Here is a 72,089-nt window from a genome sequence, read left to right on the forward strand (position 1 = left end):
CGGACCGGTTCGGTCAGCTGAAGGCCGATAAAAACAGCAGAAAAAATCAGCATTAAAAATGCAGGAAAAATCCGAATATTTCAAAAAAAAATTTATATCTTCTGAAAATATTCAAAATATTTAATTAATATTAAACCACCCAATTTGATAACACCAAAAATTCAACAAATCGAAGCATGCTTTCGAAAGCGATAAACACGTTGACAAATAAACGATTAACATGTGGCTCTGATACCACTGTTGGGGATCGAGCATGTATACGCAGCGGAATATAAATTTTTTTAGATCAAACTAGTTTCGATTACATGCATGAACTAATCACATAGTCAACGTACCTTAACCCTTCCGCCATACACATGCTAATTATCGATTTTTATCAAAACATGTAAAACCGAAAAATATAAAACATGCTTGTTCATCATATTGCAAAATCGAAACACGTAATCACATATTACTCATGTTCGTAAATTATAGTTCATACAAACGTATTCGAATCAATTTTACGAAAGTTCCGATTTAATTACCTCTTGTAGCGTGAGATTTCGACGAATCGGAATCCGAACTCAAACCCGTACAAGCTGCGTTATACCACTCCTAAGGGCTGCAGGAATACCACCAAACGGCAGCTGGTCCGACGGTGAGGCGACGGCGGCGCGTGCGAGTCAGCGGCGGCGGCGCGTGGGCGAAGCAGCGGCGCGTGGGGCGGTGCAGCGGCGGTGCAACGATGCCTTCGGGGCTGCAGCTCCTCTCCAATCAGGTTTCACCTCGAATAAACCGATCTCCCCCTACTATAGCACTAGATACAACGGGGTTAGATAACAAGGGAAATACGAGAGAAAGAGAAGAGAAAACCGGCGGGCTTTCAGCGGCGAACGGCGCCGGTGCGGCGGGGCAGCGGCGACCGAGAGGCTTGGGCGGCTAGGGCTGGACGGCTAGGGTTTTTGGGAGTAAAAATCTGAACTCAAACTCTTGTTTGAGGTCTATTTATACTAGGGTTCTCAACCCTTGTGGGCTTAAGTCATTGGGCTTAACCCACTGATGCATTAAGCCCATTCCCTCGTCGGCCTCGTTTCTAGCAAACGATCGTTCACAAAATTATAACAAAATTATATTTGTGACGAGCTTAAAGTCCTCGTCGATACGAGTGCCTCTTCGAAATTTCCAATTTCCAAAAGTGGAAACTTCCACTTCAGTGGACCTGTTAAATCGGGAAACTTCCCAATTTAGAAAGTTCACTAAATTCCGCATGTCTCTTTCTCTACGTTAATTCCGACTCGTAATCCACAATCACGAATCTTGGATTCAATCATATTGACCTCCAACTTTGCAAAGATTAACATCTTAACCTATGCTCATTGTTATCAAGGATCCGTATTATACGAGAAGTGTGACCCTCAATGGTTCAGGTGTATGCTAGCCGTGGGCTCACAACTCTTTGTGATTCGAACAACACATTGTTCTTATACGAACTCCTCCCAAGAGTCCCGATTAGAGTAAAACTCATTTTACTTAATCGCCGATCAAATGAGTGCTCAACGAATCAAGATTGGCGTCTAGCAACTACGCATCATGATTCCCTAGATACAAGTGAAGTGCCTGCAAGAACCTTATGATATAGTTAGCGTACAGTACGATCCCTTCGCAGCACATGTCCCGATTGAACTAGAGGCATTGGTTCACCGAGACCTCTTATAAAGTTCAATAACCGTGCGAACGTTCTAGGTATTAAAAATCCGTTCGTGTGTGACTTAGGGAAACACATTTCTCTAATCACCCCACTATCAACTCTGGCCAGAGATTCCTTGGATTATAAACCGTTGGAACACACAGGACATCCATGACTACTCAAGCGCTCGAATCCCCTACTACAATGCACATACTTTACACTAGATTTCGGATTGCACGAACGTTGGCCCTTGGAGTGGTCCGCTGTGGGACTCAGGGACATGTCACGATACAATCGGTCCTCTAGTGAAGTCACGGTGATGTCTGGGTCTTAAGGACTAATCGTGTACAACTATATCTTAGAAACCTATTACTCGATGAATGAGAACCACTTATAGATTTCTAGGGCGAGGGAGTTCAGTGAACTCATCTAGTATGAGCACCCACTCAAGTATGGCGATGTCACAACACCGAGGACTGATGAGACGCAGTACACATACACTAAGTTCTAGTCTGAAAAAGGAAAGGCCGGTATCCTCATTATTGGCGTAACCCATAGACTAGGAACAAGGTTTAACAGTTACATTACATTGCTAAGTTATCTCATGATTCTACTAGATCAACTCACAGTAATAGAGTAACTCGTTAGGACTATATCTATGCTACTTGCATGGGATAAGAGATATAGAATGCCAAATGAAATATTTTATTATTACGAACGAAAAACGATTGTTTTATTACAAGATAAAAAGAAAGACCACAGCCACAAGTTGGCTTGTTGGTCACCTACTTTAACAATCTCCCACTTGACCTAAAGCCAACTACTCATAAATCTAAGTCCTATCGACTCTTGATGTTTCTCGTGGACTGATCCTGACAATGGCTTGGTCAAGGGATCTGCAATATTGTCCTCCGAGGTGACTCTGTCTATTTTGACTTCACCTCTCTCTATGATCTCTCGGATCACATGGTATTTTCTCAACACGTGCTTCAACTTCTGATGAGCTCTTGGTTCCTTAGCTTGCGCTACGGCTCCGTTGTTATCACAGTACAGCTGTAATGGATCGCTAGCATTCGGAAATACACCCAACTCTTGGATGAATTTCCTAATCCATGACCCTTCCTTTGAAGCATCTGATGCTGCAATATATTCAGCCTCGGTGGTGGAATCAGCCGTCGTGTCTTGTTTGGAACTCTTCCAACACACGGCACCCCCGTTGACTTTGAATATATACCCCGAGTTTGACTTCGAGTCATCCACGTCCGATTGAAAACTAGAATCCGTGAAGCCTTCTAATTTCAACTCGGTATCCCCATAGACCAAAAACAAATCTCGAGTTCTTCGCAAGTACTTGAGAATGTCCTTCACAGCCTTCCAATGGGCTGGGCCGGGGTCGGACTGATATCTGCTTGTGACGCTCACAGCATACGCAATATCAGGTCGTGTACATAGCATGCCATACATTATGCTTCCTATAGCGGATGCATAAGGTGTCCTTTTCATCTCCTCGATTTCCTTTTGCGTTTGAGGACGCATGGATTTCGAGAGACGAACCCCATGGGACATTGGCAAGAATCCCTTCTTGGATTCTTCCATGCTAAACCGTTTAAGAACGGTGTCTATGTATGGATTGGGACAAGCCAAGTAATCTCCTCGATCTATCTCTATAGATCCGTATTCCCAATACGTAGGATGCTTCTCCCAAATCCTTCATCGAGAAACGTGTGGATAACCATACTTTAGTTGACTGTAACATCCCTACATCATTCCCCATGAGTAGTATGTCATCAACATAAAGTACAAGGAAAGTCACTGCACTCCCACTAACCTTCTTGTAGACACAAGGTTCCTCCGGGTTTTTCACAAATTCAAACTCTTTGATAGTTGTGTCGAACCTTTTGTTCCAACTACGGGATGCTTGTTTCAATCCATAAATGGATCGCTGGAGTTTGCAAACCTTTTGCTCATCTCCAGAAGATATGAAGCCTTCCGGCTGCGCCATGTAAATTTCTTCCTCAATGTCCCCATTAAGGAAAGCGGTCTTCACATCCATTTGCCATATCTCGTAGTCATACCACGCAGAGATGGCTAGCAAAATCCTAATGGACTTAAGCATAGCAACTGGAGAGAAGGTTTCCTCATAGTCAACTCCTTGCTTTTGAGTATAACCCTTCGCTACCAATCTAGCCTTGTAGGTCGATACCTTTCCATCTACTCCAATTTTCTTCTTATAGATCCACTTGCAGCCTATGGGAACGATTCCCTCGGGTGGATCTACCAAGGTCCATACCTTGTTGGAGTACATAGAGTCCATTTCGGATTTCATGGCATTAAGCCAATGTCCCTTGTATGTATCCGATACAGCTTCGTTGAAAGTTCTAGGATCACATCCTTGGTCAACTTCATCAACGAGGAATAACCTATCGGGCGCTCTCCGAACTCTTTCGGATCTACGGAGCGACGGTTCAGGAGGTATATTAGTGGTTTGTTGAATTGGTTCATTATCTGATTGTTGTGCTTGAACATCAGATTGTGGTTCTCGAACTTCTTCGACATCAACTACACTGCCCTTTCTATCCGATAGAAATTCCTTCTCAAGGAACACGACATTTCTCGAGACGAATACCTTTGCCTCGGAAACATAGTAGAATTCGTATCCCATGGAATCCTCGGGATACCCCACAAAATAGCATAAGTCGGATTTTCTATCCAACTTATCTCCCACTAGCCGCTTCACGTAAGCGGGACAACCCCATATCCTAATATGTTTAAACGTGGGTTTCCTGGAGTGCCAAAGTTCATAAGGTGTGGAGTTAACTGCTTTGGTATTAACTCTATTCAGCAAATACACGGCAGTTAGGAGTGCATGACCCCACAGGTATGCCGGTAGCTCGGTGAACCCCATCATAGATCGAACCATGTCTAACAGTGTTCGATTCCGACGTTCGGAAACTCCATTAAGTTGAGGAGTTCCAGGAGGAGTCCATTGAGACAGAATCCCATTCTCTTTAAGATAGTCTATAAACTTAGTATTTAAGTATTCGCCACCACGATCGGATCGTAGTTTCTTAATACGTCTACCGAGTTGGTTTTCTACTTGGTGTCTAAAATCATTGAACTTTTCAAAAGTTTCAGACTTATACTTCATTAAGTACACGGAACCATACTTAGAATAATCGTCGGTAAAGGTAACGAAGTAGTTAAAACCACCCCTAGCACTAACGATTAGTGGACCACACACGTCTGAATGGATCAAATCCAAAAGACCCTCGGCTCGTTCCATCTTCCCTTTGAAGGGAGTTTTGGTCATTTTTCCTTTAAGGCAGGATACACAAGTTTGAAGTGATTTCACGTCCTCCAAGGAGAACAATCCTTCACTTACAAATTCGTTCATCCTTCTCAAGGAAAAATGACCCAGTCGAGTGTGCCAAAGTTGTGCGGGGTTAAGACTTATATCTTTTCGTTTTGCTAATATAACGTTAATTGGTATTTCACTTGGCTTTAGTTCATATAAGTTGTTTATAAGTTGTCCCTTACAAATCATAGTTTGATCCTTTTGTATAATGCAAATCGAATTTCCAAAAACAAAAGTAAAACCTTCATTATCCAAAACAGGAATAGAAATAAGGTTTCGAATAAGTGACGCAACAAATAAACAATTGTTCAAAACAATGGAAAAACTAGAATCCAAAACAGAAAGATAAATCGTCCCAATGGCTTCAGCAACAACCCTTGCTCTGTTGCCCATTCTTAGGTAGGTCTCACCCACATTAAGCCTCCTACTTCTTGTCATGAGCTGCAAATCATTACAAAGATGTGAGCCACAACCAGTATCCAATACCCAAGAAGAAGATTTAATGGACAAATTAACTTCAATTAAATACGTACCCTTTTCAGAACGTTTCTGATCGAGGTAAGCCTTGCAGTTGCGTCGCTGTTGGGTGCTAAATACCAACACGCAAGTGCACGTATCGCAAACAAGTAGTAAAGTGGACTCGTGAGAGCCGGATGTCGATCCCACAGGGAATACGCAAATTATTTAATCCTAAGTACCAAATTTTAACAATTACGATTTTTATCCAGCCTACGCAAGTTTGTCAAATTAAATCAACTAAACAATTAAACTAATTAAGAAAACAATTAATCACGAGAAAATATCAATATAAAACGGATTTAGGATTTTATCTTCCCCCTATGCGATAATTCCCGATTATTAACCCAAGACACGAAATTACTCATAACCAGTTGTCGCATGTATTATGAGTCTATTATTCATAAAAGATTCACTATATGTCTATGCAAACCTAGTATGAATAAAGCATTAAATACCAAGTCTCGTAAACGGCTACCTAAGGTATTATCTGTATGTCTACGATAATACATGCAATTAACACACTCATCCGGCGAAAACTACTCGAAGGCTCTTCTATCCCTGTTCTAATTATTAAAACGATCTGTCAATCAATTCTAACAATAACCAATAGCAACATAAATTAGCTACGTTCATGCGCTAAATAAGATCAAAATAGAAGAAATAATCGAAGAATTATACTTGCATAAAAGTAGAAAAAGAGGTTCGAATTACCACATAGGGTTCCAACAAAATCCTAGAATAAAAACTTAGCTACTCATGTTCTCTACGAAAAACATAATAAAGATACGAAAAAACATAAAAGCTATGAATAAAAATAAAAGAGGAGAACTATGATGAAGATTCGTCAAGTCTTCGTCTTCGTTCTTGTTCTCATTGATTGCGTGTAGAAAGATGAAAGATAAAAGATAAAAGATAAAAGATGATTCTAATTGTGTGCTCTTGGCCTTTAAATAGGGTGCAAAAATATAATAGGGCGGGTTTCCTTGTGTAATTAAACTTCCTTCACTGCGCCACCTCGTAAACCCGGACGGCCGCGCGAGAATAAGCTCTAAAATCCGGACGGCCGTCCGGTCTTCAATTCTTCAGAGTTTCGATATTTTCACTTTTGGCCCATTTTTTCTCCGAATTTGCAGTTTTCACCCCATAAGTTGCCAATTCTTCAATTTGGACATAAAATATAAATAATAACCATTTTAATCACCAATTATCGTTAAAACACACCAAAAGTTCCAATTAAAAGGTACAATTAAGTGTATAAATATACACTTAACAGTCGTCAATGGCCCTTCTTTCCACAATGATGGCAAGCGTCATCAACTTGCTTGGTGACTTTGTCCTTCTTCACTCCGCTCGACTCACCCTTCTCAAGTTTCGTGCTCGGGCCGAAACTCCTTTCCTTCCTTTTCTTCTAGAAAGAACCTTTCTTCGCAGAAGGAGCAACTAGGAGAACATATTTCTCCTTCTTGATCGTGGACTCATAGCTGACCAACATGTTCAACAACTCATCCAATGGTGGATCGAGCTTGTTCATGTTGAAGTTCACTATGAACGATTCATAAGAACTAGGAAGGGACAGTAGGATCAAATCCACCGAGAGCTCGGCCTGGAGGGTGACATCAAGGCTCACCAACTTCTCAAGGAGAGTGACCATCTTGAGACCGTGCTCGTGGACTGAAGCCTCTTCATGCAGCCTCATGGTGATTAATTCCTTGGTAGCTGAGTACCTCGATGCCCTAGTATTCTCACTGTACATGCTTAGCAGTCGCAGGGAGAGTAGAGGGGGGGCGTTCATTGAGCACACAGAGACGCTCCTCGACTTGGAGCACAAGTTTCAGATTGCGAAGCCAATCCAGATAGTTTGGACCGGTGAGTTTGTTTTGGTCGAGGATAGAGGAAAGGGGATGTTTGGACATTGTTGCTGAGAAAATTTTAAGAAGACAATAATTAGAGTTTATTTCGTAATAATCGTAACAATTAAAATTTTGGACTTTTATATTTTAATTGTTCTCCCACTAATTTTATCGAATTCCACCACCCTCTAGCAGACAATCGAGAAAACTTATTTTTCTTTAATGGGATTTAGGTCCAATAGCACTAATGTAACCCGTAGTTAATCTATCCCGATTACATAAGCCTAAAGGTAGAGTACTATCAATCACATCACTATGTGACCCTAAAGTTTGATTTACCTCACACTTGATAATGACCTAAGTTAATCTAGCGAATATCAAAATCTTCGTGTGTCAAGTCTAGCCTACCAATATGAGATGTCATAGATCCAACTATATCAAATTAATGCAATCCCTAGTTAATCTAGCCGACCACATTAATCCAATAGAATTTTATCTATGACCGTATCTCCATCTAATGTCAATTAAATTACAGCTTATCCCATAATAGCATTGCCCGCTAACACGGCTTACTGCACTATTATGAGAGGCTACACATAATTTAATTGTTGATAAGGAAAGAAAAATTCAACAATTTGGTTTTTCTTTATAGCTTTATAATTATTCTTGATTAAGAATGAGGGATTTTATTTATTAAATCTTATTAGCTCATCGAAAGTATTAGGTTATGATCGTTTGTGATTCCTACAACTATGTTCTCTAGGTATGTGGAAACGCATATTGATCCTAAGAGAGATATACGATCATCATCGTACTTAATTACAATCATTCATCTCATGACTTAATTAATTAATACGATTAATTGCAAATATAATTAACGGACTCCCTTCATTCATAAATCAATCAAATAAGAATGAAGTCCATTAATTATTTGCCATTTAATTTGTGTTCCATTAATTAAACTAATTTAACGATTAAATTAAATAATTAATCAACACTATTCTTTGAATTCAAATTAAATTAATGGATCAATTATCTAATTTGGGTTTAATTGATAAATAATTTCAAAAATTAAAAATCAATTAATTTTTAATATTAATTTCAGAAAATCAAATTAAATTTTTTTTTTTTTTTGTTGTGCTGACCGGACCGGTCGGACCGGTCCGACCGGACCGGTTCGGCCAGCTGAAAAACAGCAGCAAAATCGAATTTTTTCAAAATTAAAAATTTTAATATTTTCTGAAATATTCAAAATATTTAATTAATATTAAAACACTCAATTAGATAACACCAATAATTCAACAATTCAACAAATCGAAGCATGCTTTCGAAAACGATAAACACGTTGACAAATAAACGATTAACCCGTGGCTCTGATACCACTGTTGGGGATCGTGCATGTATACGCAGCGGAATTTAAAAATTTTATATCGAACTAGTTTCGATTACATGCATAAACTAATCACATAGTCAACGTACCTTAACGCTTCCGCCATACATATGGTAATTATCGATTTAATTGAAAATTACATAAAACCGAAAATCACGAAACATGCTTATTCATCATTCAATGAAATCGAAACATGTAATCACATATTACTCACAATCATAAATTATAATTCATAATTAATAAACTAGTTTCGATTACATGCACGAACTAATCACATAGTCAACGTACCTTAACGCTTCCGCCATACAAATGGTAATTATCGATTTTTATCAAAACATGTAAAACCGAAAAATATAAAACATGCTTGTTCATCATATTGCAAAATCGAAACACATAATCACATATTACTCATGTTCGTAAATTATAGTTCATACAAACATATTCGAATCAATTTTACGAAAGTTCCGATTTAATTACCTCTTGTTGCGTGAGATTTCGACGAATCGGAATCCGAACTCAAACCCGTACAAGCTGCGTTATACCACTCCTAAGGGCTGCAGAAATACCACCAAACGGCAGCTGGTCCGACGGTGAGGCGATGGCGGCGCGTGCGAGTCAGCGGCGGCGGCGCGTGGGCGAAGCAGCGGCGGTGCAACAATGCCTTCGGGGCTGCAGCTCCTCTCCAATCAGGTTTCACCTCGAATAAACCGATCTCCCCCTACTGTAGCACTAGATACAAAGGGGTTAGATAACAAGGGAAATACGAGAGAAAGAGAAGAGAAAACCGGCGGGCTTTCGGCGGCGAACGGCGCCGGTGCGGCGGGGCAGCGGCGGCCGAGAGGCTTGGGCGGCTAGGGCTGGGCGGCTAGGGTTATTGGGAGTAAAAATCTGAACTCAAACTCTTGTTTGAGGTCTATTTATACTAGGGTTCTCAGCCCTTGTGGGCTTAAGTCATTGGGCTTAACCCACTGATGCATTAAGCCCATTCCCTCGTCGGCCTCGTTTCTAGCAAACGATCGTTCACAAAATTATAACAAAATTATATTTGTGACGAGCTTAAAGTCCTCGTCGATACGAGTGCCTCTTCGAAATTTCCAATTTCCAAAAGTTGAAACTTCCACTTCAGTGGACCTGTTAAATCGGGAAACTTCCCAATTTAGAAAGTTCACTAAATTCCGCATGTCTCTTTCTCTACGTTTATTCCGACTCGTAATCCACAATCACGAATCTTGGATTCAATCATATTGACCTCCAACTTTGCAAAGATTAACATCTTAACCTATGCTCATTGTTATCAAGGATCCGTATTACACGAGAAGTGTGACCCTCAATGGTTCAGGTGTATGCTAGTCGTGGGCTCACAACTCTTTGTGATTCGAACAACACATTGTTCTTATACGAACTCCTCCCAAGAGTCCCGATTAGAGTAAAACTCATTTTACTTAATCGCCGATCAAATCGGTGCCCAACGAATCAAGATTGGCGTCTAGCAACTACGCATCATGATTCCCTAGATTCAAGTGAAGTTCCTGTAAGAACCTTATGATATAGTTAGCGTACAGTACGATCCCTTCGCAGCACATGTCCCGATTCAACTAGAGGCATTGGTTCACCGAGACCTCTTATAAAGTTCAATAACCGTGCGAACGTTCTAGGTATTAAAAATCCGTTCGTGTGTGACTTAGGGAAACACATTTCTCTAATCACCCCACTATCAACTCTGGCCAGAGATTCCTTGGATTATAAACCGTTAGAACACACAGGACATCCATGACTACTCAAGCGCTCGAATCCCCTACTACAATGCACAGACTTCACACTAGATTTCGGATTGCACGAACGTTGGCCCTTGGAGTGGTCCGCTGTGGGACTCAGGGACAGGTCACGATACAATCGGTCCTCTAGTGAAGTCACGGTGATGTCTGGGTCTTAAGGACTAATCGTGTACAACTATATCTTAGAAACCTATTACTCGATGAATGAGAACCACTTATAGATTTCTAGGGCGAGGGAGTTCAGTGAACTCATCTAGTATGAACACCCACTCAAGTATGCCGATGTCACAACACCGAGGATTGATGAGACGCAATACACATACACTAAGTGCTAGTCTCAAAAGGGAAAGGCCGGTATCCTCATTATTGGCGTAACCCATCGACTAGGAAACAAGGTTTAACAGTTACATTACATTGCTGAGTTATCTCATGATTCTACTAGATCAACTCACAGTAATAGAGTAACTCATTAGGATTATATCTATGCTACTTGCATGGGATAAGAGATATAGAATGCCAAATGAAATATTTTATTATTACGAACGAAAAACGATTGTTTTATTTCAAGATAAAAAGAAAGACTACAACCACAAGTTAGCTTGTTGGTCACCTACTCTAACAGTATTTCTGTCAACTATTTATCTCATTTTTCCTTATTCGTTACTTAAGTTTTTTTCGTTTCGTTTAAGTTTGTTGCTCATCCAAATTCAAGGCCGTGAAGATGGATATTTGTATTTGTGTTTGTATTTGGTATTGTAATGTACTAATCTTATTTCGTAAACTATGTTTAGTTTTCTACGTTTATTCCATTGTCGATTTCAAGTTACCTTATTTAATTTGTTTATTGTGTGATGTCTGATACTCCACAACTTCAATCATAATATACTGACAATTTATAACTTCAAATCGAGTTGTTCGTTTTAAAGACTGTTTTACAAGACTATTACAGACAATGCATAGAGTATTCTGTACAAAAATCAAATTTTTAGGATGAATATTTTAAGGGATATTACATTTCTAAGTTAAAACAACTAAAGTGTCGATTTCCTTTGTATCTACCTATTTTTGCTTGTAACTTGAAATCGAGTAGTTTGTTTTAAAAACTGTTTTACGAGCATTTTTAAACAACGAATATAGTCTTATGTAAAAAAAAATCATTTTTTTGGATGAATATTTTAGGAGATATAGGGGATGTTTGGTTATGTTTCCAATGGGAATTTCTAGTTTTCAAAATTTCTGATGGAAAAAGTATTTTATTGGGTTTTGTGTAGAAAATGGGAATATGTTTGGATGAAGGGGTATTTTTAGTTTTATGTAGGTGTAGAAATGAGAATATGTTTGGTTGTGGTGAATTTTCTCTACGAAAGTACGTGCAAAGTAGAATATAATGATTGAGGATGATGATAGTGATTATTATTATTATTATTATTATTATTATTATTATTATTATTATTATTATTATTATTATTATTATTATTATTATTATTATTATTATTATTATTATTATTATTATTATTATTATTATTATTATTATTATTATTATTATTATTATTATTATTATTATTATTATTATTATTATTATTATTATTATTATTATTATTATTATTATTATTATTATTATTATTATTATTATTATTATTATTATTATTATTATTATTATTATTATTATTATTATTATTATTATTATTATTATTATTATTATTATTATTATGATCATCATCATCATCATATATTAATTTTTTTTAGTATTATTATTTTTGTTATTATTATTATTATTGTTTGTATTCTTATATTATTATAATTATTATTATTTTATTATTTATTAGTATTATTATTACTATTACCATTATTACTATTATTACTACTTCTACAATAAATATTAAAAATAATAATAATAATAATAATAATAATAATAATAATAATAATAATAATAATAATAATAATAATAATAATAATTTTGTTGTTGCTGTTGTTGTTATTATTATTATTATTATTATTATTATTATTATTATTATTATTATTATTATTATTATTAGAAGAAGAAGAAGAAAGAGAAATTGGGAGGAGAGAGAGTGTAGATATTAATGAGGAGAGAGAAATGAGAGAAAAGAGAGTGTAAATATTAATGAGGAGTGATGAATAGAAGGAGAGAGAAATGAGATGGTGGAATAAAATATATAGGTTAGTTAGTAGGTTTTAGTATGTTTGGAAATTGAAAAAAGTATGAATAGTGTATTTTCAATAGAAATTTGAGAAGAAACAATGGGATTTTCTGGAAAAAATTATCAAACAAACATGATCTCAGTTTTATGAATAGTATAAAACTGGAAATGGGTTTTGAAAATAGAAACAAACATCCCCATAGATTTCGAAGTTAAAACATCTAAAGTGTTCAATTTCCTTTTTATCTAGTCGTTTTTGCTTATAACTTCAAATTGAGTTGTTCGTCTTAAAACTGTTTTACGAGCATGTTTTAGACAATGAATAGAGTATTAAGTGAAAAAAAAAATGGATGCATAGTTTAGAATTCATAAAATTTCGAGGTTATGCTAATAATAATATCCAATTTTCTTAATTTTATTATAACAAAACATGATTTAACTCGATGGAAAAGAGAATGGTGGAAGTCGTGATTTTATTTATCTTCACAAGTATGGACTGTTAGTTGTTTGCTCTTGTGTGCTTATATATATTACTGAGATTGTTTACCAAAAATCATGGACCCAGTATGCTGCTACAACAATTTCTCATTGGTTTAGAATATTAAATATGTAAGGAAATAATTAAAATTCTTCAAGACCATTCCATAGGCAAAATTGAAATAATTTATATATTTAAGAGTCCAACGAATATAGATACAACGAGATGTATCCACGATAAGTTATAACTTACAAAAACGATCTATAATGGTTTTACGATAAGTTGCAACTTACAAAATATAATACATAATGGTTTTACGATAAGTTACAACTTACAAAATATAATACATAATGATTTTACTATATGTAGAGTCTTATAAAATATTACATAATGAACTGATCAACAAAATTCAAAAGCACCGTTTTAATTCCGGCAGCTAAAGGTTTCCAGAGAGAATCATGCGTACATATTCACCTTTAGCCTCATCAGGAAGACTGAAAAATAGATCGAGGCGTTCTTTGTTCTGCACAAGCAACTTCGACACCAACAACTTCTCTTGTAAGTTTAGTCTGTCAATACCACCAAGAACACCAAATAGCTCTTTACGAGCCTTTGACGTATCATGTTCGTATCCAATGCGAGTCACAATCTCCTCAAGTTTTGTTGCAGCCTTGTCCCAATAAGTACACATCATTTATGAAACATCTCCATTATCAAACATTTTTCCGTTTTTTTTTAGGGCGTTGTTGCATTGGCAGTGCTGCACTGCTTGAGAGACATACATTATCTCATTTTCATCTTCAAAAGCACCAAAGTTGAAATTAATGTGTACATTTGCTTCATATTCTTTTTGGGTCTGAGAAGCTAGTAATTCGTTAACAACTTCTACAAAATCGTGAGCATTCTCCCCTATTGCCATGTCTTTCCCAAATATTTCAACCCAGTCATTACAAAATGGCCAAGACTTATATCTCATTAGGCGAGCATTACTACCAACCTGTTTCATAATAAAATATAATGAGTAAAAACATTACAATAAAGCTAAAAATAAATTAACTGTGATGGATAAATTTACCTTGACGTAAATCTCCCAAGCATCATCCTCAGCCTTAATTATTTTGGTACTGGTGTTCCACCTTATGCCACTTCGGGATGACATTGAATATAGAGAACCATAGTTCTTTTTTCAAACATGAATCTTGGAATTGATGTGTGATGTAACTTTTAGATCGGTACTAGGAAACTGCTTTTTCATACTTTGTTCAAGCACTTGTATATATCCAATCTTGAAACCGTTATTTACTTTCCACTCTTTTGCCACAATGTCCTTCACGGATGCGATAAGAATTTCCTCTTCCCTCATTTTCCAGCTCCTGCGAGACCTGTCTATTCTCTTAGCCTTTCCTTTATTGAATTGACTGACTGATTGGTCCATTATTTACCACAAATAGCCTGAAAAGATTTAAATTGAATAATATTGAAATGATAACCAATCAAATATTTATAAAAAAATTAAAGTATGGCTAATATGTGTAAACATTACCTGAGGAATAATATGCTTCCATCTAAGATCAGTTACCAAATTACATAAAACAAAGATCTCACCATATTTAGGTGGTAGCTGCCACTCTTGTGAGGTGTCAAAAAACCTTCACTATTTGCATAACCATTATCACATAGGTAATAATTTTCTGGGACAAAAAATTGAACTATTTCAAAAAAAAATAAAAAATAATATGTATGGATGTATACGTATAATGCTAGTAAGTCAGAGACAGAGGGTTGTACCCTTTGGCACCTTCAACCCATGTGGCGTACTAATGACATCTCGGAGAACTCTACCATCTGCAGCCGATCCTTCCCACCCCGGTAAGACATAAATAAAATTTATTTTTCTATTGCAAACCCCAAACACATTAACTGATATACCCCCCTTTCTATTTGTATACCTCGGCTTGTCTGTTTCAGCGACATTCACTTTAATATAAGTCCCATCTAAAGCGCCTAGCCAACCCTAAGTTTTAAAACAGAAAATGCATTAATTATGTTTTCTTATAACTAAATATTAAACACCACAAAAAATAATTTTTACTATAAATATTACCTGGAAATATGTCCATATAGGATTTGTACAATCGGTAGAGATAGCTTCAGGCTCAATTAAGAGAATTGGATGTAGTTTCAAGACAGCTTTCAAAACTTCATTGAAGTATTTGCTCACAGAGTGACCGAATCTTGTAAAATTATACTTTACAATTCTATTCTTTGTATGATGGGAAATAACGTGTAAGAACATCGCTACCTTCTCCGGAACGTTAACAGATCTAGACTCCACTAAACCACCAACATGATGTAACAGATAACACAACCTACCAAAAGCATTTCTATTCATTCTCAAGTTGTCAACACATGCATCACCGGTAAATTCGATAAGTTTGTACATGTTGTTTACTTGATCAGAAATTCTACTAATCATAGAATATCTCCTTCAATTATTTACGTTGTTGATTTCTTCTAGTGTAGTTGACAAACATTTGCATAAAGAACATACTTTGGAGTATTATCTCTTCAACTATCAAAAAGACCACCAACTTTTCATTCATAATATTATCCATCACCTCAAAATTAATTTTAACTCCAACAGAACACTATAACCATGAAAAATAAAAATAAAATAAAAAATATATTAGAAATCATTCAGACCAAGCAAATAAACCAAAACAACAACACTAATTGCAAATTTTTACGAGCTTCGCGTACATAATAGGTATTAAACAGAGAATATAAAATTTCTTGCAAATAATGGAAGCACATAAAAAGAGAAATTGAAACCTCAAATTTATTGTACGAAAGGGGGTTCTTCTTCGCATTCACCGATAGGAACCAAACTTCAAAGGAATTGTGTGGTCATATCGAATTCTCTAAACGTGAGACGAGATAAAATTTTGTAAGAGAAAAAAAGAGAGAATCTCCAGCCGCTAATGTAGAACGTATTTTAATGTAGGGGTTTGGGAAATATTTATTGTATCTCAGGGTACATATGTAATTTCCTTTATAATACCCAAATATATATTGGACCTGGAAATTGGATCCGTCCTTATGGCTGTGATCCATTATTAGCCAAAGTGTAGGATACCATGCCGGGCCGGAAGTGTATGTTGGGCTTGACCCATTTCTACCAAACATAATATGAGGCATGACATATAGTGTATATGGCCCAATATTTGATACCAAACGAGTCTAATGGTATGTATTCTTGTATGTTTTAATGTGGTCACAAGTTTTAATTATATAAGATGCATTTTTTGGACGGGTGATTTAATGATTTTTATGAATAATTGTACAATTGACTTTCAAGAATTCAGTAATGATGGATTTAAAATTTATAAAAATATAAGGGGTACAAAAGATATTTCACACAAAATTTGTTATTTATATTTTTAATATTAAATATTTGTAATAATGGCATTTTGGACAATATATATAAGTCTTTAAAAATCCAATTGTGTTGTTGGGACACGTGGCGTGATTTGATAAACATACCTCATACGAGTTGTGTTGATAGGATCTTACCCTAGAAGGTCGCACCAAAAATTGCTTTTTTTTGTTTTCTTTGCCTCATAATATTATTTTCCTTCACATATCGTACCGTATTATTTATTGTATCGTATGGTAAGATATTTGACTAACTATCAAAAATAGTAAAAAAAAATATTACATAATAATAATAATAACACGATTAATATGTAAAAAATAATATTTCAAAATCAAACTATTCATTCAAGATATATCTATATTCAAGTTTCAACATTAAATTATAAGAATTTGTAGTTTTTTGAAATACCAATGTCGGTCCTTTTGCATTTGCTAATATACATTTATTTTATCTGAAATTTTTTTTTTATGGTTTTCTCTTAATTAATAAAAACATGATTATTATTAAAAAAAAATTGCCGAAAGTCACACAAATCACTCCCAAATCTGCTGAAAATTGCACAAATCACCTCAAAATATGCTAAAAATCAAACAAATCACTCGTAAATGTGCCGAAAGACACAAAAATGACCCCTAAAATGTGCTGAAAATCGCACAAATTACCCTTAAAACAAAATGTTGTAGTTATCGTATTGTATCGGATATCGTATCGTATCGCGATATCGAGCAATATTTAACGGTATTTGATTACAATCAATACATATGTCGAATTATCGAATTATATCGTTTCCAGAGAAATCGTATGGTACCGCAATATGAATCACCGTATACTGCGATATTGACTACACTGGTCAAAAGTTCTATAAACCCAATATATTACTAATATAAGCAGCTCTATATTTAGTCGGCATATTTATCTCTCTAAAAATATTGATGTTGTTTATGTGTACCAATCTGCAACTCGACCAGCCACCACATGTTTTTGTCGTACCACATGATAAAAGGTGAAGTTAGGATCTACCGAACAAGCCAACTTGTAACTGTGGTCTTTCCATTTATTCCTGTGATAAATAATCCTTTTTCGTATTAATGATAAAACATCTTGACATTCTATATCTTTGTCCCTTGTACAAACATAGATATAGTCCTTATAGTTATTACAATTACTGATAATTGATCTTTTGGGATTGTGAAATATTTACTTAAGTATTAAGTGTTTCTATTCGAAGGGTTACGCCACCAATGAGGATATCGGCCTTTCCCATTAAGAGACTAGCACTTAGTGTATGTGTACTCCGTGTCATCAGTAAACGGTATTGAGATATCGGCATGCATAACTGGGTGCTCGTAAGTTGACGAGTTCACTGAACTCTCTCATCCTAGAAATCTCTAAGTGGTTCTCACTAATCGAGTAGAGATCTCTATGATATAGTTGTACACAATTAGTCCTCAAGTCCTAGACATCACCGTGACTTCTCTAGAGGACCAGCTGTATCGTGACATGTCCCAGAGTTCCACCATGGACCGCCCCACGGGCCAGTTCGTGCAGTTCAAAGCTAGATTGCTACCAATCTAGCTTTATAGGTTGATACCTTTCCATCCTCTCCAATTTTCTTCTTATAGGTCCACTTGCAGCCTATGTGAACTATTCCCTTGGGTGGATCTACCAAGGTCCACACCTTGTTGGAGTACATGGAGTCCATTTCGGATTTCATGCCATTTAGCCAATGTCCCATGTCCGCATCCGATACGACCTCAATGTATGTTCTTGGATCTTGTCCAACTTCACTATGATCTTCATCATTTTCAAGGAGGTATAACCTATCAGGCATTTTCTAAACTCTTTCGGATCTACGTACTGAAGGTTCAGGAGGTGTATTTGTGGATTGTTGTATTAGCTCGACTACTGGTTCTTGTGCTTGAACTTCACTTTGTGGTTCTTGAACTACTTCAAGCTCTATCATGCTGCCTTTTCAATCTGATAGAAACTCCCTTTTCTAGAAATGTGGCATTTCTTGAAACAAATATCTTTTCTTCCTTGACATAATAGAATTCGTATACCGTTGAATCCTCGGGATACCCCACAAAGTAGCATAAGTCGGATTTACTATCCAACTTGTCTCCCATTAGTCGTTTCGCATAAGCGGGACAACCCCATATCTTAATATGTCTGATGTTGGGTTTCCGGGAATGCCAAAGTTTGTATGGTGTGAATTTAACTGCTGTGGTGTTGACTCTATTCAGCAAATACGCGGCAGTTCGAAGTTCATGACACCACAAGTATGCCGGTAAGTTGGTGAGCCCCATCATAGATCGAACCATGTCTAACAAGGTTCTATTCCGACGTTCGGAAACTCCATTTAATTGAGAAGTTCCAGGTGGAGTCCATTGAGATTGTATTCCATTCTCTTTTAGATAGTCAATGAACTTGATACTCAAGTATTCTCCAGCACGATCGGATCGTAGTTTCTTAATACTTCGTCCGAGTTGTTTCTCTACTTCGTGTCTAAAATCTTTGAACTTTTCAAATGTTTCTGACTTGTCTTCATCAAGTACACGTACCCATACCTAGAGTAATCATCGGTAAATGTAGCGAAGTAGTTGTAACCACCCTTCGTACTAACACTTAGTGGATCACATACGTCTGTATGGATCAAATTCAAAAGACCTTCGGCCTGCTCCATTTTCCCTTTGTAGGGTGACTTGGTCATTTTCCCTTTAATGCAGGATTCACAAGTTTGTAGTGATTTCACTTCGTCCAGAGTTAACAATCCTTCACTAACAAAATTTTTCATCCTTCTTAAAGAGACATGGCCTAATCTAGCGTGCCAAAGTTGTGCAGGGTTTTGATCTATCTCCTTACATTTTGCTGATATAACATTAATAGGTATTTCACTTGAATTTAGTTCATATAAGTTGTTTAATAGTCGTCCCTTGAAAATCACATTTTTATTCTTTTGTATAATGCAAATCGAATTCCCAAAAACTAAAGTAAAACTTTCAATATCCAAAACAGGAATAGAAATAAGACTTCTAATGAGAGACGGCATAAATAAACAATCGTTCAAAACAATAGGAAAACTAGAATCCAAAACATTTAAGTATATAGTCCCAATGGGTTCAGCAACAACTCTTGCTTCATTCCACATCCTTAGGTAGGTCTCACCCACTCTAAGCTTTCTACTTCTTGTCATTAGCTGCAAATCATTACATAAATGTGAGCCACAGCGTGTATCTAATACCCAAGAAGAAGAATTTACAGAAAAATTTACGTCAATTATATACGTACCCTTTTCAGAACGTTTCTGCTTAGTTGCGGGGCCAATGCCCTTTCATTCCACAGTGATGGCAAGCATCATCAGCCTGCTTGCTGACCTTCGCTTTAGGGGCCCCACTACCTTCACCCACTTCGAACTTGCTGTTTATGAAGGGAACTCTTTCCTTTCTCTCTTTTGGAAAGAACTCTCCTTTCCAGAAGTGGCAGCAACGAGAACAGATTTCTCTTTCTTGATGGTGGACTCGAAACCGACCAACATGTTCATTAACTCATCCAAGAGAGGATCAAGCTTGTTCATGTTGAACTGCACTATGAACGATTCATAGGAACTAGGAAGGGACAACATGATCAAATCCAACGAGAGCTCGGCAGGGAGGGTGACGTCAAGGTTCACTAGCTTCTCAAGGAGAGTAATCATCTTGAGACAGTGCTCGTGCACCAAAGCCCCTTCGTGCAGTCTCGCAGTGGTCAACTCCTTGGTAGCAGCGTACCTAGACACCCTAATATTCTCACTATACGTGCTATCGAGACGAGCTTTGATGTCTAAAGCATACAAGTGAGACCCATATTTCCTCGCAAGCGCGGGTTCCATAAATGCTATCATGTAGCACCTAGCATGAGTGTCGTCCTTCTTCCATGCTTCATAAGTTTCCTTTTCAGCATTAATCGCAGTGTCGGGTATCGTGGCAAGAAGTCTCTCATTTGGCACATAGAGACGCCCCTCAACGGTGAGCACAAGTTTTAGACTACGTAACCAATCTAGGTAGTTTGGGCCATTGAGTTTTTGGTTGATGATTGAGATTATGGGATTCTCAGATATGATTATCTGAGAGGTTTGAGAAGATGATTATTAGAGATTCTCATTAAATAATTTTACAATTAAATATTTGGACTTTTATTATTTAATTGTTCTCCCACTAATTTTACCGAGTTCCACTTCTCTTTAGTAGACAAACGAGAAAACCGATTTTTCTTTAATGGGCTTTAGGTCCAATAGACAAATATAACCCGTAGTTAATCTAGCCCGGTTATATTTGCTCAAAGGTAGATCACAATCAATCATATCATTTATATGATCCTAACGTAGTTTTCCTCACACTTGATAATGACCTAAGTTAATCTCGCGAATTCAAAATCATCGTGTGTCAAGTCTAACCTACCAATTGAAGATGCTCGTAGAACTTAATTATACCAAACTAATGCAGTCCCTAGTTAATCTAGCCGAACACATTAATCCATCATAACCTTTTCTATGGCTACCTTCATCTTTATGTCAATTGAATTACATTTTACCTTACTATAGTACTCCCCGCTAACACGGCTTACTGCACTATTGCAAAGGGCAACACATAATTCAACCGTTGGCAGAAGGAAAGAAAAATTTAACAGATTGCTTTTTCTTTATAGCTTGAAATAATTCTTAATGAAATTAAGAATGAGGGATTTTTGAAAAAGTTTTATCTAATCAGAAGTTTTGGAATGGTCGGTGTGATTCCTACAACTATGTTCTCTAATGGTATATGGAAACGCATATTGTCCTAAGAGGAACATATGACCTAACTATAGCATTAATTACATTAATTAATTATCGGTTTTAAAAATAGTTATAGGACCTCAATTAGCATAAATCAATCAAATATTATTTGGGTACTAATAATTACGTTGAAGTATAATTAATATTATATATGTGATCTATTAATTAAATCAATTTAACAATTTAAATTAATCAATTAATCTTATACCTATTTACTAAAATAGATGATGTTGAATCAATTATCTAATTGGGTTTAATTGAAAATAATTTTCCAAAAATTAAAATCAATTTGTAATAAGTTTAATTTTAAAAATCTGAAATAATATATATATATATATATATATATATATATATATATATATATATATATATATATATTAGTGAACCGGTCCGGTTTGGTCCGGCCTAGATGGCGGAATCAGTTGGTCGGGTCAGTTAGACCGAGAATTGGTCTGACCGATCCGAATCCACGTCGATTCGATCAATTGGATCGAAAGGAACCATTGAACTGGCCGGTCCGACCGGTTCGATCTGAACAAAATTAAAATCAGCAGTTTTAAATGAATTTCAAATCCGATTTTCTAATTTAAAACAATTTTAATGATGGAAAAAAATTCTAAACAACATTTAGAAAATATTTTAAACTTTCGAAAAACACCCAATTAAATAATTTTACAATCCTAAGTTTAATAAATCGAACATGCATTAAAATAAGCAAAATATATTAACGCAATTAATTGCGCAACGAGCTCTGATACCACTGTTGGAATGGGCACGTGTACGCATCGGAAAAAAATTATATGAAAAACAAGTTTAATCATATAAACATGTACTCGATAATATCAATATATTGCGTACCTTAATGCTTCCAGCGAAATTTAAATTACAACATGCATATTATTAATTCGATAATTAATCACGTAGCATGCTCGCAGTAATACACGAATTCATACATAAACAATCATGTATAGTCATTCACGTAAAATCATACTGCGAATATCGACATTTAATTTAATCTAATTAAATTAAAACCTAATTTAAAACGGATCCAAAAATTACCTCTCGAAGCGTGAGATTAACTTTCGGATTGATGCAAACTGCCACGAAAACCAATCCGTGCAGTCGGAATAAGCAGCGGCGAAGCAATGGTGGCGCATGAGCGGATCAGTGGCGGCGCATGAGATTCATGCTTTGTCTTCGGACGGCGCGTGAGGGCGTGTGCGACGGTTGTTCGACAGATTAACTCCTTTGTCTTCCTCCTTTGTTCAACTGATACGTGGCACAAGACATGCAAAAGTTAGAATAAAACGAAAGAATAATTGACAGGAAATTACTACCGAAGATCTATCGGTGCGTGGGCGCAAATTCCGGCGACAGAGCGACGGCGGCGGCGGCGTAGAAGGAGCAGCGGACGTGAGGTGAGCGGTTAGGGTTAGGGTTGTGACTCGTGTATCTTGTGTTTTGTGCAAGACCTATAAATCTTATATTCATAGTGTCTTGTATAAAAGTCCTAACGGGCTTAAGTTGGACCGGACCCAACAACTTAAGTTAGTTAGTCTTTCTTCGCTCTTTTCTCACAACTCATTGATTGGAAAATTATAACAATTATATTTTCGGAATCATTGAAACGTCCTCGTCATTACGAATGCCAATTCTCGATTTCCAATTTCTGAAACTGGTAACCCTAATTCAGTGGACCTTCTAAATTTGGAAACTTCCCAATTTAAAATGTTCACTAAGATGTTCGCCTAGTTCTTTCCTTTTCTCATTCTCATTCATAATTCCAAATTACGAATGTTGGACTCAATGATATTGACTTCCAATGATGCAAAGATTAAACATTTTTATCTTTGACCGTTTATTCAAAGAACTCGAGTGCATGGGCAGTGTGATCCTCGATGGTTCAGGTGTAAGCTAGCCGTGGGTCCACAACTCTTTGTGGTTTAAACTCGCCCCGAGAGTTATAATTAAATGAAGCTCGTTTCAACTTAATCACCCAACGAATCAAGATTGGCGTCTAGCAACTACGCGTCATGATTCCCTAGATACAAATGAAGTGCCTGCATGAATCGTGTGATATAGTTAACGTACAGTACGATCCATTCGATTCATATGTCCCGATTGAACTAGAGGCATTGGTACATCGAGACCTACTTTGTAGTTCAATAAATGTGCGATCGTTCATATATCTCACGATCTCTTCCCCTCTCTCTGTTCTCTTCACCGCCATCTCTCTCCTTTATTTTATCTCTTTCCGTCTTCTTCAGCAACAACACACTCTCTTGCAACACTCTCTCTCTCCATTTCTCCCTTCGCCAACCGCCATTATTGCCAGGCAAATCCGCCAACGGCCATTCTTGCTAGGGAGAAGGACATTTGCTCTTCTGGTGGAGCACCTCCATGCGGTTCTGCATTGCCGAAGCCGTCTGTGACGTTCCTTAGTATGCCATATCCGATCCATGCTGCCACCTGATCGGTGGAGATGTCGCGGCCGCCTTGATTAGAGATTATAAAACTATTGCAATATTAGCATGCACTTCTTTTTATTTTTTATTCGTTTTTACCTTGTAGAACTTCCAAAACACATGATCTCAATCTGCGTCGACGGGTTCAAGAGCAACAATCGTAACATTGTATGCACCGACCTCTTTAATTTTATTTGAATTGTGTGTTTTTCATGGTGGAAAAGAACATGTAGGAACAGATCAACTTGTTCAATCACATAAAAATTATAGTTGCCACCAGACCACCAACATTTTCATGGAGATAACACAAACGAGAAAATGTATCGATGTTCACCCTTAAATTTTGCTATCACTCCAACCAACAATGTAAGTCATATGTTCTATTTGAGTGGGTACTTTTCAAAATATAGGAGAGTACAATTCTTATGTCAATGACGTCTAATTAATTGTACAAGTTGTGTAAACATAACCATTAGCATTCTAATTTGCTTAGCTAGCTGATTAGCTACAACTACTAGAACCTCTTATTCTGTATTGGCAACCACATAATCAAACTTAAGTGCCGGACGAAAATGAAAATATGTTCAACAACCAAAAAATATTGCAAAAGTTAAACAAAAAATAAATAAAGACCATACCAGCAACATATATATTGGAAGCATTTTTATATATCAAAGAATCGGTTAATTTATCCAAATAATTGTTTACCTAGTCAGGACACAAATTTGTTCTCATTTGGAAGATCACACAAGTAACGTAATTCATGGTCCAAGTCAATTAACAAATGTAATCCAATGGCACAGTTTCATCAACGTTACTCACTCAAATATGGCGTAAACATGTTTATGTAAACAATTGGCACAAAGTACAAAAGAAAACCAATGAAGGTGAACACAAAGTAAAGAAATCACTAGTCTGAAAATAATAGAAGATGGTTGAGAGATGCGACAATAGAATTTCAAAAACCTTCAATAACGCACCGAAAATCCTAACACTTTGCAAAGTTAATGCACAATTGAATGATAAATTTTGACACAAATCTGAAAAAGTGACAAGCTTTCGAACTAATTGAATCTTTTTTTTTTTTGCGCAAATGCTTGTCTATAACTGCACATGCTTCAACTATCGAAAGAATGTCAACTACGGTCTTAATCTCCATAACGCGATGCAAACGGGCTAGAACATACCAGTTTCGGTAAAGTTGACGCACAATTGAATGATGATGTTGACATAAACATATAAAATGATAAGTATTCGAACTAATTGAATTTGGATTTTTTATGCCAAATATTTGTCCACAATTACACAGGCTTCAATGACCGAAATAAGTTGGGTCAACTCCGGTTTTAATCTTCGACAATATATTACAATAATATATATTTAGTTCTAAGATTTGAAATTGAAAGAAATAAATAGAAAGAAAAAAGCAGAAGGGAAGTATTTGTGGATGAACACTCTCAGTGGATCTTGGGCACGATCAACCTCTCTCGAATCTTCGATAAGTCAATGAGTTATCGGAGAGAAAACATATTTATATAAGATTTATGTGTAATTGTTTGATTATCTAGATGGCAGTCCACTCATTTCAAGTGGCATTTGAATCCGAATGATGTACTCAAACCAGAGATGGGGAATATGGATTATCATGCAATCGCTGGAAAGGTGACCGAGCCAGAGACTAGTCTCAAATTTCGTCCCATAAAACCTAAAGCGCGATCAAGTCGGTTTATTCCATCAATACCTCCGGTTTCATGAAACCAAAGATGCCTTTGTGGTAGACTCTTGTCATTTCTTTTTCTATTAATTCATTATTTTTCTTATCAAAAAAAAGGAAAAAAAGGGGGCAATTTGCTAACACCTCTGAGCTCTAATTTCCTTTCAAAACAAGACAGTCAACATTTTTGAAAATTTCTAAAACTCCTCTATTCTTCATAGCCTCCTTTATTGCTCCGTCCATAAATGTTCTCCGTCAAATCCCGTGCATCCTCCATACGCTCATCGCTGCCATTGTTGAAAAGTTCCGCCATACAACCACACACAACCACACAGGCGCTCACACATAACCAAACACCTACATACGCACATACGCAACAACACACGCACACACATATAATTTTGGTTACACTATTTCATCTCGGCTGAAACCTAATAATCTTGGAAATCAAATCGAAAATATATTAATTATTGTTTTGTAATGGTAATGGTGATGGTAATGTTGGTGGTGATGTACGCACAAGAGATTAATTTTTTTTTTCCTTTTGCGTATTTAACTAAGCTGTGTATGCAAATAACTTGTCTATGTTGTGTAATTAAGCTGTATGTGTAAGTTGTGTATATGCTGTGAGAAACAACTAGTCTTGTTTTATTTTTCTCTTCACTGAACTTTAATAAAGTCGTTGCTAATTAATATAACTAAAATGTGCAACTAAGCTGCGCTAAACATTATGGATATATTTTGGGACGCATCTATCATTGTTTTAGTTTTTTCTTCACTGTATTTTAACTTAGTTGTTGCTTATTAATACTAAGTTTTAGCTTATTAATATAACTAAGCTGTGCAAATCAGCACGTCGCTATTACTGTTGGTTTTCGTAAGCAATTCCGTTAGACAGAATCCAACCTAGCGTCAGATTCAGAGCGTGAAAGCGCGTTAGGAATTTTAGCAAAAAGGCAAAATTAACTTGTCCTTATTAGTATAGAGAATATTTTTGAGGGGCTTCTAAGCTAATTTTCTCCATTTTCTTATCAAAAAATAAGGGGAAAAAAAGATGTTTAATAGGGATGGCAATTTGACCCGCCCCGATGGATCCCCGCCCTGAAAAAAAATGGGGCAGGTATGGAGTTTGAATTTTTTTTGACCGTATGGGTACGGGGACGGGTTTGCCTATACCCACCCCGTACCCGCCCGACATTATATATATATATATATATATATATATACTAACATCTATACTAATATCTATCGATAGTAATACTGATACTTATATCTTTACTAAGACTAATACTAATACTAATACTAATACTAATACTAATATTGATATTAATACTAATACTTATACTGATACTGATGTTAGAGTAGGTGACCAACAAGCCAACATGTGGCTGTGGTCTTTCATATTTATTATGGTAATAAACGAACCTTTTTCGTATTAATGATAAAACACCTTGGAATTCTATATCTTTGTCCCTTTGTCACAAGCATAGATATAGTCCTTACAGTTATTACAAGTACTAGTAATTGATCGTTAGGGTCGTGAGATATTTACTTAAGTATTATAACTGTCAAACGTGTTCCGAGTCGAAGGGTTACGCCACCAATGAGGATATTGGCCTTTCCCATTAAGAGACTAGAACTTAGTGTATGTGTACTGCATCTCATCAGTAAACGGTATTGTGATATCGGCATGCACAAGTGGGTGCTCGTAAGTTTACGAGTTCACTGAACTCCCTCACTCTAGAAATCTCTAAGTGCTTCCCAATAATCGAGTAGAGATATCTGTGGTATAGTTGTACACCATTAGTCCGTATGACTTAGACATCACCGTGACTTCACCAGAGGACCAGCAGTATCGTGACCTGTCCTTGAGTTCCACCGAGGACCGCCCCAAGGGCCAGTGTTCGTGCAGTCCGAAATCTAGTGGGAGGTCTGTGCATTGTAGTCGGGGATTCGATCGCTAGAATAGTCTTGGATGTATGAATTGAAGGGATCGTACTGTACGCTAACTATATATCTGAAGGTTCTTGCAGACACTTCATTTGTATCTAGGAAATCATGACGCGCAGTTGCTAGACGCCAATCTTGATTCGTTGGGTGATTAAGGTGAAACGAGTTTCATCTTAATCGTAACTCTAAGGGACGAGTTTTGACCACAAAGGGTTGTGGGCCCACGGCTAGCTTACACGTGAACCATCGAGGGTCACACTGCTCGTGCACATGAGATCTTTGAATAAACGGTCAAAGGTAAAAATGGTTTATATTTGCATGATTGGAAGTTAATATGATTGGGTCCAACATTCGTAATTTGGAATTATGAATGAGAATAAGAAAAGAAAAAGAATAGGCGAACATGTTAGTGAACTTTCTAAATCAGGAAGTTTCCTAATTTAGAAAGTGCACTGAATTAGGATTTCCACTTTTAGAAAGTTGGAAATTGAGATATGGCACTCATAATGACGAGGACATTATAATGATTCCGAAAATGTAATTGTTATAATTTTTCGATCATCGAATTGTGAGAGACAAGCAAGTAAAAGAACTAACGAACTTAAGCTGTTCGGACCGATCCAACTTAAGCACGTTAGGGTTTTATGCAAGACACTATAAATACTTGATTTATAGGTCTTGCAAAAGACAACACACGAACTAAACCCTAGCCGCTCTCACCTCTCTCGGCCGATCTCAACCCGCGGCCACCACCGCCGCCGTCGCCAACGTCTCGACGGAATCGGCCATCCGTTGGCCGATCCTTTTGGTAGCTCTTTTCTCTTTTCGTTTCTTTCCGGTTTATTCTAACTACTTCGTGTCTAGTGCCACATTCTAGTAGATCGAAGTATACGAGGTGAAATCCGAGAGGAGGAAGATTGAGGAATCGAGGAGCACCAAATGGGCCGACGTCGCACGCAATCCCACGCGCCGCCCGAAGACAGCGCGTGAGCCACACGCGCCGCCATAGCTCGCCTAGCCGCTGCTGCCGTTTCGCCGTTGCTTCCCTGAATTGCACGGATTGGTTTCCGTGGCAATATAGCTCTGCTTAGTCCGCCTACATCACGCTTCAAGAGGTAAAGTTTCGAATAAATTGTCGTTAGATTCGGTTACGTTTAAATTATAATATGCATGTTCGTTTAAGTAAGATAATTGTATGATTTTATGTGACTACATGAAATTGTTTATTTACTGCGAGCATGATTATTTGATTTAAACGCGAGCATGCTAGTTGGTTTAATTTCGATTAAGTAATTAAGCACGTATGTTGTTTTTAATTTCGCTGGAAGCGCAAAGGTACGCAATTAATTGTTTTCAATTATCGGGCATGTGTTTATGTGTTTTAAATTCATTTAAGTCGCATAAAATTTTTGTTTTCCGCTGCGTACACGTGTCTGATTCCCAACAGTGGTATCAGAGCTCGTTGCGCAATTAATTGCGTCATTTTTAATATGCTATGTTTTATGCATGTTCGATTTATTAAAGTAGCGATTGTTATATTATGTAATTGGGAGTTTTCGAAAGTTTAAAATACCTTTGAAATATTGTTTATAATTTTTCCAGCTTTAAAATTGTTTCAAATTGGAAAATCGGATCTGAAATTATTTCTTAAACATCAGTTTTTAATTGTTCGGATCGAACCGGCCGGTTCGATGGTTGTGTGCAATCCAATTGACCGAATCCACGTGGATTCGGGTCGGTCAGACCGGTTCTCGGTCCGAACCGGTCAGACCGGTCAGGCCGAACCGGTTCACTGAAAAAAAAGAAAAAAAAAAAGAATTCTGATTTCTAAAATTAAAGTTCAAACAAATTGATTTTAATTTTTGGAAAATTACTTTCAATTAACCCCAATTAGATAATCGAGTCAACAATCATCTATTTTAGTAAATAGGTGTAGATTAATTGATTAATTTAAATTGTTAAATTGATTGCAATTAATAGAACACACATATAATATTGATTATACTTCAACTTAATTAATGGTACCTCAACATTATTTGATTGATTTATGCTAGTTGAGGTTCTATAATTATTTTGAAAAACCCGATAATTAATTATTGTAATTAATTATATAGTTAGGTTGTATGTTCCTCTTAGGACAATATGCGTTTCCATATACCTTTAGAGAACATAGATGTAGGAATCACATAGACTAATCCGAACCTTCTGATGAGATAAAAGTTTTAATAAGAAAATCCCTCATTCTTAATCTAATTAAGAATTATTTCAAGCTATAAAGAAAAACCAATCTGTTGAATTTTTATTTCCTTCTGCCAACGGTTGAATTATGTGTAGCCCTTTACTGTAGTGCAGTAAGCCGTGTTAGCGGGGAATGCTATGGTAAAGTTAGCTGTAATTCAATTGACATAACGATGAAGGTAGCCATAGAAAAGGGTTATGCTAGATTAACGTGGTCGGCTAGATTAACTAGGGACTGCATTAGTTTGGCATAATCAAGTTCTATGAGCATCTTTCATTTGGTAGGTTAGACTTGACACACGACGATTTTGAATTCGCGAGATTAACTTAGGTCATTATCAAGTGTGAGGAAAATTAATTTAGGGTCATATTCTGGATATGATTGATTGTGATCTACCTTTGGGCAAATATAATCGGGCTAGATTAACTACGGGTTATATTTGTCTATTGGACCTAAAGCCCATTAAAGAAAAATCGGTTTTCTCGTTTATCTACTAGAGGGAAGTGGAACTCGATAAAATTGGTGGGAATACAATTAAATAACATAAGTCCAAACATTTAATTGTAACAATCATTTAACGCGAATCTCTAATAATCCTCTTCTCTAAACCTCTCAGATAATCATGTCTAAGAATCCCATAATGTCAATCCTCGACAATAAACTCAATGGTCCCCCTATTTACCTAGATTGGTTGCGTAGTCTTAAGCTTGTGCTAACAGTTGAGGGGCGTCTCTATGTTCTTAACGAGAGACTTCCTGCCATTATACCTGGCACAGAACTGATGCTGAAAAGGAAACTTATGAAGCATGGAAGAAAGATGACACTCATGCTAGGTGTTATACGATAGCCGCCATGGAGCCCGCGCTTGCCAGGAAATATGAGTCTCACTTGCATGCTTTCGATATAAAGGTACATCTCGATAGCATGTATAGTGAGAATATTAGGGCATCGAGGTACGCTGCTACAAAGGAGTTGATCACGGCGAGACTGCGCGAAGGGACTTCGGTCCACGAGCATTGTCTCAAAATGATCAATCTCCTTGAAAAGCTAGTGAATCTCGATGTCACCCTCCCGGCCAAGCTCTCGTTGGATTTGATCCTGTTATCTCTTCCTAGTTCCTATGAATCGTTCATAGTGAACTTCAACATGAACAAACTAGATCCTCCCTTGGATAAGTTAATGAACATGTTGGTCAGTTTCGAGTCCACCATTAAGAAAGAGAAGTCTGTTCTCGTTGCTGCTACTTCTGGAAAGAAGAGTTCTTCCCAAAAGAAGAGAAAGGAAAGAGTTCCCTTTCCAAACAGCAAGTTCGAAGTGGGTGAAGGTAGTGGGGGCCCCAAGGCAAAGGTTAGCAAGCAGGTTGATGATGCTTGCCATCATTGTGGAAAGAAAGGACATTCGCGCCGCAACTCCAAGGCTGACCTAAAGCAGAAAAGTTCTGAAAAGGGTACGTATTTCATTGACATAAATTTGTCTGTCAATTCTTCTTCTTGGGTATTGGATACGGGCTGTGGCTCACACTTATGTAATGATTTGCAGCTCATGACAAGAAGTAGAAAGCTTAGAGCGGGTGAGACCTACCTAAGGATGGGGAATGGAGCAAGAGTTGCTGCTGAAGCCATTGGCACGATTTACTTAAATGTTTTGGATTCTAGTTTTCCTATTGTTTTGAACGATTGTTTATTTGTTCCGTTTCTCATTAGAAACCTTATTTCTATTCATGTATTAGATATTGAAGGTTTTACTTTTGTTTTTGGAAATTCGATTTGCATTATACAAAATAATGAAAACTTGATTTGCAAGGGACTGACTATTAAACAACTTGTATGAACTAAATCCAAATGAAATACCTATTAATGTTATATCAGCAAAACGTAAGGAGATAGATCAAAACCCCGCACAACTTTGGCACGCTAGATTAGGTCATGTCTCTTTAAGAAGGATGAACGATTTTGTTAGTGAAGGATTGTTCTCTTTAGAGGATGTGAAATCACGACAAACTTGTGAATCTTGCCTTAAAGGAAAAATGACCAAGTCACCCTACAAAAGGGAAAATGGAACGAGCCGAGGGTCTTTTGGATTTGATCCATACAGACGTATGTGGTCCACTAAGTGTTAGTGCGAAGGGTGGATACAACTACTTCGCTACCTTTACCGACGATTATTCTAGGTATGAGTACGTGTACTTGATGAAGTACAAGTCCGAAACATTTGAAAAGTTCAAAGATTTTAGACACGAAGTAGACAATCAACTCGAATGAAGTATTAAGAAGTTGTGATCCGGTCGTGGTGGAGAATACTTGAGCATCGAGTTCATAAACTATCTAAAAGAGAATAGAATACAATTTCAATGGACTCCATCTGTAACTCCTCAACTTAATGGAGTTTCCGAACGTCGGAATAGAAATTTATTAGATATGGTTCAATCAATGATGGGGTTCACGAACTTACCGGCATACTTGTGGGGTCATGCACTTCGCACTAACGCGTAATTGCTGAATAGAGTTAACACCAAAGCAGTTAAATCCACACCTTATGAACTTTTGCGTTCCCGGAAACCCAACTACAAACATATTAGGATATGGGGTTGTCCCGCTTATGTGAAGCGATTAGTGGGAGATAAGTTGCATAGTAAATCCGACTTGTGCTATTTTGTGGGGTATCCCGAAGACTCAATGGGAAACAAATTCTATTATGTCAAGGAAGCAAAGACGTTTGTTTCGAGAAATGCCACGTTTTTAGAAAGGGAGTTTCTATCCGATAGAAAATGCAGCATGATAGAACTTGAAGTAGTTCAAGAACCGCAAAGTGAAGTTCAAGCGCAAGAACAAATAATCGAACCAATACAACAATCCTCCAATATACCTCCTGAACCTATGGTACGTAGATCCGAAAGAGTTCGGAAAATGCCGGATAGGTTATTCCTCCTCGAAAATGATGAAGTTCATGTTGATCTTGGACAAGATCCAAGAACATACAATGAGGCCGTATCGGATGCGGACATGGGACATTGGCTAACTGCCATGAAATCCGAAATGGCTCCATGTACTCCAACAAGGTGTGGGCTTTGGTAGATCCACCTAAGGGAATTGTTCCTATAGGCTGCAAGTGGATCTATAAGAAGAAAATTGGAGTGGATGGAAAGGTATCGACCTATAAAGCTAGATTGGTAGCGAAAGGATATACTCAAAGGCAAGGTGTTGACTATGAGGAAAAAATTTCGCCAGTCGCGATGCTGAAGTCCATTAGGATTTTGTTGGCCATAGTTGTGTGGTACGACTACGAGATATGGCAAATGGATGTGAAGACCGCTTTCCTTAATGGAGACATTGAGGAAGAAATTTACATGGCGCATCCGGAAGGCTTCATATCTTATGGAAGTGAGCAAAAGGTTTGCAAGCTCCAGTGATCCATTTATGGATTGAAACAAGCATCCCGAAGTTGGAACATTAGGTTCGACTCAACTATCAAAGAGTTTGATTTTGAGAAGAATCCGGAGGAACCTTGTGTATACAAGAAGGTTAGTGGAAGGGCAGTGATATTTTTAGTGCTTTACGTTGATGACATTCTACTCATTGGGAATGACGTAGGAATGTTGCGACAAACGAAAGCATGGTTGTCCACACGTTTCTCAATGAAGGATTTGGGAGAAACATCTTATGTATTAGGAATATGCACCTATAGACATAGAGCATGCTTGGCTTATCCCAAAGCCTGTACATAGACACCGTTATGAAACGGTTTAGCATGGAAGATTCCAAGAAGGGATTCTTGCCAATGTCCCATGGGGTTCGTCTCTCGAAATCTATGTGTCCGCAAACACCTAGTGAAATCGAGGAGATGAAAAGGACGCCTTAGGCTTCTGCAATAGGAAGCATAATGTATGGTATGCTATGTACGAGACCCGATATTGCATATCCTGTGAGTGTCACAAGCCAACATCAGTCTAACCCCGGTCTGGCTCACTGGAAGGCCGTGAAAGATATCCTCAAGTACTTACGAAGGACTAAGGATATATTTTTGGTTTATGGGGGTGCCGAGTTGAAATCAGAGGGCTTTACCGACTCTTATTTTCAATCGGATGTGGACGACTCAAAGTCGAACTCGGGATTTATATTCACGCTTAATGGTGGTGTCGTGTGTTGGAAGAGTTCCAAGCAAAGCACGACGGCCGATTCCACTACCGAAGCGGAATACATTGCAGCGTCCGAAGCTGCAAAAGAAGGGACTCGGATAAGGAAGTTCATCCAAGAGTTGGATGTCATTCCTAATGCAAGTGATCCAGTACCGTTGTACTGTGATTACACTGGAGCCTTGGCCCAAGCTAAGGAGCCGAGATCTCATCAGAAGTAGAAGCATATTCTGGGGAAGTATCATGTGATCCGAGAGATCATTGATAGAGGTGAAGTTAAAGTAGAACGAGTCACCTCGGAAGAGAACGTTGCAGACCCCTTCACGAAGCCTTTACCAAGATCGGTCCACGAGAAACATCGAGAGTCGATGGGATTGCGATTCATGGGTAGTTGGCTTTAGGTCAAGTGGGAGATTGTTAGAATAGGTGACCAACAAGCCAACTTGTGGTTGTGGTTTTTCATATTTATTATGGTAATAATAAATGAGATCAATCTCCATGTGGGTGGAAATTAGACGGTGTTTTTGTGGTGACGATGGTGGGGATGGTCATGGTGTGGTGTGAAAACGGTATGGTGACAATGGAAAGTCAGATGTAGAGTTTTTGGTTAGATCCGGCAGGGCGGAGAAAGTCGCGCATGCTAGACCCCTAATCGACTATGTTAAGTTTTAATCGACTATGCTCAGTAGTCGATTAAGGTTTAATCGACTATGATCAGTAGTCGATTAAAGTTAATCATTACGTTTTTTAATTCATTTTTGAACTTTTGGTTATTGATTCTCGATTTTGCCACGTGTAGTCGGACTTGGGGCATTTAGGTAATATGTTTTTGTTCTGTCATTGTGAATCCATCATCCAATTTCTATATATCAATAGATTTTTTGTATATCTTTTGTTTTGTAAAAAATAGCTGATTTTCATTTTCTTTTTTGTAGTTGTTTTTGTTATTTGTTTCGGTTGGTTATTGTTTGGATTCTTTTGTTGAATCGTGTTGGTTTTGATTGAATATTTTACAGTTGTTGTTGTTGTGACTTTTAGTAATTAATATTCATTATTCAACCACAATTTTAGTTGTTAGTTCGTTAATCAACTATTCCCTTAGTCGTATGATTCCTGACAGAGAAAAAGTATTACAAAAAATTAAAAAAAAAATAATAATAACAAAAAATTATTTCTTTTAAATTAAAAAAAATATTAAAAAATGAAAATTAAAAACAATAATTAATTAAAAAAAAGGGGGAGGAACAAAACTGGGGATGTGTGTAGTTGGAAAAAAGATAGTGGATTATTGAGGAACGGAACGGAGCCTCGGTTTACATCAACGAGTGAAATATGGGTTGGACATATCCCAATTAATGAAAGTTTTTGGACGTTCTCAAAGTGCCCCATTTAATAAATGAAAAAATCAGCCCTTTGTAATTTGGAATTACCGAAAAAATCCTCATGTTAAATAAATCAACAAGGACCCTCCAATGAAAATCAGGCAAATCAAAATAGGTCCTTGACAGCTTATCGTGGACACCGCGCGCTACCAGGGGTGACTTTTTGACCCGAAAGACCAAAATACCGTTTAAATTATAATTTTAAAAAATTACAGATTCAACCCAAAATGAAGGTTTGAAATTTTCAATTCAATTTTTCAAATTTTCAGAAGCGCCCTCTCTCTAAATTAAATCAAAATTGGAAGATCAATCTCAATTTTTAATTCAATCCTTAACACAACATCATCTCCTCATCGAAAAATGTCTATCTTGACCTCATCGAAAAATGTCAATCTCGATTTCTATTTCCAAAACGGCTGGGGTCACCTCCGACCAAAACCCGAATTCCTCAACCAACCATGAAAACCCTCGGTTTCTTTAGTGAAATTCTAAAAGAACACATGGCAGCGAGGCGCCGTTGGAGTTTGGAAGCAGGCATGAAGAAGGAGATCTGGTCCAGCCAATTTTTTTCTCTTGTTCAAAGGTTGGCAGCACGAAGTATGCGACGGTGAATCTCTGGTGAGGTGCAAGCATAGTCCCACATCCGTTTAATATGGAAAATATCACTTTTTTTATAAGGAGATAAGGAGGGGAGGAGGGGATAACAACTCTATTTATGGGACCTTTTGGAAAAAAAAAACCCAAGAGCAAAACCAATAGTTGGCCCAGATTAGACAATATCATACATATGTAAAGCTTGTGGTATACCGATGGGCCCCTAACAATCTCGGCGGTGAATCGCCAATTTGAGGTCTATAACAAAGAGGTGTTGGGCTTGGGTTTAGAGACGGGATGGTGGTTGATGGGTTTGGTATGACGGTGAAGATGATGAAAATGTGAGGTCGGGTGGGTGGCTTTTGTTTGACGAGAAGGATGAAAGAATAATGGATATGATTGGTGAGTTTTTGGGCTTCCATTTCCATTTTATTCTGGAGAAAAGATGTTTTGGGAGAAAAATTTCAAAATAAAATAAAAGTTGTTTGTATTTTGAGATGAGACAATTTGTACTGTAGCAAGTTAAATCATGTTTTAAAATGTGTTGGAAAAAGGTATTCTGAAAGAAGAATTTGAAAGATAAAGTGATTTTAGATTGTACTTTAGTGAAAAAAAAATTCACTGTAGCAGTCAAATCATCTATGTTAGATAGAGAAATATTTGAATTTTTGTTGGGAAGTTTTTGAAAATATTTGAGAAAGATAATTTTATTGTGGGAAAATAATGAAAAGAATTTGAAAACCTAAACAAACATGGGGTTGTCTAGGGTCCGAGAGGGTTGTACATCTCGGACCATAACCGGCCAATACAAATGCTCCACATAGGATTCTTACGTACCCACTAAAAAATAGTACGATACATACTTTACAAGTAAAATTACATTAAACACCTTTTTAGTAAAACTGGAAATTTAATTAGAAAATTAATAATTAAAACTTAATTCATATCAAATGAAAAAAAAAATCACAATAAAATCTAATAGCTTTCCTTAAACCTTAGACCCACTTACATCAATCTCCTTAATTCATAAACAATTTTTCCTCCAAAAAAAATCATCATTGATTTTTCACTTCTTCCTGGCAAAGTTCTCAGAGCAAGAAATCATCATGTGGTTCTTCTTATCGTACGGCGTAGAGAAATGTGAGACAAATCTTTTCTTCCATACATATTGATTTTCACATGTGTCCTGTAGAACTGGATGATTGTTAATCCATTTTTATTTTGTCGGCAATTTCTGATGGTAACAGTGTTTGTATGATTCTGTAATGTATCTGCTAGAATCTAATTGGATTCTAATAAACAAGGGATGAGTAAAGACTTGTACAACAAGTCCTTATGTACCGTGAAACACAAAAGGGAAGTCTCCTTGTTTACTTTAATTCTTTAATTTGTCATTAATTGTTTCTTTTATATAGGAAACTATCTTATTAATTAAAAAGAGTTATTCTTAACTTAATGACTTGTGTAGAAGTCTTGTGAAAGAAGAACTCTTTCTTTCCATATAATTCACACAGACGTGTGAGAAGCAAGAGAAGGGATAATTTCTTTTTATTTTTTTCTTATATTATCATTAATTGGAATATTATTATTTATATGGGATCTCTCTTGTAGTTTAATAATATATTATTAGATAGGTATTAGGTATCTTATAAATCTCCTATATCTCATGTATGTATCTAATCTTAATTAGTTTGCTTATACAGGAGTCTTTCCCAGGCTATATAAAAAAGAGAAGCAGGAACAGAATACGGCGTGTCTTTTTGGAGAGAAACAGATATCTCTTTTCTTTGTTGTTGTTGTGTGCTTTTTGGAGAGAAAAATATTTCTCTTTTCCTTGTTGCTCTTCCTGCGACTTTTTATCGAGATAAGAGTTCAGAGAAAATATATTTTTTTATTCTCGTTTTTATTGCACCATTGTGATACGTGATTTTCATAGAAAATATATCGGCTTCAAGGCTTTATGGTGAAGACACCAAGATTCAAGGATTATCACAAGTTTGCTTCTTCTATACAAAAAGAAGATCCGTTCTTCGGGAGAGGGGCTTAAACAGATCTCGGGAGAAGATCGATCCGCCGACTGAGGGATTCAGCGTTGAAGGGAGTTCAACCGTGCGGAGCAAGGGACGTGCTGCAAATTGAAGATTTATAATCAGAACAAGAACAGCGTCAACAAAGATGGAGTCTTTGTATTTTGATTAAGTCCTACTATTGTATTCGTAAAACTAAAAAATAGTAAATTTTGTTTGCAGGTCCCCGTGGATGTAGGGTACAATTGTATCCGAACCACATTAAATTTGTGTCTTGATTATTTCTGTTTTTACGAACTGTTTTACGAACTGTTGCAACACTTGACACAACAGTAACGAAAAACTGAATCTAACACAAATAATTTAATCTGTACGAAATAAATTCTAACAAATTTATGTTAGATTAAATTTACTAGCAGTGTTTGTATGATTCTGTAATGTATCTGCTAGAATCTAATTGGATTCTAATAAACAAGGGATAAGTAAAGACTTGTACAACAAGTCCTTATGTACCGTACTACAACAAAGAAAAGAGAGATCTGTTTCTCTCGAAAAAGACACGCCGTATTCTGTTGCTGCTTCTCTTTTTTATATAGCCTGTGAAAGACTCTTGTATAAGCAAACTAATTAAGGTTAGATACGTACAGGAGATATAGGAGACTTATAAGATACCTATCTAATATTATGTTATTAAAATACAAGAGAGATCCCATACAAATAATAATATTCCAATTAATGACAATATGAAAAAAGTAAAACGGAATTATTCATTCGCTTGATTCCCACACGTCTGTGTGAAATATATGGAAAGAAAGAATTCTTCTTTCACAAGACTTCTACACAAGTCATAAAGTTAAGAATAACTCTTTTTAATTAATAAGATATTTTCCTATATAAAAGAAATAATTAATGACAAATTAAAGAATTAAAGTAAACAAGGAGATTTCCCTTTTGTGTTTCACGGTACATAAGGACTTGTTGCACAAGTCTTTACCCATCCCTTGTTTATTACAATCCAATCAGATTCTAACAATCTCCCCCTTTGTCATTGATTGATTATAATAATTTTCTCCCCCTAAGTAAAATGCCTGAAAATGAAACAATAGAGGATAGAAGGAAGCAATAAAACCAATGATCATCCTCAACATCAAAGGAACAACTCATCATCATCATCTCTATCACCAACAAGAGTGGCATGAACTGCTGTAGCAGTACGTGCCACAGTTAGAGCAACTGTTCCAACAGTACTGGCTTCGGCAGGTGGTTCACAACGGAGTCAGCTCCCCCTGCATGTGTTTCTCCCGCTGTAGGTGGTCCTTGGGCAGCTCCTTTTGTGTACATGACTTCATTCTTCCCCTTTGTTTACTTGGCTTGGTACACTTGGAGGCCGACATGGTAAATAATCCACGTGATAAAAGACTCAGCAAATAACTTCGGCGTTAGCTCCTCATTTTTTATTCTTGTGAAGACCTAAACCAATTAATGACAATAAATACAGTATTAAAAATGTGAAATTCCTTCGATTTTGGAGATACACGTTCAGGTGTTGTGGACTTAGAATCGCATCGAGATTCTAACAGTATCGTCACCCTAACATTTCAAGACCTATGAAGTTATATACAACCACAGTTCAACTGATACCAACCACAGTTGAACTGATTTCCATGTGGTTGTGTTTGCTGCATTATATTTTATTAGGTCACGTTTCATCTTCATAAACTGATAGTAAACTTATCAATTACACTAATTTGAATATGTAACAAACATTTAACTCATGTTGTAATTACTGCATCAAGAAGATATTACTTTGGCATTGAAATTATAATGTGTCCTTATTTGCCCGTTTGTCGTTTATAAAACAAATATATTGCAAATTATAAATAACTACAACTTATAGGACTAAATTGTAAATTTTAAAATTTCCAAAATTGTAAAATAAGGAACGAAAATTGAAGATTTTTCAAATCTTCTTCCTCGTTCCATTCCGCCGTCCACCTCCCAACCAGGAAAAATTCGGCATCGCCGCCGCCTTCTGGCCTGTCTAGCACCACCGCCGCTCTCTGGCTCGTCTAGCACGACCGCCACCCACCTACTCCTTCAAATTTATCTCCCTTGTCACCGTCGCCTTCTGGCCCGTCTCGCACCACCGATACCCACCTACTCTTTCAAATTTCTCTCGCTCGTCCCCGCCACCGTCTGGCACCCAATTCTTAGCGAGAGAGAGTTGTGTATAGGTAAGGTTTTTTTTATCATGCACATAATCGCCGTCGCCGCCGCCTTTGTTCAAATTGTATATATGGGCTGCCATAGGTAGAGTGAAATTGGAGTACAAATGGTACTTCGCGAATTTGGAAAAAAATAACTACACATCAAAAAAATAATTAAAAATAATTGTGTATTAAAATTTTGTTTAATTAAATTAATTTCAGTGTTGAGAGAATATTAAAAAATAAATATGTACAGTATATATTTTATTAATTGCTGAAAAATCCCGTAGGGCATTTTTGTCATTTCACTTTTAGTCAATGCCTAAAAACATAGAGGGTGCTGTGAGTTTTGAGTTTGATTACACGAGGGGGCGTTGGTGAGTTTTTTTTTGACAGTGGGGTATTTTCCAATTAGAGATTACACAGGGGAGGTATTTGCAATAAGCTCTTATTCTCACAGTAAAATATATATAGTGATCAACCGTGAAAGAAACAATATGCTAAACACTAGAATCGAATACAAAATTGAGATGTATATTATAATAAATTCAAACAAAGTTTTATTGTAAAGTTCCATTATAAAATATACCCAAAAATTATATTTTTTTCCCTTGGAGATTAAAGGCTACTGAAGTGGACAATAAGAGAAACAAGATGGTAACGGTCAAATAAACTGATGTAGAATCACAAGGCGGTGGGCATGTAGGTGGATTCATGGTAGTCGCCTAGGGGTTTCAACATCTGTGGTTGGTGCACAAGCATCCGGCTAAGGAGTTGCCGACGAGGGGGTGATGGGGGGGGGGGGGGGGGTCGCCGATGGATTTGCCCCGCCACCAGCCAACGAGTCTAGTACAGTTACAATTTAATTTCTGCCTGAATTGGCCGAGAGTGCAAATTGGCCGAGAGTGCAGATATAGTGGTGGTCCTCGGTGCCTTATAAGCTCCTCGAGGATTGATAATGGCACTTATCTGATAACACCATAAAATTAATAACACCTCATTTCAAATGAAATAAATCATAACCAAAGCATAGGGTAATGATACACAACATCAACAAGAAAAGTTTTATGAATTAATGAACAAACATGGACCTCGTAATCTTGTTAGATGATTTCATATTCTTATCATACCATAAAAGATGAAATAAGAGTACATCAGAACATTCAACATGATAAACAATACCAACAAAAAGATTCAACTAATAATGATTAATAAGCCTATTCCCCTTTTATTTTCATCGTGCTACAAATGAATGAAACCTCCAAAATATACCTGACTAATTCGACATTCCTGGAGCTTTAGCAATAGCCACAAGCTAAGAAAAAACCTCTTTATTTTTAAGAATTTCTTTGTGTTCTTCATCTTCGTCAGAAGAGTCGCCGCCGTCGAACGGCAACACTGCTATTTGCATAAGATCGGTTGGGATGGAGAGAAGTGGATGCGTTCTTATATGAAGAATTTGGGGAGTTTTGATTTTATTTTTTCTTGTAATTTTTTTAATTGATTATGATTATTGTAACATTTGTTTAATGGATATTTTACATTTTTTGGTTGAGTTTGTAACGTTAATTAGGTAATTTATATAACTGTACGATGTGTGTATGATGGTGTACGATCTGTTTTTACTGGGTTCGTACTTTTATTTTAGAAATTCCAGTATCGTACTAGATCATACTAGGTCGTACAAAAAAAATCAACGGATGAGATTAACTGATACGTGTTTTCCTCACGTATCAATCACTGCAAGTATACAATATCCCATTTTGTAGAACAGTGGTTCCGGATATCGATCCACAGGGACCTTGTAGATTCACATGCTAAGTAGTGTCATTATATTATGTAGCCAATCTTGAATAATTGGAATGGTGATAAACCCTAGTTTAAAAGCTTGCAAGATCGTAAACATGCATGTATAGAGTGTACGTAAATAAAATAGCGAAAACTCAACACGGAAGGGCTTCGATTTAAAAGGGACTTCTAGGGCCAAATCCACCTATGTATAATCAACAACGATCTACAAATTCATTATCTAAAGTCACATTCCTATTCGTTAACCCAGACGTTAAAGTACTCTAACCCCCGTCTCCAATGTAGTTAGAGTCTACCCACAGCTCCGACGTCTCCGTTCAGAATCTGCTATTAAGAGAGCATTTAGGTAAAGTCTTTAAGGGCTATCCGAAGTGGATCACTTCTCCATTTCCACACCCCGAGCTATGTTTTCCTAACTTCAAACAAGAGATCCTCTCTCGAGTTCATTCCTATTTAATATCAATCCGAGAATTCATCAAACAATCAGAAGCATTTAATACATGAAAACATAAGTTTCATAAACAAAATAAAAACACGATAAATAGATAACAGAAATGATGATCAAAATCAATATATACAAGGTTTCATTACCCTAGAAGAAAATGTTCTTAGTTTATAACAAACATAATGTCAAAGGAATGTACACAAGAAATGAAGAACAAAACGTAAAGAAATTGCCTAAGAAAAACCCAAGTCGAAACTCCCATTGATGATTCCCGTGAAGGACTGACGAAAACCGTAAAAAAATCGAAGTAGCATGAAGAATGAAAGGGTCTTTCTATTTATAGTGAAATCAAAGCTTCCTCAAGAAGCTTTGCAAAATAACTATCTTTCTCAAAAGTCGTGCCCAGATCGCGATCTGGGTTGGCTGGATCGCAATCTGCCAGCCTCGGGGATTTGCCCACTGCCATGCCAGATCGCGATCCGGATATGTGTATCGCGATCTGGATCTTGATCAAAAAGTCTTATGTCCCAGATCGCGATCCAGAATGTCAGATCGCAATCCTTTTTTTTTTGGGTTGGGATATTCCTACATTATTTTGAATTATGCATAATTTTGTCATTTCACCTAAGTCAACAATAAAATATCAAATAAGGGGCAATGTGCTTTTTAAAGAATACATTGGGTGATTCTTGCTATTTTTGTTCAATACAATGGTTTTTGTGGCCATTCGAAATTACACAGGGATTATGTGCAAATAACTCAATTAATAAAGCATCTTCAGAAATTTAAAAGAAAAAAAAATAAAATAATATATAGAGAAAATCACCACGCACGTGCAACACATGTGCACCTTGCTAGTATATACAAATATACAAATCTGGTGGATATATATGGTGCTTCTCTTAATACCTAGAATTCATTAAACTATCGAAATATTAAACATAACTAAAGGTCCTGAGTACTAATTACCACCATTTAGGCCAAAAAAATAAAAAAATTCATATCTACATTACATGCATAATGCTGCTTCAACTATTGAACTTTGGAGATAAACATGAAACTGAAGCTACTCAGATCATTAAGTCAAATAATCGAAGCTTGAATGGCCTTGCCAGCTTTTCCTAGATTGATGTTATTAATTGCGAATTTTGCAAGTTATTGAATGAGAGTGGAGGTATGCTCGATTGTACTTATATTATTTGTTTTGAACGAGTTCCTTCATTATTAATTAAAAAAATCTACTGATCTAGTATATATATCTATACATGTGCCGATTTATTTTCATTAATTAATTTCCATTGCGATTGTTATGAGGCCAATTCAGGGGACTGGACGGGCATAATGGGAGCCACAAATGCTTGTGTCTCATTGACGCATAATATTTCGGAGTAGCAGACGACTATAATCCAACATAATAGCTTTGATAAAGCTAGCTAGCCCTTTTAGGTACGTGAATATTTCCTAGTTGTTCTTCGGATACATTTACATTTATTGCTTATGTGAACATTCAAGCTAAATAACCCCAACGCGTTACATACACTAAGCCAAATTGCATTTCGGGCGACGAAAATTTGCGACGAAAAAGGTTTATTTGCGACGAAAGAATAATTTTGCGATGAATAGTTTGCGACGAAACAGACGCCAAAAAAGGTCAAAAAAACAGCCGTCGCAAATGTCTGCGACGAAATACGAAAAATGTCGCAATTGTTGCGACGTTCCTCATGAAACGTCGCATCATCTTAAATTTTTCGTTACTTGAAAAATTGCGATGAAACGTTCAAGAATCGTCGCAAAATCCGTCACAAATGTGCGACTAAAATATAAAGTCGCAGTTTGTTGCGACATTAATTTGCAATTAATTTCGTCGTATACATTGCGACAAAATCATCAAAAACGTCGCAATATTATATATGTCAATTTTATTATTTTTTGTTGATTTTATTTGATTATTGCTAAATTTATAATTATAAACAATAAATAATACCAATAAAATCATTAAACAACTCAAAATTTATATCCACTGCTTTAAAATTCACATTTAGGTAAAATCATCCAAACATGAATTTAAAATATACAAATTGCTAATGTTGTATCTTTATAAAGATAAATTAATCCTCATTTTCTCCTTCATCTTCATTAAAACTATTTGCAGGTGACGGAAGGATTATGCTGCTCGGACTCATTCTCAATCTTTTGAAAAAACACAAATCACATAGTTAAAGAGTGCTCAATTAATATCAATTTAAAATCAATTACTCTTACCTTCTTTTGCACTTCATCACAAGCATCACTCAGCAGATCAATCTCCACTTCTTTCTTTGCTTGGCAGTTTTGACTAAGAAGTTTCAACATCTTCTGCAAAAGAAAAAAAACTTATATAATGAGTATAAAAAGGCCGATATAATAAATCTATATACATTTTATTGCATAATAATAATAATTATAGCTATAGTGTTAAAAGCTCACAGTATATCATCATTCTTCATAGTTTCACCTAAGTGCTTCTCGACAATCAGCTGAACAAAGGAGAAAAACGTATTTTTCTTCGAGCAAAAAAATCACTTAAATGTATGTTTAGGTATAGAGTATGTATTAATAACTATATAAAAATCCATCTGGTAAAAATAAAGATTATCCATCTCACACGACTTGTGTCACAATATATGGCGCCTATCTTATAAATCTCAACTGAGGCAAGTTCAATGTCACTTGCCTTCAATAGGACAAATAAGGTGCATGATCAAAGGAAAATTTTCAACAAACTTCAAGTAGTAACATCATTGCTTGTTATTAGAAAGAACATTTTCAACAAACTTCAAATAGCAACATCATTGCTTATAATGAAATTGAAACCTAAACAATTACACATGCATATATCTCGTGTATATGAACATAGCTATACCGTATATGCATAATTGTATACATATTTAATTGCCGGAGAATTGCAGCTCCGTAATAATAGAAAATACATGCTATATGTAAAACAAATATTGTTTAAATCATCAAAAGCATTTAGACACAAGAAACACCAATATTTGTTTCATTTACTTTCTGGAATAATGAAGTCTTTTAAATTCATAATGCAAATCCAAATAAGTAAGAATACAGAAAATCACCAAATTTAGAAAGCAAAAAATCAACAGAAAAAGAAGTACTGCATGCTCATGAACATTCCAAACTTTAAATCTTACCAACAAGGTAAAGAGCAAATGCAACGGTGAACGAGTGGTCTGCGGCAGCGAACAATAAAGCTCGAAGAATTGGCGATTCCAATCCATTGAACAAATATCAATACAATAACATTCTAAAAGAAAGAAAAAAAACACAAACTTTTTTTAAAGAATCAGTAGTACAACACCATAAAAAAAATAGTTGGTCTTTTGGAATTGTTAACCGCAATAAATTAATTTTGGAAACAAAACAAACTAATTGCCCCAGTATTAAAGAATTTGAAAACCGAGTAGGAAAACAAAGAGTATGAACAATAACATTCCAAAAGGAAAAAAAACACAAACTTTTTTTTCAAGAATCAGTAGTACAACAACATAAAAAAAAATAGTTGGTTTGTTGCAATTAATAACCGCAATAAATTAATTTTGTAAACAAAACAAAATAATAGCCCCAATATTAAAGAATTTGAAAATCGAGTAGGAAAACAAAGAGTATGAACAATAACATTCTAAAAGAAAAAAAAAACACAAATTTTTTTTTCAAGAATCAGTAGTAAAACACCATAAAAAAATAGTTGGTGCGTTGCAATTGTTAACCCCAATAAATTAATTTTGGAAACAAAACAAAATAATAGCCCCAATATTAAAGAATTTGATAACCGAGTAGGAAAACAAAGAGAATGAAGGCAATACCGATTGATTAACGGGTTTCAAGTTTCAAGAATTTGGTGTAGGCTAGCGTCGAGAAGTGCAGTGGTGGCGTCGGCGTAGGTGCGATGGTGGAGGTGGCCTTGGCGGTGTACTCGCGGTGAGAAGACCGAGGAAGAAAACTTCGGTGTGGGCTCCTGGTGCGTCGGCGAAGGGCTGTGGTGGCGTCGGCGAAGGGCTGTGGTGGCGTCGACGAAGGGCGGCGTAGGGTTGTGCAGAGGCTTTGTCAGAGGGTTGTGAGAGAGAAGTAGCGAGAGAGTGAGAGGGATAAAGGAGATGGAGAGAAAATTAGGGCATAAATATTTTTACTAATTAATTTGCGACTTTAAAATAAAAACGTTGCAAGCTTCAACTAAATTGCGACTTTTATTTTAAATACGTCACATCCAAATGTATTTCAAAAAAATGCGGATAATAATATTGCGACGCATTCGAGAAAACGTCGAAAATTTTAGATTTAGAATTGCGACGTTTTTACTATTTTCGTCGCAATAAAAATGGCTAATATATTCTTTATTTTTTCATTGCGACACTTAAGGTAATTACGTCGCAATCTTGCGACGAAATATAAAATGTCGCAACTGGAACGTCGCAACAGCCCCATTCAATTTGCGACGGTTATGAAATAACGTCGCAATATGACTTTATTAAAAAACAATTTAATTTTTATTTTGTATTGCGACGTATTCTTCTATTATCGTCGCAATGTAGCGACAAATTTTTTATTTTCGTCGCAATAATTAGTGGAAAATTTTAGTGTTTAAATGTGCGACATTTGTTGGCGACGATATTAGTATTCGTCGCAAAAATTTATATAAATTTATTATTTACATTTATTTGCGACGATGTTGTTTAAAAAAGTCGCAAATTGTGCGACGAATATGTTTTCGTCGCAACAAAAAAGTCGCCTGAAATGAAATTTGGCCTAGTGATAAGGCAAGTATTGTAATTGTATAATTGTTCGATTTTCTGCAAGGGTCTATTAGATATAACCCCCTTAAACATTCAAATAATAGGGGTAGACCCAAACTTAAATTTGCCATTTTGATACAAACCCAAACTTTTCTAAATTACATAATTACCCTCAATCAAATCCCACAAATCCCGTTACTTTACCTTTTGAAATAATATCAAATCTCTCCCTATTTTCCCGTTAAAACACTATCACCACAAACCCACTATCAAAAAAACTGTAGACCCTCCCAAAACCAGAAATTTGCACGGCCGTGGATCGGCGATTTTTCTGCACTCCGACCAAGCCTCCGTAGGTACGTCGTCGCCACTCGCTGAATCGCTATCATCCATCGATTTGTTGATATGTTTTGGCTAAATCGACTATCACGTTTGTGTAATTGCAGATCTGTTATAATCGCATACCGAATTCGAGCACTAAATCAGTGATATTGCAACAATTGATGGGCAGGACATCCACCAGAAGTGATATCGTCGTTGGCCGCCGTCGCCGCCGCCGTCAGTGCTCCAATCTAGGGTTACTCAAATCTAGGATTACTCAAATCTAGGGTTTTGATAATTCTTCGGCCTATAGTTGATTAACGTGATGCATAGTCGAATTACATCTGTATTAATATACTATCCCATATCATTTAATAGACTATCCCACTGGTATAATTTTACTATGGATCTCGTTAATCGACTATGGGCCGAAAAATCATCAAACCCCTAGAATAATAATAATAATAATAATATATATGGAAACTGAATAATATGTTTGGTTGAAATACTAATCAATTAGGGTAATTTTCCTTATTATATGAAAACGATTAGGGTAAATAATAATATATATGAAAAAATAATCATATAAATGGAAACTGAATAATATGTTTGTTTGAAATACTAATCAATTAGGGTAATTTTCCTTATATCATGTAATAGACTATCTCATTGATCTAATTCGACTATGGATCTCGTTAATCGACTATGGATCCCGTATTATTCAACCACATAATATATTAATAATTTCAATATAGTACATTAATCTGCTATGATAGTATATTACGGTTATAGTAGTGATATGAAATTGTGTTACAAACAATACACCACTGAAATGAAAAGAACATTGAGAACAAAACCAACGTAAAGTATTCCAACATAACCAATAAAATAGTACATTAATAATCTCATAATTTCAATCTAGGGTTTTGATAAAATACTTAAAACACATCATAACACAATCAAACCAATATGTCGAGTTAAAAAACTCTACTACATTAATAATCTCATAATAGTATAATAAAATGATAATGGTAGTATCATACGGTATTCATAATAGTATACTACTGTATTACAACGGTTTAACACTTAACCAAAGTTACCGAGCCATTACATCGTAAACACCTCTTTATAGCAACCAACCCACCAAACCTCAACAAAATCCGTACGAAATTCGCCATCGAAAAAACCTAAAATCATAAAACAAAATTAAAATTCAGAATACTAAAAAATGATTAAATAGACTGCAAATACATTTGAATGACAATACATTAATATCATCAAAAATAAACTTAAAATGCAAAATCCATACGCTAAATTAAAAAAGAATACTACGAAATATATTTTAATGTACAACCCAGCACCCTAAAATCTGCTATTATAAACAAATAAACCAACTATCGAACGGGATCAAACTCATGAACTCGACCATAGCGGACAGTTATTTCAATTATTGCATAAACTAACTACGAAGCTCATATAAAACAACTCTGGTCCGATATGCGTGAACCATCATCTTCTAACTTTGTCAATCCTCTTCCAAACAGACATCATCCGCCAAAAATAACGATGTATATATGACGGAAATTTTGTTAACAAAACGTTCTACTTAATAGAATCAAGTACCAACACAACTCTTAAAAATGTCTAACCACCGTACACAACAATCCTGGACATTGAGCGAAAAATAAAAACGAAAAAAAACGCATTCATACCCGCTTAACAACGTCCACCAATGAAAGCTCAAATCCGATCCTATTTCCACGACGGTGCAGAAATCTTCAAAGACGATAAAAACCGCTGGAACGCTGAAGAGAATCTTCAAAAAATATTGTACACGATTTGATATAACGGCCAATGATCTCACGTAAATTTATTCCGTGATTTTAAGCAACGTATCAGCAAATCTCAAATCACGTAGTAAAGGAAATAAATTCCGTTTAGAAATAAAACAGGGGTATTAAAGGGAAATTATATAATATATTTTGCCAAGTTGGCAAAATTGGGTGTATCTCAAAAAGGGAAAAAATAATTGGATCTACCTCATTAGAAAATATGAACAAGGGGGTTATCCCTAATAAACCCTTTCTGCAATTATGTCCATTTCTTTATGTAAATAACCCAATATCGGTTCACAGTCAATTAACACACCTTTCACCATCGAGAGATACGACAATGGAGGATATCTATGCTGCTCAATGTCATAACTCATAAACAGCACAAATGACTTGCAAATTTGCAATACAAATAAGATTTTTTCGCCAATTTAATAATTATTAAAGACATGGTTCAGGGTGTCTAGGAAATTATTAAACCCAATAATTGCAAGGTGGGAGGTGTTTAGGCATTTTTCCCAAGTAATATAAGATACAAACATGTGCAGAAAAACGAGGATCAGAAGAGATCGACAATATTGATCGCTTTTTACTTTAAAATGAAATTCTGGATTGATTTGCAGAAGAAATAACGTACCAGTTGTGATGTATTCGTAAGCAAAAACCGAAACTTCGGTTGTTTGTCCAGCAAGAAGGTCAACAGACATGCAGCTAACTTTAAATCAATGAGGTGGTCTTGTAATATGTTTTCTGCATGTAGAGCTAAAATACCAGAGCAAGTATTTTATGCTAAAACACAATGAGAATAGTCGGGGGAAAAAAAAAAGTAATTTTATATCGTGTTACAAGCCAACAAGGTTTCAGTTGAGAAACTCAATCTGAATTCAATCAATTTACGAAATAACATCTGATTAGATGAAACCCTAAATTCCAAAGACATGTTGTGACTCCTATTTTCACACATCAAGAATTAACAATCAAATCAAAATTAAATGAATACGTATAAAATTAACGAACATACAGACATAGACATGAATAAAGTCCAGCTATTACAAAAGCAAACTAACTCCAACAGAAATAAAACAAGCACGCAGGAAGTACAAAAAAACGAGTCACAACTACATGCATAGTTCAAGATAAACAAAACACATTCAATTGTATACCATTGGATATAAAGAAAGCAAGAATTTATCAAAAAGAAAATAATGGCATACACGGTACACCTAGGGAAGGCCTCTTGCAATGAGATGATAATGGAATAAATGATTAAAAATATTTAAAGATAGAGAAAATTAATTAGAAAGCAAAAAAAAAAAACCAAATACAGCCTACTCCCTAATTCCAAAAAAGCGAAAAGACCGAGGAAGTAAGAAAAATCGACGGCAACTAACTTTGTTCGAAACAAATTTAAAAGGAGTTTTTTGCTTGAAAGAGAAACTCTTAAGCTTTTCAATCAACGCAGAATGATAGAAGTCTTGCTTACTGTTTAAGTTCTTGCATATATAGTATAGAATTGATTCTATTGTCGTCATCAAATAATGGTCATCAAATCTAATGTTATGCCTCACGTAATTAGCCCAGCTCAATCTGCAGCCCCTCCACAAATTTTCAGACCTGATATATAAGACCAACTCAATAAATGAGTAATAACACAAAACAACGTACATATACATATACACACCCAAATTAATCTAGTCCACTTCTCATTCTATTATGTTATATATTGTTAACAAGCATGTTCAATGTGGTGTTGCCATTTCGAATAGTAGTCAATACAAGAAAAGTTATTCCTATGCAATGTCAATCTAGTAATATTTGTAAATTCTATGACAAGGCTAATTCACCTCGATATTCTAACAAAAAAATTACTTACTTCCTTAAATATGAGCACACTTCAACATAGTTTTCCATAATAAAGAAAATGAACATTAAAACTAATAAACATATAAAAATTAATATAGCGTAAATTACATTGTCTTCGTATCCGGTAAATTTTCCAGTCAACGGCCTTTTGTTTACTCATTTCACCTATCATTCGGGCATCCACGAGTCATCATCCACTTCTATTTTATTGATTGGCTTATGCACAAAATGTTAAATAAAATTAAAATTTCAAAAGTGAAGCCTCCATTCACAGTTGACAGGTCATTGTTTCCATGTCCAAATCTCTAATTCTATTCAATTGCCGCAAGCAATAATTAATTAATTTAATACAACGTAGATAGCAGGATATATATGCGACAAAATGACCCTTGCATGCAAGGATAAAATAGATACAAGAGAAGGCATACCTTTGTTGCACCACCTAATTTCGCTTTTTTCTGCTTCGAAGGTCCACAAGGCATCACAGAACCTTCTCCGAGTTGTTCTCGCTCCATGTTCTGTTCCCAAATAAGTTGAAAGTACAAAAGTTGATTAAAATTAAGCAAAACCATATATGAAAATCTATGGTAACAGCATGATAAATCCATGATGCAACAAATAAATAAAAAGATTTCACAAAATTATATATATATATATATATATATATATATATATATATATATATATATATATATATATTCCAAGATGACACAAATAGTAGAGGTCGGAACTTGGACATCATAAAAATAAATCAGCAAGTGTGTGCAAAAGGATAGCAAAAACTGTTTCTTATATTTCCGAAATTATGAGAAAAAAAGAGCATTTTGGGCGCACAAAAAATATAAATTAGGAAAATATTTCTACACACGTAAAATAGTTTGAGTGTCTAAAGCAATAAATAGATGCATGAATTCAACTTTTACGAATGTAGTCGATACAAGGAAATTTATTCCTATGCAATGCCAATCTAGTAATATTTGTAAATTCTATGACACGGCTAATTCACCTCTATATTCTAACAAAAAAAATAACTTACTACCTCAAATATGAGCACACTTCAACATAGTTTAACATTATAAAGAAAATGAACATTAAAAGCCATACAAAGAAATGATTAAACGCCAATAAATACGTGTGGCCGTAGTATTTTGCCGTTGCTCTATGTATCTTAGAGCTTTAACTTTTGACCGGAATGCTCTTGAAAGACGCGGTGCGTAGTATTTCTGCATAAAAACAAAAACAGCAATTCATCATTCACTCTTATTCTATCATGGCCGTCGATAATTTTTTCGATATCATAACTCTTATTTTATCATGGCTGTTGTGAATCAACTTTTCAGTTCTCATCATTTAATCTAGTTACTGTAATTTAAGTATCAACTGTTTACCATGTAACAATTTATTTGATTTCTTTAAAGTAATAGTCATATTTTAAAACAATTTCAATCTCGTATTGTTTTCTTGTGTAATTTTGAGGTTTTATATATTTATTTTTAAGAACTGAAAAATATAATTTTCTCTCACATTTTTAGTTTAAATCACTCTAAGCCCACCTATAACGAGATGGTAGAGTACCATGTACGGATTATGCCGTACCGAATGTAACGGTACATCGAACATTGGCATACTGCAATTTTTGGTAAGGCAGTAGTATTAAATTATTCAATTTCATAAGATATGATAGGTACGCAGTATTGCGCCAAATATTCGGCAACTGTACAGAATCTAACCCTAAGTGATACTCATACACATACTCGAGAGAAATACATATTTTATCAAAATGTTTTGGAGTTTTTATGCCTTTGAATGTAGAAAAATTATTGTAATTTCTGAAAAACTCATAAACATATAAAAATTAATATAGCGTAAATTACATTGTCTTCGTATCCGATAAATTTTCCAGTCAACGGCCTTTTGTTTACTCATTTCACCTATCCTTCGGGCATCCACGAGTCGTCATCCACTTCTCTTTTGTTGATTGGCTTCTGCACAAAATGTTAAATAAAATTAAAATTTCAAAACTGAAGCCTCCATTCAAAGTTGACAGGTCATTGTTTCCATGTCCAAATCTCTAATTCTATTCAATTGTCGCAAGCAAGAATTAATTAATTTAATACAACGTAGATAGCAGGATATATACGCGACAAAATGACCCTTGCATGCAAGGATAAAATAGCTTCAATAGAAGGCATAGGTTTGCACCTAATTTCGCTTTTTTCTGCTTCGAAGGTCAACAAAGCATCACAGAACCTTCTCCGACTTGTTCTCGCTCCATGTTCTATTCCCAAATAAGTTGAAAGTACAAAAGTTGATTAAAATTATATCAAAATCTATGGTAACAACATGATAAAGTCCATGATGCAACAAATAAATAAAAAGATTCCACAAAATTATATATATATATATATATATATATATATATGTCTATATATATATATATGTCTGTATATATATATATATATATATATATATATATATATATATATATATATATATATATATGTATACATATACATATATATATGTATGTATATGTATATATGTGTATATATATATACACATCTAGATCATCTACTTTATCTCTCGAGGGTGATTTGCTGCGGCAATTCGCAAAACCGGCGAGGATTGTTGAAGCAGCTGAGGGTTAGGCATAAGGTCTATGCCTTCTCCATCTTGTATGTGGTCAGAAAAGGATAGAGTTATAATTAGTTCATATGGCCATAAATTTGCTCGATTACTTGAGTGAATAGTAACTTAAGACAACAAATTAACATGTGATTGAAACATTTTGTCAAGATGACACAAATAGTAGAGTTAGGAACTTGGACATCATAAAAATAAATCCGCAATGTGTGTGCAAAAGGATAGTAAAAACTATTTCTTATATAACCGAAATTATGAGAAAAAAAAAAAAGCATTTTGGGTGCACAAAAAGTATATATTTGGAAGATATTTCTACACACGTAAGATAGGTAGAGTTAGTAAAGTAATAAATAGATGCATGAATTCTACTTTTACGCATCTAGTCGATACAAGGAAAGTTATTCCTATGCAATGTCAATCTAGTAATATTTGTAAATTCAATGACAAAGCTAATTCACCTCTATATTCTAACAAAAAACTTACTTCCTCAAATATGAGCACCCTTCAACATGGTTTTCCATAAGAAAGAAAATGAACATTAAAAGCCATACAATGTAATGATTCAACGCCAATATATACTTGTGGCCGTAGTATTTTTACTGTTGCTTTATGTATTTTAGAGTTTTAACTTTTGACCGGAATGCTCTTGAAACACCTGGTGCGTAGGATTTCTACATAAAAACAAAAACATCAATTCATCATTTACTTTCCATGTTGCACATCACTTATATTGATGATATATAGTTGGGTAGCCATTTACCTTTTGGTACCCCTCTTTGTTTGGAAAGAAATTAATTCCTTTCAGTGGAACCTCATTACACTAGCTAGACCTACTAAAACAAGGAGATGTGGAAAAAATAAAATAAGACAAAACAACGAAAAGTGAAGGCTAAGAGATTATGCAATGCTGCCATCGCTATAATATACCGAAAAATAACCAAAAGAATGGTTACCATAATATTTGGTACGGAATTACTACCGTACCGCTATCATACAGTACGATAGTGGTATTGTACTTTCAGTACCACGGTAATACTGTACCATACCATAATTCATATATTTTTATGGGGTTTTTGTGCATAAGTCTCCAACCAATCATCTTTATTATTCTAGGTTTAAGGGTTATATCTCTTTCACTAATAAGCCCATCCCTTTAAAATTTATTCTAAATAAAGGAAACATTCATGTATATGCCAATATTACCCTCAATCCTCTATACCCAATTCTTAGTTGTAACTCCAATCTAATCAATTTTGTCCACAAAAATCCGATTTTGACCACAAAAATTCAATTTTAACTTTTTTTTGGATCATACTTTAATATGATCCAATTTCATCCTTAATTTAATTTAATCTCAATTTGACCCCAAGTTTTAGAAATTATTCAATTTTGACCCAAAACTTTCTTTTTTCAAAAAACATTTTCTTGCAAAAAAAAAAAACAATTTGCCGCCGGATTCCGCCGTTGACCATTCAAATATTTTATTTTAGTTTCCTTTCTTTCTTTAGGATTTTTTCACCGATTTCCGGCGTTGACCGGCAGTCTCCGGTGTTGACTTTTTTTTTTCTTCTTCTTCCTTTTTCTTTTCCTTTCTTCCGGATTTTTTGTGTTGACTTTTTTTAGTGTTTTTTTAAGGGCTTTTTTTTTTTTTTTTACGTCCTCCGCTAAACGCTGAAATTGTGCTGTCACTAACAGTAAATTAACGTAATTATATTGTAATGACAGTTAATTAACGTAATTGTACTGTCGTTGACAGTACATTTATGTAATTGTGCTGCCGTTAACAGTAATTAATAACATACATCATGTTCATAGACTTAAACTAGATCACAGTTGAAAAGTCAAACGATACTTTACATTTAATATCGATTTTCCTTGCTCTCTTCCCATACATATATATATATATATATATATATATATATATATATATAAATTATAGGATAAATATATAATTTTATATATAAATTGCAACCCTCATGGTCTAGAATTGCGACATGTGTCATCCATGTCACCATCCACGTAGGCATCCTAATCATGCTCCACGTGTCACTACATATTACATAGATAATGTCCATTTAATTATAACTTTTCATAATGAGATATTAGAATATATTAAATATATGAGTATGTATTTCCGTAAATATATAATATATAAATGACATTTTTTATGACAATTACATATTTCCTTAATATTATATAGGTTATTATGGCAATCATTAATTTTGTCATTTAATGACATCACAATATTTTAGTAACAATATATTTTTCAATCCATAATATATCTCAACAATCGGAAAAGGAAAAGGAGGTGCAAGTCTGGTTAACATATCAAAAAATTTTGTAAACTAATCAATTTTTGTTTATCCCAACAAAAACGTCACTGAAGTGTATGGTGCAAGTCCACAAGAAGATTTAATCCCTAAATCGGTTTTTTTTTTTGTTTGATTGATTTTTTTTTTTTTTTTGTGATTTTTTTTAATGTTGGGAGCTCAACAGTGTTATGACATTTTGATTTATTTTGTGTTTTAGTCTTGCTCGGTAATTATAAAAATTGATAATTTGTGTATATTGGTTTATGAAATATGTCGTACTCAAATATATATGTACTCGAATATTATATTAAAATATAATAGTATACTTATGCATACATTAAAATATAGCAGTATATTTCTACATTACAAAATTTTGCCAAATCTTATTTTAGATGTATTTAAGAAATAAAAAAAAATCATATTTATTACCTGAAATTTTGTTATAAGCATTTAGGAAATATATTATTCATGTAAAATGAGATTCTTTTAACTCAACACATACCATTTTTTGGGGATTTATTTATTATATATATATATATATATATATATATATATATATATATATATATATATATATATATATATATATATATATATATATATATATACACACATACACAACAAATTAAAATGAAAACTTTATAAATATTTATTGCCAAAATTTTTAATATAAAAATTTATAAAAATAATATATTAGTCAATATTCATAGAAACGAGAATCGTTTAAAATCAATACATACCAATTCTTTTCCGATAGATAAATATTATATTGTTTGATGGCATATTGCCATTTTTCTGTTTTTTATTTATATAATTTAACTTTTTGCTATTATTTATATTATATATAAAACTAAGATACACAATCAAAGTTATAAAAAAAAACAAGTGTAGATAGGTAATAAATTAATATTATATATAAAACCAATAATTTAAAAAAACAAAATAAAAACGTAGATAGGTAAATGTAGTATTTATAATTTTCTCATACTTTTATATTTAAATTAATATAGATAAATTCAAAAGTTATATCAATTTAAATTAATGCAGTATTAATAATCTGTACGAATTATACCATCCGATTGTGTACTATTCCCTTAATCAATCATTTAAAATTCATTAATATAATTTTATAATTTTATATTAATGTATTTTATTAATGCATTAAAATTCAATATCAAATAAACATGTGCTACATGTGCTAAGCGTGTGTGTGTATATATATATATATATATATATATATATATATATATATATATAATATATATATATATGGGATTAGAGCAAGAAAAATCTATGTTAAATGTAAAATATCATTTGACTTTTCAATTGTGATCTAGTTTAAGTCTATGAACATGATATAATATATATTAATTATTAATTAATAGAAAGCAAAATGTATGTTAAATAAATAAAAATAGGGGTCATTGCAAAGGGATCACTATAACAAATCCAAACTTTTGCTTAGTTGAATACCAAAAAAAATAAAAAATAAAAAATTAATAGTAAATTACTTTAATACCCTTAATGAAAATTAAAACCAAAAAACATTACAAATATTATTTTTCTTTCTTCAATACTAAATAATCAAAACCCCTCAAAACCATTTCCCTCCTCACTCACAAACCCCTCACCTCCTCCACCTCCTTCTTCTCCCTCTCCCAAAAACCCTCTTAAAAAACCTCAAAACTAAAGAAATCAAAACCTTACACAACTTGCAAAATGGCGTCAAATGACAATAAAATGGTAGTTTACGAGCAAGGAAAACCCATTAAAGTATGTATCCATGTATTTTTTGAGCTAAAACGTTGATTTTGATTTTATTTTATTTTTTAAAGTCCGCCAACAAATTTCGACACATACATGTCAAAATTGTGCTTATTTTTCAACATGTATGTGTCGAAACACATAATAATTGATATCATATCTTTTCGACGGGTAAGTGTCGAATTTATCCTCATTTTCGACGCTTAAGTGTCGAAAATAGTGGTGAAATTTGACTGTTACCCGTCGAAAACATATAATATCAGTTATTATATAAGTCATATTTCGACACTTAAGTGTCGAATTTGTCCCCTATTTTCGACACTTATGTGTCGAATTTGTCCCCTACTTTCGACACTTAAATGTCAATTTTTTCCTCTTGCAAATTTGCTTGTCTAATCTTTTCTCCACTTTTGTGTAGATCGATTGCACCCATTCATTTACCACGTCAGAAAAATTCCCAACAAAAGAAGCTTTATTGGCATCGGTTCGTGGAAGTATACTGTTTGATTTTTTTTATGTTTTTAATAATTTGCACTTTTTTTTTTGTGAAATTAACCCCAAATATATTTCAATGTAACATAAACAACATATTCTAAGTGTTTTTGGACAAAAAAAAAAAAAAAAATTGCAAATTATCAAAAAAAAAATTGAAAATTATCAAAAAACCCTCTCCAGATTTCTTCTTGGTCGTGGTCTTTTTCTTGGTCGTGATTGCCTTGCCCTTGCCCTTATCGGATAATTCCATCCTCTTCTTACGGTTCGAGACAGTCGGGGGTATACAAGGTTCACGTGGTTCTTCCACTGCAAAATAACACACAAATAAATAAATATACATAATATAAAAACAAACAAATAAAAATAGGAAAGAAAAAAAAATTAATACAGTTAGAATTCGACAACAACCTGTCGAAAGTTGTAGCAAAAATCGACAGCTAGCTGTCGATTTTTCCAACATTTTCGATAGATTGCTGTCAATTTAACAAAAGTTAAGTTTCAAAATTTTCACAAAAATCGACAACAAGGTGTCGATTTTTGCATAAATTCCGACAGCAATCTGTTGAAAATTTTGTAAAAATCGACAGTTTCAGGTCGATTTTTTTGAAACGAAGAAACAACCCACGAAATCTCAAATCAATGCTCAAATCGAATAAAATTAGATGCACCCATTACTAATTAACGATCATTCCTACCTAAAACAATCAAATCCTAATTACCCATCTCAAACAATCAAATCCTAACTCAATATTAAAGAAAAAAAATCGAAACCAAATATTACTTGTGATAACGAAGGCGGCGGCGGCTTGATAATGATAGAGGTTTCGGTGGCGGCGACGTTCGGCAGTGAGCGCCGGTGGAAGGGAGGAGCGGCGCCGGTGGGTGAGTTGAAAGGGTTGTTTTTTTCTATTATTTGGTTTTAAAATAGGAAATTTCAAAAAGTTTTTGATATAATTGATATTTTGTATGAAATGGTGTTTTTGTACTTTTCATTTCATTTTGGTATCAAAGTAAGAAAAAACTTATAAATATGTATTCAATTGTGGTTTTAAACTTGGTAGTATTGAACTAAGCAAAAGTTGGGATTTGTTATAGTGATCCCCATTGCAAATGAGCCCATCAATATATATATATATATATATATATATATATATATATATATATATATATATATATATATATATATATATATATATATATATATATATATATATATATATATATATATAGTTGTAGAGTTAATCATTTGTACCAACTTATTCTATAACTCTTATTCTATCATGGCTGTTGTGAATCAACTTTTCAATTGTCATCATTTAATCTAGTTACTGTAATTCAAGCATCAACATTTTACCATGTTACAATTTATTTGATTTCTTTAAAGTAATAGTCATATTCTAAAATATTTTCAATCTCGTATTATTTTCTTGTGTAATTTTGAGGTTTGATATATTTATTTTGAGGAGAAAATAATGTAATATATGATAGATTCCAGGTGCTACAGAGAAGACAAAACATTCAAGCAAAACAAACTTGTTTGGACAAATGGAAAATCCTAATTCTAAGCTTTCTCAAATCCATGGAAGTCCTTAAAACTACCAAAGTAAATGATAAAAAGGAGCCTATCAAAGATGAATCTGCAGCCACTAAGATGAAAGCGTGAAAAAACTCCAAGTGAAGTTTGAAAAGAACGTTTGCCATATGGTATCAAAAGCTAACTTAAACTTGAACTTGGAGTATCTGTTTATCATTTTTAGGTGACAAGATATGAAGCCTCATATCACATTGGTTGAGGAAAATGCACGGATACTTTTACTCAAAAGATCCCTCGATATTTGAATTTGCCAGTTAATTAAGCACAATAAGTATTTTTTGTAGCAAACAAGAAAGATTAAATTCTGACCGTTTGTTCCCCTTTAAATTGGCCATTATTTTATTTAGCTTTTTGTGCAGAATTCAGATCATGCAAGCAGCATGTGATCTAATTTCCTTACACATGTTGTTATAACTATGGCTATCAAATTTTATGGTATATGATAAAACAAAGTCATAGCTCATGTTGAACTGTAAAATCGTGACATTATCATTCTTCATTCAATTCATCATCGAAGGCTCTAACCTCCATAAAAAAATAATTTTTTTTGTCAATTTTGCTAAATGACCAAAACCTGGTTATGGGCTCGCTTCAAAACTTGCACTCATGGAGGAGATTATTAGGTATATATCCTCTTTTTGTCTTCAAAATAAATGTGATCGAAAATATTCAATAGAAAACTTCTAATGAGGATCTTGAAAATGGGGACATTTCGTCGAATCCATCTTAGAGATTATCACCAGCAACGGAATGAACTGGTCCAATGGACTCGAGACGGCAGTGGGAATGTCGCAACTTTTGATTTCACCGATGTGGGGGGGATTTGTTTTATTTTATTTTGATGCTTGTATTATATATAAAAAAAATGGGGAAAGTTAGAACGTCGAAGTCGTGAGCTCCGTAATTTATAATTTCTTGTGTGCTATTTTTTTTAATTTTTTGTCACAATTGAAATTTCATGCTTCATACTTTTTCTTTTCTATGTTCATTGTTCAGAAGTTGTACTCTGAGGATAAGTTGTACAGGTTAAAATGTCTATTTACTAACATAATGCTATTATCGAAAGAGATTGCAACTCGAATTTAATTTGGACCAAATTCTAAAAATAAAGTGATATTAAGGATAAATAAACAGTATAGGTAAAAAAAAGAGGTTAATGTGCATTTTCACATGCCTCACACGTGACTTTTCCATCCAAACTAACAGCAATTTCAAACGGTGGACGAAAATTGTAAAAAAAATTTGTTATTTGAGGACCAATTTCGTGCTAGAAAAAATTTATCGACCAAAATCGAAAATGGTGTATAATATAGGGACGAGAGTTGTAATTATCCCCTTCCAAACCCTAATCCTATTAATGTTTTCTCTTTTTTCCCCGTCTCACCCATCTTCTCTCTTGTCCTGTTTTTTCTATTTTTTCTCTTCTTCCTTTTTTCGTCCACATCCTTCTTCTCTCTCACAGAAGCAAGTGGTCGGACAAAGAATTGTCGGCGCCCCATATCTTCTATGCCCTCATGGCGGCGCTCCACGAGGCCTGAACCACCACGATGCTGCTGTCGTGAGCAACAACAGCCCCTTCTCGCCATGTGAGTCGATCTATTATTGTCGTCCGAGAAGAATGAGATCAGTCTCCATGCAAGTGGAAATTATACAGTGTTTTTGTGGTGACTATAGGAAGAATAGAATAGGAGAAAGAGAGAAATAATAATACTTAATTGAATAGAAACCCCCATTATGTTATGGGTTGATTACATGGAATACATATAGAGAAATAATGCAAGGTAATTGAGTTTGACTAGGTAACTAAATCCTAACTAATCTAGGTAACCGAATCATACTAGAATCCTAATATTACAAGAGTTATTATGATATAATATACTCTAATACGCCCCCGAAGTCAAAACGTGTCGAACATGAAGAGTGGGCAATCACTTGCTAACACGCTCCCGCAGTCAGAACAAATAAACTTCAAACGTGAAGACTGGACAAAAAACCGGCAAAATCCAGCATCGTGAAAATATCTGCCAAAATGATAGGAAAAAAAAATAATAATAACATGGAGAGAATATAATTTTTTTTTTTTAATCGAGATAGAGAGAAGAGATGAGAGAAGAAGAAGAAGAAGAAGAAGAAGAAGAAGAAGAAGAAGAAGAAGAAGAAGAAGAAGAAGAAGAAGAAGAAAGAGATAGAAAAGATGCACCACCGGGGGAGGGAGAAAATTCGGGTGGTTTTCATAGAAGATAGAAATGAAAAAGATAAATATTAGAGTACCACCACTGGGGGAGGGAGAAGATTGGGTGGTCACCGCCATGAAGAGGAAAGGCGGCTAGGTTTTCACCGCCATGGAGAAGGAAGGCGGCTAGGTTAAAAAAAACCTAAACCTGGTGCTCTGATACCATATAGGAAGAATAGAATAGGAGAAAGAGAGAAATAATAATACGTAATAGAATAGAAACCCCCATTATGTTATGGGTCGATTACATGGAATATATATAGAGAAATAATGCAAGGTAATAGAGTTTTACTAGGTAACTAAATCCTAACTAATCTACGTAACCGAATCATACTAGAATCCTAATATTACAAGAGTTATTATAATATAATATACTCTAATAGTGACGATGGTGGGGATGGTGATGGTGTGGTGTGATGACGGTATGGTGACAATGGAAAGACAGATCTAGAGTTTTTGGTTAGATCCGGCGGGGCGGAGAAAGTCGCGCATGCTAGACCCCTAATCGACTATGTTAAGTTTTAATCGACTATGCTCAGCAGTCGATTAAGGTTTAATCGACTATGATCAATAGTCGATTAAAGTTAATCATTACGTTTTTTAATTCATTTTTGAACTTTTGGTTACTGACTCCCAATTTTGCCACGTGTAGTCGGACTTGGGGCATTTAGGTAATGTGTTTTTGTTCTGTCATTGTCAATCCATCATCCAATTTCTATAAATCAATACAATTTTTGTATATCTTTTGTTTTGTAGAAAATAGCTGATTTTCATTTTCTTTTTTGTAGTTGTTTTTGTTATTTGTTTCGCTTGGTTATTGTTTTGATTCTTTTGTTGAATCGTGGTGGTTTTGATTGAATATATTATGGCTGTTGTTGTTGTTGTTGTTGTTGTTGTTGTTGTTGTTGTTGTTGTTGTTGTTGTTGTTGTTGTTGTTACTTTTAGTAATTAATTTCATTATTCAACCAGAATTTTAGTTGTTAGTTCGTTAATCAACTATTCCATTAGTCGATTGATTCCTGACAGAGAAAAAGTATTACAGAAAATTAAAAAAAAAATAATAATAAAAAGTTATTTTTTTAAATTAAAAAAGATATTAAAATATTAAAAATTAAAAACAAAAATTAATTAAAAAAAAATGGGGAGGAACAAAACAGGGGATGTGTGTAGTTGGAAAAAAGATAGTGGATTATTGACGAACAGAAAGGAGCCTGGGTTTACATCAAAGAGTAAAATATGGGTTGGACATATCCCTATTAATGAAAGTGTTTGGACGTTCTCAAAGTGCCCCATTTAATAAAGGCAAAAATCAGCCCTTTGTAATTTGGAATTACTGAAAAAATCCTCATGTTAAATAAATCAACAAGGACCCTCCAATAAAAATCAGGCAAATCAAAATAGGTCATTGACAACTTATCATGGACACCGCGCGCAGAGTGGGCTACCAGGGGTGACTTTTTGACCCGAAAGACCAAAATACCGTTTAAATTATAATTTTAAAAAATTATAGATTCAACCCAAAATGAAGTTTTTGACATTTTCAATTCAATTTTTCAAATTTTCAGAAGCGCCCTCTCTCTAAATTAACTCAAAATTGGAACATCAATCTCAATTTTTAATTCAATCCTTAACACAACATCTTCTCCTCATCGAAAAATGTCTATTTTGACCTCATCGAAAAATGTCAATTTCGATTTCTATTTCCAAAACGGCTGGGGTCACCTCCGACCAAAAATCGAATTCCTCAACCAACCACAAAAACACTCGGTGTCTTTAGTAAAATTCTAAAAGAACCCATGGCAGTGAGGCGCCGTTGGAGTTTGGAAGCAAGCATGAAGAAGGAGATCTGGTCCAGCCAATCCTTTTCTCTTGTTCAAAGGTTGGCAGCACAAGTAGATCTAGGTGAGTGGCTCCGACGTATGCGACGATGAATCTCTGTTGAGGTGCTAGCATTGTCCCACATCCGTTTAATATGGAAAATATCACTTCTTTATAAGGAGATAAGGAGGGTAGGAGGGGATAGCAACTCTATTTATGGGACCTTTTGGAAAAAAACCCAAGAGCAAAACCAATAGGATTTGGCATGATTAGACAATATCATACATATGTAGAGCTTGTGGTATACCGATGGGCCCCTAACAATCACGGCGTTGAATCTCCAATTTGAGGTCTATAATAGAGAGGTGTTGGGTTTGGGTTTAGAGACGGGATGGTGGTTGATGGGTTTGGTATGACGGTGAAGATGATGAAAATGTGGGGTCGGTTGGGTGGCTTTTGTTTGACGGGAAAGATGAAAGAATAATGGATATGTTTGGTGAGCTTTTAGGCTTCCATTTCCATTTTATTCTGGAGAAAGATGTTTTGGGAGAAGAATTTGAAAATAAAATAAAGGTTGTTTGTATTTTGAGATGAGACAATTTGTACTGTAGCAAGTTAAATCATGTTTAAAATGTGTTGGAAAAAGGTATTCTGAAAGAAGAATTTGAAAGATAAAGTGATTTTAGTTTGTATTTTAGTGAAAACAATTTTTACTGTAGCAGTCAAATCGTGTCTGTTAGATAGAGATATATTTGAATTATTTTTTGGGGAAGTTTTTCAAAATATTTGAGAAAGATTATTTTATTTTTGGAAAATAATAAAAAGAATTTTAAAACCTAAATAAACATGGGATTGTCTAGGGTCCGAGAGGGTTGTACTTCTTGGACCATAACCGACCAATACAAATGTTTCACATAGGATTAGTACGTACCCACTAAAAAATAGTACGATACATACGTTACAAGCAAAATTACATTAAACACCTTTTTAATTATACTGGAAATTTAATTAGAAAATTAATAATTTAAAACTTAATTCATATCAAATGAAAAAAAAAAATATTACGATCAAATCTAATAGCTTTCCTTAAACTTTAGACCCACTTACATCAATCTCCTTAACTCATCATCGATTTTTTCATTCTTTCTGGCAGAATTCTCTGAACAAGAAATTATCACGTGGTTCTTCTTATCGTACGGCGTAGAGAAATATGAGACAAATATTTTCTTCCATACATATTGATTTTCCCATGTGTCATGTAGGACTGGATGATTGTTAATCCATTTTTATTTTGTCGGCAATTTGATCATCTGATGGTAACAGTGTTTGTATGATTTTGTAATGTATCTGCTAGAATCTAATTGGATTCTAATAAACAAGGGATGAGTAAAGACTTGTACAACAAGTCCTTATGTACCGTGAAACACAAAAGGGAAGTCTCCCTGTTTACTTTAACTCGTTAATTTGTCATTAATTATTTCTTTTATATAAGAAACTATCTTATTAATTAAAAAGAGTTGTTCTTAACTTAATGACTTGTGCAGAAGTCTTGTGAAAGAAGAATTCTTTATTTCCATATATTTCACACAGACGTGTGAGAATCAAGAGAAGGGATAATTTTTTTTTATTTTTTTCTTATATTATCATTAATTGAAATATTATTATTTATATGGGATCTCTGTTGTATTTTAATAATATATTATTAGATATGTATCTTATAAATCTCCTATATCTCATGTACGTATCTATTCTTAATTAGTTTGCTTTTACAAAAGTCTTTCCCAGGCTATATAAAAAAGAGAAGCAGCAACAGAATAAGGTGTGTCTTTTTGGAGATAAACAGATCTCTCTTTTCTTTGTTTCTATTGTGTGCTTTTTGGAGTGAAAAATATTTCTCTTTTCCTTGTTGCTCGTCCGGCGACTGTTTATCGAGAGAAGAGTTCAGAGAAAATATTTTTTTTCTTCTCGTTTTTAATTCTCCATTGTGATACGTGATTTTCATAGAAAATATATCGGCTTCAACGCTTTATGGTGAAGACACCAAGATTCAAGGATTATCTTAAGTTTGCTTCTTCTATACAAAAAGAAGATCAGTTCTTCGGGAGAGGGGCTTAAACAGATCTCCGGAGGAGATCGATCCGCCGACTGAGGAATTCAGCATTGAAGGGAGTTCAACCGTGCGGAGCAAGGGACGTGCTGCAAATTGAAGATTTATAATTCAGCGTAGTATACAAGAACGGCGCCAACAAAGAGGGATTCTTTGTATTTTGATTAAGTCCTACTATTGTATTCGTAAAACTAAAAATTAGTAAATTTTGTTTGCAGGTCCCCGTGGATGTAGGGTACAATTGTATCCGAACCACATTAAATTTTTGTCTTGTTTATTTCTGTTTTTACGAACTGTTTCACGAACTGTTGCAATACTTGACGCAACAGTAACGAAAAACTGAATCTAACACAAATAATTTAATCTATACGAAATAAATTCTAACAATTGGCATCAAGAGCCTGTCACTAGATACACTTAGTGAGATTTTCAGATTTAATTTTTTTATTATTTTTTGTGTAGATATGAATAATCATCGTGGAGGCGCATTCCTACCACCTCTCTTGGGTGAATTGAACTACTCTGATTGGAAAATAAGGATGAAGATGTTCATCAAATCTATTGATGAATGGGCCTGGCGCGCGATTCTAATTGGTTGGACACCTCCTACCTCAATAAATGAGTCACACGAGATCATTCAAACGCCAAAAGAGAAGTGGAGTGATGAAGAAGTATGAATAGCAGATTATAATTCCATGGCAACCAATCAGATCGAAGCCAAACCGCATCACAAATCATTGAGCATATTAATAAATTAAAAAAAAAACACTATTTTCCACATCTACATTCCGAGGAAGAAAGTGTAAAAATAAAGTGAAAACAAATGAGAGCAGTATGTTTGATTGCAATCCAATTACCGCAATGTAAAAGAAATGTTAGTGAAAATATTGGAGAAAATCTTACAAGGTCGACACATTGAATAGTAATTGAACTTCATGTATTACACTGTAAAACTACAGATAGCTCATTTATAGAATCAACTAATAAAACCGGAATATGAATTTTAAAACACATTGAATAGTAATTGAACTTCATGTAATAACATTTATATTAGTTGATAAAACAAGAAGAGCTAATCACTTCCGAATATCAGCGTTAACTAAGCGGAGTACTTTCATCGGCGGAGTTCGCACAGATCTCTGTGTTTAGCACCATCAACTCTTCATGTTCGCCACCTTCTTCCCCAGCTTGTTGGTTGTAATACCTACACGCAAGTGAACGTATCGTACAAGTAATAAAGTGGCTTTTTAAGTCCGAGTATCGATCCCACAGAGAATACTTAATTATCTAATCCTAGACGCTAAATTCTACCAATTGTTATCAAGCTCACCCTACACAATCGAAACATAAACAATTATACTAAATTAACTAAAGAAAATTAAAAGGACAAAAGCAAGAAACAAATAAAAACGAAGATTTAATCAAATTAGACGAGCCTAGGACTTTATCTTCCCCCTATGTGATTATCGATCACCCAATTTCCTCAATTATGCAAGTAAATAATTCGGATTACTAACCTAAGAGGCTAATTTAATCATAACCCGCTTCCGCACGCATTACGATTCTATTATTCAAGACTAAATTAATGTATTCCTACGCAATTCAATCAAGAACAAATCTCAATAATGGAGAGGTTAACTATATTCATATGATAACACAACAAAGGCTCATCTACCATAGTTCTAATTGTTAAACCGATCTTCCGATTCATGCATTCAACAATAACAATAAAGCACATAAAGTGATCAAGGTCATGCACTTAATAAATCAAGTAGAAGAAATATTCTAAATTAATACTTGCATAAAAACTTAGCTACTCGTGATTCTTATGATAAAGAAAATAAAATAAATAAATTAAATAAAAAAACTATGCTTGAGTCTTCATTGATCTTAGTTCCTCGCGTTTTGTTGTGTATAATTTCGTGCATAAAAAAAAAAAACTATGCTTGAGTCCCCATCAGGATTTGTTCTTCGATTTTCACCATGTTGGAGTCCGAATTTTGGAATGATGCATGCATCAGAATTGTAGATCTTGAAATTAGCTTTCCAATGTCGCCAAAATCGGCGGATTTGGAGTTCGTATGAGAGAGATATGCTTGAAATGGTGGACACTGCCAAAGCTGTAGCGAGATTCCTTCTTCCAATTTGATTTATTTCCTTATTTGCAACTTTTTCCTTTCTTTTTGATATTTTTCCTTCATGGATACCTAATTCTTTTTTTTCACCTATAAAACACAAAATCAATCAATTAAAGCACAAATACAATTAAATATAAACAAAAGATACACGTAAAGTAAACGTATTGAGCATAAAATGTACACTCAACACACCCCCAAACTTGAACTTTTACTTGTCCTCAAGCAATATCTAGCAACTTGCAAAGCTAAGAAATCAATAAATGCATCACATTATTTTAAATGGTCAACTTCACGTTTTCAGAACTTGCAATTGTTATGACGCAAGCTTAAAATTCAAATAAAGTTAATTGCTTACCATTGCCAAGAACAAAAAATATGTTATCGCTTCAAGCATCTAATATTTGCAATCTAAAAAGAGAGAAAATTTATACTTACATAATAATATTTGACTCCAAAGACTCACCGAATTTCTCTACTCCGCTAATATCGAATAATTGAGTTATTGAGATCATTGGGACCTTTTGGCTTTCAATTGTTGGACTATTTGGTGCAAGGTATGAAATATGGGTATAAGTGGCTACTCTTCTCCTTTCGATCTTCTCATTATTGAATAAAGAGTTGCACTAAGCAAGATGCTTTTTCTTTTCTTTTTTTTTTTCTTCTTGAATCGAGGTGTTTTCGCCGAGATTTGAATATTAGGCCCTTTGAATCGCTTATTGACTTCTAAGGACTTATTATCCTACTCGATTCTCAAGAGTTAAAAAGTCTCCACTTTTGCTCTTGAGGTACGGTTTGAGTTTTCATTCAATATTTGCGCATGTCCTCCTTTTCCCTTCTGGTTCTCTTCCTCTTTCTTTCTCTCTTTCTTTCTTTTTTTTCATTTTTTTCTTTTTTTTTAATTTGAGAAGAGGAAGAAAAATGTAACAAATTTTCAACCAAACTCCAAGGGATAATTTATCAAGAAATCTCCATCTAATCTACCCACTTTATTTTGGCTAAAAGAAAGAACACCGTTTCTCCAAGGCACAATCAAGGTTCTAGAGAAAATTTCAATAAAATGTCGGCTTTGAAGGCTCAAATGGTTCAAAGAAGGCCCAAGTCACTCAACGACTCAATACTTTACTTTGCAAATTCCTAAGGTGAGTTCTAAAACCGAACATCACACGATATAGCATAAATTAACTCCATGTTAAAAAAAAAATTCAACAAAAGCAACACATAATTCATGATTCTCAACAATGACTCGCTCCTAAATTACTTTGAATCAAAAGCTCAACAAAATTCAAGTATAGCTACAACAATGCAAGTAATATCATCATCAACATTGGCTATCTTTCATCATCAAAATCCATTAATGCATTTAACTCGAACATATTTTTTTTAAAGAAAACAATAAATAAACGAAAATGACTAAAAGAAAAAAAAAAATCCTAAAGCATGCAATCTAAAACATATAAAGCACATAAAAAGTGTTTTTCCACCCCCAAACTTAAAATTTACATTGTCCTCAATGTAATTAAAACGAATTTTAAGAATAGAATACACCTTGATTATTCGAAACGTCCTCCACGTGTTGCACTCCTCCATCTCTTTCTCTTTCAACCAAACTAATTTTTTTTTCAATTTTCGAAAAAAAAATTAAATAAATAAATCTCAAGGGTGTTCCGGTCGGCCGTCTCAACTTTGCACTGTTTTTGAGACGGCCGTCTCAATTCCAGAAGGTTCACAACTCGTCGTAACTTCTCCGGACGTCTGTCTGCAGTTTTGGCTTGATTTTCGGACGACCGTTTGGGCTTTGTGTGTCCGTTTTTTGAACTAAAAATTCAAACATGATTAAATTATTAGATTACAAGCTTATATATATTCTAAGAAAATTAAAAACAACTAAAAATACGAAAAATATGGGGGAAAAAACAATAAATGCTCGGGTTGCCTCCCGAGAAGCGCTAAATTTAAAGTCTTCAGCCAGACTTTGTTTCTTGAAATTGTTATGTCCAATCCAAAGTCTTATAGATTGCGCATCCATCCATTAGCTTTATAACTTCAATTGGAACCAATGCAAGGATAGGATTGTAATATGTCAGGGTCCACCTTAACTTGTTGTCTTTTTTGGTTGTAATCAATCGGTACGAAGCCAAGTTGGGATCTTCATCACCCGCTCCCTCAAATCAGTACACAAAAACCTCAAGTCTGCGTATAAAGTCCACTTCAAACTCGTTCGCTTTCTCATCAACCTCTATTGATGCTTTCAAAGCCACATCAGGAACAATGATAAGATCCTCAATTTGAATATTTGCACTAACCACATCGATCTCCTTCTTCTCTTGCTCCGAGACATCTTTGGAGTTTAGCTCGATCGCATTTTCATATTAATCATCCTTAAGCGTCTTCTTAAATTTTTTTTCCCTCTCATCGACACTTTTCTCACTATATGTTTCAGACGGATTTTCTTTGTTGTAATCATTCTCGATATCGGTTGGAATATTTTCAATAGACATCTTGAACTTGATCTCTTCCAACTGTATTTCCAGTCATCGGATAGATGCTTGAGTGGATTTCATAAAATCTTCAAGGACGGAGTTCAAATAACACTCCTGAATAGTGGGTTCTGGTGGCGTATTGGTTTATGTGTTCCAATAACCTCCGTTGGTATTATTTATGAAATTGTTCGCTTTCGGTGCATACCAACATTGGTTAGTGTAATGATCTTCACCACATATTGAACAAAAGAACAGCATATCATAGGTATTTTGGAGGTATTCGTCAGACGGAAGCCATTCATATCCCGTTTGAGGTGCGCAAGAATTGTAACCTAACATGTAACCAAAGAGAAAAAATATTAAAAAAATTCAAACTAAAAATAAAAATAAATATAAAAATTAATTTGAGTGAATCGTGAAAATTGTTCAAATCTAGAGCTAGAATAGAATAAATAATTAAAATATTCCCCAGCAACGGCGCCAAAAACTTGTTGGTTGTAATACCTACACGCAAGTGCACGTATCGTACAAGTAATAAAGTGGCTCTTTAAGTCCAAGTATCGATCCCACATAGAATAATTAGTTATCTAATCTTAAAAGCTAAATTCTACCAATTGTTATCAAGCCCGCCGTACACGGTCAAAAGATAAACAATTATACTAAATTAACCAAAGCAAATTAAAAGGACAAAAGCAAGAAACAAATAAAATAGAAGATTTAATCAAATTAAACGAGCCTAGGATTTTATCTTCCCCTATGTGATTATCGATCCCCCAATTCCCTCAATTATGCAAGTAAATAATTCGGATTACTAACCTGAGATGCTAATTTTATCATAACTCGCTTCCGCGACGATTCTATTATTCAAAACTATATTATTTTATTCCTACGCAATTCAATCAAGAATAAAGCATTAAGAATAAATCTCAATAATGTCTACCTAAGAGGTTAACTATATTTCTACGATAACACCACAAAGGCTCTTCTACCATGGTTCAAATTGTTAAACCGATCTTCCGATTCATGCATTCAACAATAGCAATAAATCACATAATGTGATCAAGTTCATGCACTTAGTAAATCAAGTAGAAGAAATAATCTAAATTAATACTTGCATAAAATCATGGAATTGGGTTCACAAATCCCACATAAGGGTTCGAATAAAATCCTAGAAATAAAGACTTAGCTACTCGTAATTCATATGATAAAGAAAATAAACTAAATAAATTAAACAAAAAAACTATGGTTTAGTCTTCGTTGATCTTCGTTCCTCGCGTTTTGTGGTGTATAATTC

At 34.8% G+C, this 72,089-nt stretch overlaps 1 protein-coding gene and 2 long non-coding RNA genes across 5 annotated transcripts; all 3 read right to left on the bottom strand.

The window, feature by feature from the left end:
* Positions 1-14,963: 14,963 nt before the first annotated feature.
* LOC148767954 (uncharacterized) lies at positions 14,964-15,638 on the bottom strand. Its single transcript, XM_088822709.1, has 2 exons — positions 15,300-15,638; positions 14,964-15,209 (listed from the first exon to the last, which is right to left on the bottom strand). The coding sequence occupies exons 1-2, from the start codon at positions 15,636-15,638 to the stop codon at positions 14,964-14,966; spliced, it is 585 nt and encodes a 194-aa protein (XP_088678835.1).
* Positions 15,639-44,400: 28,762 nt separating this feature from the next.
* LOC105949242 (uncharacterized) lies at positions 44,401-46,604 on the bottom strand. Of its 3 annotated transcripts, XR_016033374.1 has the most exons (5): positions 46,269-46,552; positions 45,597-45,656; positions 44,872-44,921; positions 44,668-44,760; positions 44,401-44,595 (listed from the first exon to the last, which is right to left on the bottom strand). It is a non-coding gene; the product is annotated as an uncharacterized LOC105949242 (long non-coding RNA). The 3 variants fall into 3 exon arrangements; XR_001172088.2 differs by lacking the exon at positions 44,872-44,921 and having other exon boundaries at positions 46,269-46,604; XR_016033373.1 differs by lacking the exon at positions 44,872-44,921 and having other exon boundaries at positions 45,597-45,709; positions 46,269-46,358.
* A 1,812-nt stretch (positions 46,605-48,416) lies between these two features.
* On the bottom strand, positions 48,417-49,608 carry LOC148767955 (uncharacterized). The gene is made up of 2 exons (XR_016033607.1): positions 49,229-49,608; positions 48,417-48,703 (listed from the first exon to the last, which is right to left on the bottom strand). It is a non-coding gene; the product is annotated as an uncharacterized LOC148767955 (long non-coding RNA).
* Positions 49,609-72,089: the final 22,481 nt, after the last annotated feature.

This window comes from Erythranthe guttata, chromosome 9 (genome assembly GCF_056151865.1).
Source record: "Erythranthe guttata isolate IM_541 chromosome 9, IM_541, whole genome shotgun sequence".
Taxonomy (NCBI): Eukaryota; Viridiplantae; Streptophyta; class Magnoliopsida; order Lamiales; family Phrymaceae; genus Erythranthe; species Erythranthe guttata.

Excerpts from the sequence above, each read along its gene's own strand:
- LOC148767954 (XM_088822709.1), bottom strand. The coding sequence starts at position 15,638 with ATGTACAAACTTATCGAATTTACCGGTGATGCATGTGTTGACAACTTG. Across the intron at positions 15,210-15,299 it reads CTATATGGACATATTTCCAG|GGTTGGCTAGGCGCTTTAGA; the intron begins GTAATATTTATA and ends TTTAAAACTTAG.